The sequence below is a fragment of the Xyrauchen texanus genome, chromosome 24, assembly GCF_025860055.1.
Source record: "Xyrauchen texanus isolate HMW12.3.18 chromosome 24, RBS_HiC_50CHRs, whole genome shotgun sequence".
Taxonomy (NCBI): domain Eukaryota; kingdom Metazoa; phylum Chordata; class Actinopteri; order Cypriniformes; family Catostomidae; genus Xyrauchen; species Xyrauchen texanus.
In genome coordinates this window covers 26,017,239-26,089,327 of record NC_068299.1, presented here as the reverse complement: position 1 = coordinate 26,089,327, position 72,089 = coordinate 26,017,239, and the positions used below count along the sequence as shown (strand labels likewise).

At 40.7% G+C, this 72,089-nt stretch overlaps 3 protein-coding genes across 3 annotated transcripts; all 3 read left to right on the top strand.

Moving 5' to 3' along the window:
- The first annotated feature begins 27,319 nt into the window (after nucleotides 1–27,319).
- LOC127618001 (peroxisome proliferator-activated receptor gamma coactivator-related protein 1-like) lies at nucleotides 27,320–43,628 on the top strand. The gene is made up of 14 exons (XM_052090207.1): nucleotides 27,320–27,450; nucleotides 29,103–29,237; nucleotides 29,767–29,919; nucleotides 30,034–30,105; nucleotides 30,273–32,142; nucleotides 32,251–32,304; nucleotides 34,226–34,286; nucleotides 34,563–34,630; nucleotides 39,559–40,234; nucleotides 42,197–42,394; nucleotides 42,481–42,556; nucleotides 42,718–42,839; nucleotides 42,939–43,090; nucleotides 43,165–43,628. The coding sequence occupies exons 1-14, from the start codon at nucleotides 27,370–27,372 to the stop codon at nucleotides 43,263–43,265; spliced, it is 3,819 nt and encodes a 1,272-aa protein (XP_051946167.1). The 5' UTR covers nucleotides 27,320–27,369; the 3' UTR covers nucleotides 43,266–43,628.
- A 1,296-nt stretch (nucleotides 43,629–44,924) lies between these two features.
- Nucleotides 44,925–68,169, top strand: LOC127617814 (protein O-GlcNAcase-like). Its single transcript, XM_052089906.1, has 16 exons — nucleotides 44,925–45,485; nucleotides 45,666–45,717; nucleotides 45,806–45,903; nucleotides 46,002–46,132; nucleotides 46,235–46,406; nucleotides 46,515–46,613; nucleotides 46,690–46,974; nucleotides 47,308–47,466; nucleotides 49,630–50,249; nucleotides 51,440–51,614; nucleotides 57,276–57,361; nucleotides 58,328–58,432; nucleotides 59,055–59,146; nucleotides 59,622–59,814; nucleotides 59,915–60,074; nucleotides 66,252–68,169. The coding sequence occupies exons 1-16, from the start codon at nucleotides 45,338–45,340 to the stop codon at nucleotides 66,386–66,388; spliced, it is 2,712 nt and encodes a 903-aa protein (XP_051945866.1). The 5' UTR covers nucleotides 44,925–45,337; the 3' UTR covers nucleotides 66,389–68,169.
- Nucleotides 68,170–69,124: 955 nt separating this feature from the next.
- Nucleotides 69,125–71,103, top strand: npm3 (nucleophosmin/nucleoplasmin, 3). The gene is made up of 5 exons (XM_052090466.1): nucleotides 69,125–69,270; nucleotides 69,510–69,595; nucleotides 69,944–70,063; nucleotides 70,169–70,262; nucleotides 70,416–71,103. The coding sequence occupies exons 1-5, from the start codon at nucleotides 69,198–69,200 to the stop codon at nucleotides 70,514–70,516; spliced, it is 474 nt and encodes a 157-aa protein (XP_051946426.1). The 5' UTR covers nucleotides 69,125–69,197; the 3' UTR covers nucleotides 70,517–71,103.
- Nucleotides 71,104–72,089: the final 986 nt, after the last annotated feature.

The following is a 72,089-nucleotide window of genomic DNA, read 5'->3' as shown; positions in this document are numbered from 1 at the left end:
CAATTCATTTTAAAGAGCTGACCCAAATGAGCGATTAATTTGTTATCGGAAATCTTCCTTTCCGATTCAAAACTGTCATTATTAAGCACCGGGTACAAGGCATGATGTAGTTCAAGTCAAGTCAAGTCAAGTCAATTTTATTTGTATAGCGCCTTTCACAACACACATCGTTTCAAAGCAGCTTTACAGAATATCAGCATTAACAGACGATAAAACTGTAATGTCTATAAAGTCGATTAATCATCATTGTGTAATTCAGATAAAATACAATTTTTTAATAGTGTTTAAAAATAATTAAATTATAATTGTATTAATAACCCCAGTGAGCCAGCTGTAGGCGACTGTGGCAAGGAACACAAAACTCCAAAAGATGTAGATTAATGGAGAAAAATAACCTTGGGAGAAACCAGACTCACTGTGGGGACCAGTTCCCCTCTGGCTAACATCATGAATGTAATGTAAATATTAATTATGTATAGGTAAAATCATGGTTTAAAATTATTAAACTAAGTGTTAAGGGTCAGTGTTTAAACATTGATTGTGTTTGAACTGTAAGATTAATGACCAAAATCTTTGAAGTCCATCTTGATAAATTGCAGAAGTTCACATAGATGCAATTGTCCTTGTTAATTGGCTGATGAAGGCTTTTGTTGGCAATAGTTGTCTAAGCATTTCATTTCAAGATCGTAGTCCATAAATAGACCGAGGTGATGCAGGTTGGAGTTGGCATCATTTCATCCTCTGAAGTCCGTCATAATAGATTGAAGTGATGTTTGGCTGGCACCGGCTGCATGTAGTCATCATCATTCTGCGACATGTAGCAGTGGAGTCCAACATGAAGCAGGAATGGTGCTGGATCCTGCCGGTTCTGGTGACCTTAGGATAGGAGTCCCGAGGTTGAGACAGGGAAACAAATAAAAAGATGTAAGCGCAGATGCCATTTAATTTATTGCAGAGTTAGAGATCATGCTCAATGTTTCTGGTTTCTGGTTCCGGCAGACCCAACTAAAGCAGCCTAATTGTGGGTTGGAGGATAAATTAGGTGTATGCCTGGCTAAATAGATGAGTCTTTAGTCTAGACTTAAACTGAGAGAGTGTGTCTGCATCTCGAACAGTGTTTGGGAGACTATTCCATAGTTTAGGAGCCAAATATGAAAAGGATCTTCCTCCTTTAGTGGATTTTGATATTCTAGGAACTATTAATAGGCCAGAATTTTGCGATCTTAATGAACGTGTTGGAATATAGCGTGGTAGAAGATCACTTAAGTACTGCGGAGTTAGACCATTCAAAGCTTTGTACGTAGTTAACAGAATTTTTAAATCAATACGGAATTTAACAGGTAGCCAATGTAACAATGATAAAATGGGGCTAATATGATCATATTTCTTGGTTCTCGTCAGTTGAGCTAATAGCTTCGCTATTTGTAGCAAAGCTACTGCCCATCACTGCTTTTGATGTACTAATTTGAGTGTGTAGGTTATTTGCAAACATGTAATATTGCATTACGCTGGCCTTTTATGCTCTTATTACAACACCAAGTGTAACATAGTTTATTGCAACTGCAGAGACTTGAATCTGAGTCTTTGACAAGTAGCTTCAGTATTATAAGGGTTGACAAATATTCCCGAACTGTTTTGGAACCAATGACTTTGGTGAAATGATTTCATAATGGAATGGACTGACTTAGTTATAAGTGTCCAGACCTTGAGTGTCCAGAAAGGCACCAAATAAATAAAATGTAGTTATTATTATTATTATTATTATTATTATTATTATTATTATTATATGTGTTTCAGATCACAGGTAAGCTCAAGTTTAAAGGGAATAATAAAATTCAGCACAACAAGCAAAAATCTGAAAACAGTGGCACTTAAATAAGGTGACAATAATTAAAATATAAACACTAATAGTTCACTAATGTGACAATAACAAGTCATTGTACATGCAGAGTTGGACCCAACATAACAGAGTATTAATTGTAAAACAACATATTTACAAAAATAGGCAACTGTATATGTAACGCTTGGTGTGGAAGCAGGACAAGACAGACGAGAGGTGCGGATCCAGACGCGGTTTTATTGAACATTAAAGTTAACACAAAAAGAAACAGGAACAAATGAAAACCTCCACATGGGGAAAACAAAACCAAATCAGGAAAACATCGAGGGTACACGGAACTGGATGAACCAACGGGAAGACAGGCAACGGAGCAAAACATCAACACTGATCAAACATCAAACAACGATCGACAAGGACTGAACAAAGAACCAGGGTTTAAATACAAGAGGAACAAACAAGGGAATGAGGGACACCTGGTGGGAACAATCAGGGAAGGAGAAGCAATCAGGGGAACACCAATCATAAAAAGAAACTACAGAGGACTACAAAGACCAAACAGGAAACCGGAACTAAACTAAACTTCAAAATGACAGCACAAAACAAAAGACAACAGTGAACATGACAGAATCCCCCCTCAAAAGGACCGGATTCCAGACGGTGCTAAGAAACAAGAAAATAGAAAAAATAAACAAATTTTCAAGGAGAGAGGAGCTAGAAAAGGGGGAAAACAGACAGACAAGAGGGGGCACAAGGGACACAGAGGCAGTCCACGGGGGCACAAGGGGCAATTAGGCAGTCCACGGGGGCACAAGGGGCAGATAGGCAGACCATGGAGGCCGAGAGGGCAGACTGGCAGACCGAGAGGGCAAGCAAGCAGTCTCTGGGGGTGTGTGAAGGGAACGGCTTAGGAGGCCAGGGAGGTATCGACCGGGCAGGGACAGTTTTAGGTGGTCTGGGAGGCGTCGACCGAGCAGGGACAGGTTTAGGTGGTCTGGGAGATGGCCGTAGAGCAAGGGCCGGTTCAGGGGGCCTGGGAGGAAGCCACAGGACAGGGACAGGCATAGGTGACCTAGGAGGTGGCCATCGGACAGGGACAGGTCCCGGAGGCGGAGCTGAGAGGGGCTCTGGAGACGATGTTGAGGGAGGAGGCTCAGGAGGCGGAGCTGAGGGAGGCTCTGGAAGCTCAGGAGGCAGAGCCGAGAGAGATCCAGGAGGCGGAGCCAAGGGAGGCGGAACCAAGGAAGGCTCTGGGACCTCAGGAGGCGGAGTCAAGGGAGGCTCAGGAGGTGGAGCCGTGGGAGGTTCAGGAGGCGGAGCCGGGAGAGGCTTGGGAGACTCCGGAGGCGGAGCCGTGGTTGGCAGAGCTGTGGGAGGCTCAGGGGCGGAGCAGAGGGAGACTCAGGAGGCAGAACTGAGGGAGGCTCAAGAGGCGGAGCCAAGGGAGGCGGAACCATGGAAAACTCTGGAGGCTCAGGGGGCGGAGCCATGAGAGGCTCAAGAGGCAGAGCCGAGGAAGGCTCTGGAGGCGGAGCCAATGGAGGTGGCACCGCAGGAGGCTCCAGAGGCGGAGGCCTGGAAGGCTCTGGGGGCGGAGCCGTAGGAGGCTCGGGGGGGCGGAGCCATAGGAGGCTCGGGGGGCGGAGCCGAGGAAGGTGGCGCCATAAGAGGCTTTAGAGTCTCTGGGAGCAGAGCCGTAAGAGGCTCGGGAGGCGGATCCGTAGGAGGTTCGGGAGTTCCTGGGAGAAGAGCCGTAGGAGGCTTGGGAGGCGGAGCCGTAGGAGGCTCGGGAGTCTCAGGATGCTCGGGAGGCAGAGCCCTAGGAGGCTCGAGAGGCGGAGCCCTGGAAGGCTCGAGAGGCGGAGCCCTGGAAGGCTCGAGAGGCTCGAGAGGCGGAGCCCTGGAAGGCTCGAGAGGCGGAGCCCTGGAAGGCTCGAGAGGCTCGAGAGGCGGAGTCCTGGAAGGCTCGAGAGGTTCGAGAGGCGGAGTCCCCCCCGCCCCAGCCAGGCTCCTCCAACCGCTGTCAGTGCCTTTGAGACCCTGGTCGAACATAGCTATGGATTTTGTAACTGGTCTCCCCCAATCCCACGGCAATACAGTCGTTTTGACTGTTGTGGATCGGTTCTCGAAGGAGGCTCATTTCATTTCAGCCTTGTTATGACTGGTGCTTGGGCCAGAGGTCAGCAGACCGACAATGGTCTAAGCCCTCAGCTTACGTGTGCAGGCAGAAGGTTTGGTTGTACTCCCAGGATATCTCACTCTGTCTCCCCTCGAGTAAGCTGGGCCCCAAGTTTATCAGACAATTTTCCATCGCCAAGGTCATTAGTCCGTTGGTGGTCCATCTCAAATTTTGCACCCCGTCACTCCTATCCCACACCCCTTGGGGGGTAGTTCCGGCATGCGTGCCAGCTCACTCTGTTTGTTTTTCTCTCCCTCATGTATAACATGTGGAGCCAGCATGCCTGATCGATCCCAGGGAGACACTGATTACTGTGATGAATTACATGCCTGCTTCCACCTGCTTCCCTCTGATTGCACTCCCTAATTATTCCTTTTGTTTCCTTGCTTTCTTTGTAAGTTTATTTTTCACTGTTACTGTCTGTCATGTCTAACGTTTCTCTCTTGTGTAGTTGGTAAGTGTTTGTATATCTGTTGGTTGCCTGTTTACAGAGGTGCGTTTACCTGCCTGCTTGCAGTTGCTCACACTAGTTGGTGCTCAGTACTGTGGAGGAGGATTCCTCTGTATCTGCCCGTGTCTCTGGAGATTCATCTGGGCTTCGCTTCGCACCACTCCAGCTTCAATAGACTCACTTCCGATTGCTCCAGACTTCCACAACGCACACACTCATTTAACAAACACACCTATTCCTAACAACGGCTTGTTGGATCAGCCGTCTGTGGCCTGCGCTGGAAGTGCCTTCCTGTGACTCTCATTCTACTAGTGCGGCTTGTTGGATCAGCCGTCAGCAGCCTGTGCCAAAAGCACCATTCAATTACTTCACATGATCTGTCAATAAATACTATTTATTTTTAATCTCTGCTTTTGGGGGCACTTATCTTCCCCCTCACCCCTAACCATGACATATTAAATACATATACACTGTGTGCAAATTATTAGGCAATTGTATTCCTCAGGATTCATTTTATTGTTGAACAAGCACAATGCTCTCAGTCAATCCACAAAGTTATTGAACCTTAAACCTGATTGTTTAACAAAGAAAATGTGAGTTTTGTCTTTCTCAGGAGAATATATAAGTGTGCACAATTATTAGGCATCTATTTGTATGCACAATTATTAGACAAATAAATGTAAAAAAATTATAATTTCTCCTAGCTCAATTGTTATTCCCAATTTTTAGAGTAGGTGCAACAAATAAGTAATACAAAATGACAATTAGATAAAAATGTTGGCCTTTCAAAAATTGGTCTGTGACCAATATAGCCACCCTTCTTTTCGATAACTGCCATGAGCCTTCCATCCATGGAGTCTGTCAGTTTCTCGATCTGTTCTTGATCAACTTTCGCTGAAGCAGCAACCACAGCCTCCCAAATGCAGTTCCCACATTTGAGAGGGCCAAGTCATTATTTAAGTATCTTTGAAGCCCTTGCTGGCTTGCCAAGCAGTGAAGTGCTTGGATGCATGTGATGTAGCATTGTCATGCAAAGAGATCATGGCCTTCTTGAATGCTGAGGAATTCTTCCTGTACCACTGCTTGAAGAAAGCACTTTCTAGAAACTGGCAGTAGGTTTGAGAGTTGAGTTTCAGTCCATCTTCAACTCGAAAAGGTCCAACTACCTTCCCTCCTCCACCTTGCTGGCACCTGACTCGAAGTGGTGCCCTGTGTCCATTAGTGATCCTGATATGGGCCCATCTATCTGGTCCATCAAGAGTCACTCTCATTTCCTCTGTCCATAAAACCTCCATAAAATCTGTCTTTATGTATTTCTTTGCCCAATCATGATGCTTCAACTTGTGAATATATTCAGTGGTGGTCGTGTTTCAGCCTTCTTGACCATGGCCATGTCTCTGAGCACTTGGCACCTTGTACTTCTGGACACTCCAGGTAGGTTGCAGTTATAGAATATGGTAGCATTGGGGGATAATGGGTTCCTGGTAGCTTCACGTTTAATTCTTCTTAAGTCTTTTGCAGTTTATTTGTGCCTTCTTCTTCTTCATGATTTTTGCCCTGCTATCAGAATCAGAATCAGAATCAGAATCAGCTTTATTGCCAAGTATGCTTACACATACAAGGAATTTGTCTAGGTGACAGGAGCTTCCAGTCAACAACAATACAAACAATACCAAAAAAACAGCAGCAAGGCATAGGTAATTAAAAACAAAAAGAACACAAAATAAATAATTATACATATACGTACATAAACTCACCTTCATACATACCCACATACACACACGTAGTGCAAATCTAATACAATCTGTATATAAAGAACAAAAAACAGTATATTATGTACAGAGCAATGTAAGTAATGGCAGAAGTGGATAAGTTGGATAATATAATTTAAATTAAAATTAAACTGTGTATTGCACATAATTATTGCTCAATGGGGGTAATTTAACTGTTCATTAGATGGATGGCCTGAGGGAAAAAACTGTTCCTGTGTCTGACGGTTCTGGTGCTCAGTGCTCTGAAGCGCCGCCAGAAGGCAACAGTTCAAAAAGGTAGTGGGCAGGGTGAGTGGGGTCCAGAGTGATTTTACCAGCCTTTTTCCTCACTCTGGAAGTGTATAGTTCTTGAAGGGAGGGCAGGGGCAACCAATAATCCTCTCAGCAGACCGAACTGTCCTTTGTAGTCTTCTGATGTCTAATTTCGTGGCTGCACCAAACCAGACAGTTACTGAAGTGCAGAGGACAGACTCAATGACCGCTGAGTAGAACTGTTTCAGCAGCACTGGTGGCAGGTTGAATTTCCTCAGTTGGCTAAGGAAGTACAACCTCTGCTGGGCCTTTTTCACAATGGAGTCGATGTGTATCTCCCACTTCAGGTCCTGTGAGATGGTAGTGCCCAGGAACCTGAATGACTCCACTGCTGACACAGTGCTGTTTAGAATGGTGAGGGGGGACAATGTTGGGGTGTTCCTCCTAAAGTCCACAATCATCTCCACTGTTTTGAGCGTGTTCAGCTCCAGGATTGTTTTGACTGCACCAGACAGCCAGCCGCTCAACCTCCTTTCTATACGCAGACTCATCATCATCTCGGATGAGGCCGATGACAGTGGTGTCGTCTGCAAACTTCAGGAGCTTGACAGAGTGGTCCTTGGTGGTGCAGTCATTGGTGTACAGGGAGAAGAGTAGTGGGGAGAGCACACATCCCTGGGGGGCACCAGTGCTGATGGTACAGGTGGTGGAAGTGAATTTTCCCTGCCTCACAAGCTGCTGCCTGTCCGTCAGAAAGCTGGTAATCCACTGACAGGTAGAGGTGGGAACAGGGAGTTGGTTTAACTTAGTCCGGAGTATATCTGGTATGATTGTGTTGAAAGCCGAGCTGAAGTCCACAAAAGGATCCTTGCATGTATGTCCCCGGTCTGTCCAGATGTTGCAGGATATGATGCAAACCCATGTTGACTGCATCATCCACAGACCTGTTTGCTCGATAAGCAAATTGAAGGGGGTCCAGAAAGGGTCCAGTGATGTCCTTCAGGTGGGCCAACACCAGTTCTCAAATGACTTCATGACCACAGATGTCAGGGCTGACAGGTCTGTAGTCATTAAGTCCTGTGATTTTTGGTTTCTTAGGGACGGGGATAATGACTGAGCGCTTGAAGCAGCATGGGACTTCACATTGCTCCAGTGATCTATTGAAGATCTGAGTGAAGATGGGGGCCAGTTGGTTAGCACAGGAACGAAGGCAAGCTGGTGAGATGCCATCTGGTCCTGGAGCCTTCCTTGTCCTTTGCTTCCGAAAGACACGGCACACATCGCCCTCACAGATCTTTAGTGCAGGTAGTGTAGCAGGAGGGGAGGAGGGGGTTGCAGGAGGTGTTAATGGTTGTGTGAAATGAAGGTCCGAGTGCATGTGGGGTGTGAAATCGGGCCTTTCAAATCTGCAGTAAAACACATTCAGGTCAGCCAGCCAGTCGTTGGTCCGCCACAGGGTTGGGGGTAGGAGTCCTGTAATTAGTAAGTTGTTTCAGGCCACTCCACACTGATGCTGGGTCGTTAGCTGAAAACTTGTTTTTCAGCTTCTCAGAGTAGCTTCTTTTAGCCACTCTGATTTCCCTATTCAGTGTGTTCCTGGCCTGATTATACAAGACTCTATCCCCACCCCTGTAAGCCTCCTCTTTGGCATGACGAAGCTGTCTGAGTTTTCCTGTGAACCATGGTTTATCATTGTTGAATGACAAAAATGTCCTAGTAGGGATGCACATATCCTCACAGAAACTGATGTATGATGTAACAGTATCTGTGAGCTCGTCCAGGTCTGTACGAAGGTCTTACTTACAAAGGTCTTACTAGAAAACAACGAAATGATGATCCAAAGTGAATTTTCTTGATAAAAAAATATGATTGTGCCTGGTAACATGTGCATGTAAAATGGCTAGAAATAGAATTTTAGCTTAGCATAAAGCTGACAATTTACACAAGGTTTACTTCTATTTATTCTGCTCCAAACTTACTTCAAACTTATTTCTCTGTCTGCTCGTATGAATGTAACACATCATAGGAAAGTGTTTCACCACTGCTCAAAAGCTCATTGGATCACATCATTTATAAGTATAAGGGGCAGTTTCCCAGACAGTGTTTAAATTAGGCCAAGACTAGGCCTTAATCTAGAATAGTTAATCACTGCTCAATAAATGGCTTTCTGAAACACAGACTAATTCGAGATTAAGAACACCTGGAATATGAAGTCTTGAACTAAAGTAAACAAGATTAATTTAAAACCACCTGTGCTAGTCTGAATTAGCTGGACTGAGGTTGTCTATAAAACATGGAATGGACCAGAAAGCTTAAAAATAAGGAACCGGAGAAGCAAATTCATGGAAAACAATGGAAGAGACTGCAATCAAAAAACTTCAGTGAGCACGAGAAACCTCTTTTAAAGACAATAGTATGAAGACACCCGGCCATTGAAGACAAACAGCACACATCTGCCGTGGAATCAAAGAAAAGGAATGCATGGAAATCCATCTGTAATGAATTTAATGCAAATGAACTAACATCCACAAGAACAGTACAACAACTTCAGGTAAGAATTGTCAACTTTTATTACCTTGATAGCTGTATTTTATCATTGTTTTGTGATATCAATGGATTGACACTACAGTATTATATTCAATACAGGTTCTCTTACGAGAGGTTCTCTCGTATTGCGTAAGCTAGCTTACGCTATGGGAAAGATTCATCTTTTCTGAGATATTGAAGCCAAAAAATTATCCTTAATTTTTGTATCCATTGTCAACGCAGTGCGGCAGCTGCAGACCTTGAGCGAACTAACGCGCCTCCTCACACAGGCCGTCGACCGCCTCGGGCTCGAGTGGTCACCGCCCCTTGAGCAGGCTCCCAACAGACTCCACGCCGCACCTTTGCCCGCCCTCCGCGAGATGGCGGTCTAAGCTGGTGCTCCTGTCTAAGGCCTGCAGAACTACTTCCGCCTGTGTTGGCCGTCTTACAGACAGAGGCTGTTTCAGATCTGACTAGCCGACTTGGGAGAAGCTGAACGCACTACGCGCCGCACTCTCTGTCCGGTCTCTTCGGTTCCGCGGTGAGTGGCATTGTTGACCGTTTCTCGAAGCCCAAGCCATGAATCTCTTTCTGCCTCGTCAGCTTAGCTCCTCTGCAGGCCGCCCACGTGACCAGCCTCCTGCACGAGCCTCTTCACAGCGCCCAGCTCAACAAGCCAGACTTCTCAGCGTCGACAGGGCGGCCGCCCTCGATCAGCGCTCAGACAGCCGCCGCAGACCGCCGCCTCCTGCGGGCCTCGGCCTAAGATTGTACTGAAACCTGAGCAACCGAAGTCCTCCTAGCGTTGTTGAGAAAACGACGGCTCAGTCCCGCCACGGCCGGACCACCGTCAAAGCTTCGCCCCTGTCAGTCCCCTTCTATCAGGCTACTGCAGTGGTGGATTCAGCAGCCAACAAGCCGGTGATACTACCCGCTTGCCTGCACTCAAACGCCGTTTTCACGGCGACCCAAAGAAATCTTGTAAAGAGTAAACATGCCTTATGTGTAGAAAATGTGCCCACAATCCAGTGCTCACCCCTACACACAAGCATTACACATCCCGTGTCCCTATCAGAGCACACTCACATAAGCTGTTCACGACCGCTCGAGTGTTAGAGTTAATAAATCGCCCCACGAGCCCGTGCGCTATCCCTCCTCTGCCCGCTCTGTCACACGGCCAGCTGTATGTAAGTCCCGTACGCCCCTGTCAGTCCCCTTCTCTCAGGCTACTGCAGTGGTGGATTCAGCAGCCAACAAGCCGGTGATATTACCCGCTTGCTCTGCACTCAAACGCCGTTTCCACGGCGACTCAAAATAAAGCCTTATGTGTAGAAAATGTACCCACAATTCAGTGTTCACCCCTACACACAAGCATTACACATCCCGTGTCCCTATCAGAGCACACTCACATAAAGCGGTTATGACCGCTCGAGTGTTAGGGTTAATAAACGCACCCACGAATCCGTCGCGCGCCCATTCTCTGGCCGCTCTGTCACACGACCAGCCTTATGTGTAGAAAATGTGCCCACAATCTAGTGTTCACCTCTACACACAAGCATTACACGTTCCGTGTCCCCATCAGAGCACACTCAAAAGCGGTTACTGAACCACTCGAGTGTTAGTCAATAAATGCGCTCACGAATACGTCGCGGCTACCATTCTCTGCCCGCTCTGTCACACGGCCAGCAAACACTTCTCTGTATGTAAGTCCCGTGCTCGTGGCTATGCTTGCGCATCACTTAACAGACGTGACTCTTTCCCCATTCACCTCAATCGGAAGTCACTCACAGAACAGCCTGTCCATGCTGTCTGCGAGCAGTCCAGCATAAGCACAGTAAGCGCTCACACATTCTGTTCAGCGCTGTGTGCGGCAATCAGAGCGATTTGGCCAATCACCCTCTAACATTACGCTTCAAAGCGTGGGAAGATATTACAGGGATATCCGAATGGGTGTTAAGCACAATAAAACAGGGCTATTTGCTACAGTTCGATCGCCGTCCTCCTTGCTTCAGAGCTGCTCGAAACTACTTTGAACACGGAAGCAGCGTGCATGCTTCGTTCAGAAATAGCAAACCTTCTGTGCAAAAGGGCCATAGAGAGAGTGCCACCTCCCTGAGCGAAGTCGGGTTTTACAGCCGTTATTTTCTTGTCCCCAAGAAAGACGGCGGCCTCAGACCAATATTAGATCTCAGGGTTTTGAACAAAGCGCTTGCAAAAAGACCGCTCAAAATGCTTACAACCAGCAAACTCCTCGCGCATGATGCGCCAGGGGACTGGTTTATTTCTCTCGATCTGAAAAATGCATACTTTCAGATTCAGATAAATCCCGTCACAGGCCATTTTTGAGATTCGCCGACGGCCAGGTTTATCAATACACCGTCCTTCCGTTCGGCCTGTCCTTAGCACCCGTACTTTCACGAAGTGCATGGACGCTGGCGCCACACCCCTGCGGAGTCAGGGTTTGCGAATTCTGAACTATTTGGACGATTGGCTGATTTTGGCACAATCACATACGGAGCTTCTGTCTCACAGGACAGTTCTCCTCAGTCATCTGAACAGTTTGGGCCTTGCAGTCAATTGGACCAAGAGCTCACTACAGCCCAGTCAGGCAATTTCCTTCCTTGGAATAGAACTAGACTCAGTGGCAATGACGGCTCGCTTATCTACACAGCCAGGCCGTGTGCAGCGACTAGTCAGCGTCATTTCAGATGAACAGCCTCACACCTCTGAAGAAATTTTAGAGAGTGCTAGGCTACATGGCCTCAGCCGCAGCAGTACTTCAGCTGGGTTTACTGCACATGCGCTCGCTTCAGCATTGGCTAAACACCCGAGCGTCTCACTGGGCTTGGGCCACAGGCCGCCAGCCCATCAAGGTGACTCAGACCTGTATTTCAGCTCTGCAGCCCTGGACAGTGGCCGAATGGTATCAGCGGGGAGTGACAATGGGAGCTGTATCTCGCCGAAAAGTCATCTCGACAGACGCGTCCAACACGGGTTGGGGCGCGGTCTCGCGAGGGCTCTCCGGTTTTCGGCCTATGGTCAGTTCAGGAAAAGCTCCTTCACATAAATTGTCTGGAAATGATAGCGGTCGAGTAGGCGCCGTGCGCTTTCTCCGGTCATTCAGGGTCACCACGTCCTGGTCCGTTCGGACAACAGATCTGTGGTATCCTACCTAAACCGTCAGGGCGGTGTCAGATCCAGGAACCTCTTCCATCTGACGAAACGCATACTGAGTTGGTCCCAGTGCCACCTGCGCTCGCTGAGGGCGACGCGACGTGCCAGGCCACCTGAACGACGGCCCGGACAGACTGTCCAGAGACAATATTCCCCCAGGGGAATGGTCCCCGCACGCTCAAACAGTCCAGACGTTATGGCACCTATTCGGCAGAGCGGAGATAGACCTCTTTGCGTCCAAAGAGAACTCTCACTGCCCAATATTTTTCTCGAAGCGAGGACGCAGCTGGCCCAGGACTGGCCCAGACGCCCGCTTACGCCTTCCCTCCCTTCTCGCTATTGCCACAGGTAATGCAGAGGATCAGGGAAGCGCGTCACTCGGTGCTCCTCATAGCCCCGCGTTGGGAGAATCAGACATGGTTCCCGGAGCTTACGCAGCTGTCACTGACAGCGCCGTGGCCCATCCCAGTGAGAGCAGATTTCCTCTCTCAAGCTCGCGGCACAATCTGGCATCCCCACCCAGAGCGCTGGGCTGCATGCGTGGGTGATCAACGACTACCCGTCGCTCTGCCAGAAGGAGTAATAAACACCATCATACAAGCTAGAGCCCCTTCCACGAGAAGACTCTATGCGTCAAAATGGTCTGTGTTCTCAAAATGGTGCACCGACCGAGACCTGGACCCGCTGGACATGTGGGGTGTCGTCGCTGCTCAGTATTTCTACAAGAGCTGCTGGATAAGGGCAGATCCCCATCCACGCTCAAAGTGTATGTGGCGGCCGTTGCGGCGTTCGCTGAACCCCTGCACGGCCAGTCATGGGGTAAAAACAAGCTGGTCATCCGCTTCCTCAGGGAGCTAGAAGGATGAACCCCGCGCTCCCATCGGTTCCTATCTGGGATCTTTCTATAGTTCTCGAAACTATGAAAGCCCCCTTTCGAACCACTTCAATCCGTGGATTTGAAATACCTTTCACTCAAAACCGTTTTCTGACTGCCCTGTCATCAGTCAAACGTGTGGGAGACCTTCACGCGCTGTCTGTCAGCTGCGTGTCTTGAGTTTGGACCAAGTGACTCCAAGGTCATTTTAAAGCCTAGACACGGCTATGTTCCCAAGGTGATCGGTACTCCTTTCAGAGCACAGGTCATTTCCCTATCGGCGCTGCCAGCACCGATAGCTGAACGCGACGCCAATCTCCTTTGCCCGGTCAGAGCACTGAGATTGTATACTGCGCGCCCGCCGCTTTCAGACGCTCTGAGCAGCTTTTCGTTTCGCTCGAGGGCGCACCAAAGGTCTCGCTGCCTCGAAACAGACACTATCTAGATGGATAGTGGACGCTATTGCTGCTGCATACGCGTCAAAAGACCTGCCATGCCCGTTGGGCATTAGGGCTCACTCCACTAGAGGCATGGCATCCTCGTGGGCATGGTCCAGCGGGATTTCCATTCACGACATATGTGTGGCAGTGGGATGGACTTCCCCCTCCACCTTTGTCAGATTTTACAATATGGAAGTGCCCGCTCTGCAGGCAAAACTACTAGCGGTTTAATACGCTACAGCTCCCCTGGTGAGCTGCACTGATGGGACACATTCCACACAGACCGGCACCACCGCTCTGTCGTTCCCTTCCCACTATGTGCTTATGTATTACACAATCAATGACCCGCATTCTTGCCGGCCAGATATTATTTCCTCACTCATAAGGGCTCCCCGGGTCCCCCTTAATTCCCTGGGGCTCATACAGTGGATGCTTGGCGCGACGGCGTTGACAATGGGTTCCCGTAGCGTAAGCTAGCTTACGCAATACGAGAGAACCTCTCGTGAAGAGAACGTATCGGTTACCTAACGTAACCTCGGTTCTCTCTAGATGAGGGAACGAGTATTGCGTAGCCGGCCGTGCTTCGCGCCACGGCGACTTTTCGCTTCAGTCAATGAAAACCAGGGTTCCAGCCTACGAACTACGCTTATATGCACTCTAGTCACGCCCATTTTGGCGGGCTTTGTTGCAGTGAGCGCGGACGCCTCTCATTGGATGCGAGTTCGCCCAAGCTCGTCTATAGGCTGCAGCAGTTGCCGCAGAGCAACCTATGAGCTCGCTAGCTAGCCCGCTCAAGGTCTGCAGCTGCCGCACTGCGTTGACAATGGATACAAAAATTAAGGATAATTTTTTGGCTTCAATATCTCAGAAAAGATTAATCTTTCCCGTAGCGTAAGCTAGCTTACGCAATACTCGTTCCCTCATCTAGAGAGGACCGAGGTTACGTTAGGTAACCGATACGTTTTGTGGATGAATATAAAAATCAACCTAAAAAAAACTGCTGCAGAAGCCTGTAGAGAGAGGTTTAAGACTGGTGGAGGACCTGCAAAGAAAGAAACTAATCAGTTGTATTACAATGGTTATATTTTGGCATTTCTTGCTCCCTTTCAAACCTTTATTTCTTTCTGTTTCTTTCATTTGATGTGAAACATACGGAAGAGGATTAGGGCCAAGCAATAATAAAAAAATAAAACCATCTCGAGAATAAAGTCATTATAATGCGAGATTAAACTCGTTAAATTTCGAGAAAAAAAGTCGAAATACAATCTTGAGAATAAACTCATTAAATATCGAGATTAAACTCATTAAATTTCGAGAAAAAAGTCGAAATACAATCTTGAGAATAAACTCATTAAATATCGAGATTAAAGTCATTATAATGCGAGATTAAACTCGTTAAATTTCGAGAAAAAAGTCTAAATACAATCTTGAGAATAAACTCATTAAATATTGAGAATAAAGTCATTATAATGCGAGATTAAACTAGTTTTTTCTCGAAAAAACGAGTTTTTTCTCGAAACACAACGACTTTATTCTCGATATTTAATGAGTCCACATCCTCAGAAGTTAGGGTGGCAGTTTCTGCCATTACTGGTCACCAAAACAAGAGTCACAATCCATGAAAAGCTGGCTATTGAATTTCATGAACACAAGTTGAAGTACTTTAAGGAGGAGCATGAAATGAAAATGAAGATCCTCCAAGTAGAACTGGAAATGAAGATGAAGGAGAGAGAGATGCAACTGTCTCAAATACCATGACAATGCGTGAATCTGAAATAAAAATTGTTTTATTAAATCATTTTGAATGTTTTGGTTGTTTATTTAATATACCAGACAAAAAAACACTTTTGAAATACAGTAATTTGCTCATTACATGTGAAAATGTATCAGATCCCAGCAGAAGTGTGAAAAGGTAATGTCAAAAATTACTACTTAAACTGACACAATGCAAAAGCATCTCTGTAGGCAAGTCCTTCTGTGTGGTCTGTTGTAAATGGTGGTACATCTAGATTGTCATCCTCCAGTATCGGGGGATCTGGGCATCCATGCCGTTTCAGGTAGTTGTGAAGAACAGCTGTTGCAATGATAACAGTGCAGCATCTTCTTGGTTGGAATCGAAGTGTTTTCCGAAGGCACTGAAAGCGACTCTTCCAAACATGCGCTCTACTAGTCCCCTAGTGCGCATATGAGTCTGGTTGTAGCGCCTTTGCTCAGTTGTTGTTGGGTGCAAGTATGGTGTACACAGAAAATTCTTTTGAGCATACCAACTATCACCAAGCAATATTCCCTTGTGATCTCCTCTTTCAAACTGAGAACACAGAGATGAGTTAAGGAAGATCCGGGAATCATGAGTTGCACCTTTCCAATGTGCAACAATGTTTGAAAACTGTAACTGGGGAGTGCATACACCTTATAGATTTATAGAAAACCAGTTCTTGCGGTTCCTGTATTCCTCAGCATCTGGAGTAGAGGGACATTTTATGGGAATATGGGTCCCATGCAGCCTATGACTCCCGGGAATTTCCCATTTTCATAGAATTGTACCTTGTAGTTTGCCTGGGTTGCAGCATCAGGGAAGTTTATGTAATGTCTTCTCAATTCACAAATAGCCATGCATACTCTGTGAATGACTTTGCATACTGTTGGTTCACTGACACCACATAAGTCCCCAGTTTCTCTGTGAAAGGTGCCACATGCCAAAAATCGTAAAGTTATGAGCACCTGCAGACAAACTGCTACAGGCCGTCCTCTTTGGGTAACAGATGAAAGCCTGGGTTCCAAAAGTGAAATAAGCTCCACAGCATTTACTTTATGCATTCGAAAACGATCTCGAAAACTAATTTCATCAAAACATTGCAGTGGGTCTCTTCTGTTAGCAAGAACTTGCCTAGCTGGTGGTATTCGTTGTTCTTCATTGACATACTCCAAGTAATCCATGTGTCTTCTTTAACAAAAAACTTTAATCTGAAGTTAAACCTGCCTCTAGGGTGGTTTAATTTAAGCCTCAATTTAGTCCTGAAGTATCTCTAATCTTCCTTCAGGAAATCTGCTTAGTTTATTCAGGACTAGGCTAAGTAGGACTATTTTACAACATGACCAAGAAAGCAGATTTCTGTTAGTCTGCGTTAAAATATCTTTTCAGTCTAGGACTAGCCTTAATCTCTGCCTGGGAAACCGCCCCTAAAAATATATGAACTATTTTTGTTTCAAGGATTAATTCATATGGACAGAACTGAAGAGTTGCACGGTGCTGGACTCAAGATGGCGCCGAGTATGGCTGCTGCATTGCGAGCTCCGTTACAACACTGCGGTTTATTGTTTGTTTTGTTTACAGTTCTTTGTTTTTTTTGTCTTGGATGTTGTCTGCCTTATTGTTTACGACAGCCAAATGCTTTTGGACATTGGTTCTACAATTTCACATCGAAAACCGGACTTCAAATTCCTTAATGCCGACCCGCTGTTTACAAACACGCCGGCGGAGCCCTTTGTCTGCGGAAACGCAGAAGGAAAAGAGGAAAACGAGCCGGCGTTCTCATCAGAGTAAGACGTTGTGCAAATCGACCCCCGCTACCCAGTATACTACTGGCAAATGTTCAGTCTCTGGACAACAAGCTCTGCGAGCTGAGAGCGCGGATCTCTTTCCAACGAGAGACGAGAGATTGCTGTGTTATCTGCCTTACAGAAACCTGGCTGGCTGTGGAGATTCCAGACTCGGCCATCGAAATCACGGGCTTTTCCGTGCACCGAGCAGACAGAGCGAAAGACCTCTCTGGTAAAAGCAGAGGTGGTGGTGTATGTTTTATGATCAACAAAATCATGGTGTGATCAGAGGAACGTACATTTCATCAAGTCTTTCTGCTCTCCTGATCTGGAATATCTCATGCTTCTGTGTCGACCATTCTGGCTGCCGAGGGAATTCACAGCGGTCATCATCACTGTTGTGTACATCCCCCCACAAGCCGACACAGACCGGGCACTCAGGGAACTGTATGGGAGTATAAGTGAGCAGGAATCCGCGCACCCTGAGGCTGCGTTCATTGTTACCAGGGACTTTAACAAAGCCAACTTCAAAACAATTGCTCCAAAATACCACCAACACATAAAGTTCAACACACGAGGGGACCGGGTTTTAGATCATTGTTACTCTCCTTTCCGGGATGGCTACAAATCCCTCCCCCGCCCCCCATTTGGCAAATCGGACCACTCTTCCATTCTGCTTTTCCCCGCTTACAAGCAGAAGCTGAAACGGGAAGCACCCACCCTCAGAACGATCCAGTGCTGGTCGGACCAATCAGACTCTGCGCTACAAGACTGTTTTGATCACGCGGACTGGGAGATGTTCCGGTCCGCCTCTGATGACGACATCGAGGTTTACGCTGACAGCGTAACGTGTTTCATCAGGAAGTGCGTAGAGGATGTTGTTCAGACCAAAACAATACGGATATACCCCAACCAGAAACCATGGGTTAACGGCGAGGTTCGCACGGCACTCAATGCGCGGTCCTCCGCTTTTAATTCTTCTAACACGGAGGAGTGTAAACAAGCCAGTTATGCCCTCCGTAACACCATCAGTGAAGCCAAACGCCAGTACAGGCACAAACTTGAAGGTCAGTTCAACACCACTGACTCTAGAAGCATGTGGCAGGGAATTAATACCATCACGGACTACAAACGGAATAAAGACTCCGCTGCACCGCTGCACCGCTGCATCTCTCCCGGACGAACTTAATACATTTTATGCTCGTTTTGAGGACAGTAACACCGCCCTCGTGGAGAGAGCACTCGCTGCTGACGCTACAGAGGTTGATTCACTCACCGTCTCTGTTGTGGATGTAACCCGATCCTTCCGACGGGTGAACATCCGTAAAGCCGCGGGCCCAGACGGCATTCCGGGCTGCGTCATCAGAGCGTGCGCGAATCAACTGGCTGGTGTTTTTACGGACATTTTCAATCTGTCCCTCTCCCTGTCTGTAGTGCCCACATGCTTCAAAACATCAACCATTGTGCCTGTACCGAAGCAAGCCACAATCACTTGCTTAAATGACTGGCGTCCTGTTGCTCTGACCCCATCATCAGCAAATGCTTTGAAAGGTTAATCAGAGATTACATCTGCTCTGTTCTGCCCCCCTCTTTGGACCCATTGCAGTTTGCCTACCGCAACAACCGCTCCACTGATGATGCCATTGCATCTACACTACACACTGCTCTCTCCCATCTGGAAAAAAGGAACACATATGTGAGAATGCTGTTTGTAGACTACAGCTCAGCATTCAACACCATAGTGCCCTCCAAGCTTGATATGAAACTCCGGGCTCTGGGCTTAAACGGCTCGCTGTGCAGCTGGATCCTCGATTTCCTGTCAGGCAGACGTCAGGTGGTTAGAATGGGCAGCAACATCTCCTCATCACTGACCCTCAACACTGGAGCCCCGCAGGGCTGTGTTCTCAGCCCACTCCTGTATTCCCTATACACGCATGACTGTGTGGCAACACATAGCTCCAATGCCATCATTAAGTTTGCTGACGATACGACGGTGGTAGGTCTGATCACTGACAATGATGAAACTACAGAGAGGTGGTGCACACTCTGACACGCTGGTGTCAGGAGCACAACCTCTCCCTCAATGTCAGTAAAACCAAGGAGCTTGTGGTGGATTTCAGGAAGAAAGACAGAGATCACAGCCCCATCACCATCAATGGAGCACCGGTAGAGAGAGTCAGCAGTTTCAAGTTCCTCGGTGTCCACATCACTGAAGAACTCACATGGTCCGTCCACACCGAGGCCGTTGTGAAGAAGACTCACCAGCCTGAGACGGCTGAGGAAGTTTGGAATGAACCACCACATCCTCACACGGTTCTACACCAGTACAGTAGAGAGCATCCTGACTGGCTGCATCACTGCCTGGTACGGCAATAGCACCGCCCACAACCGCAAAGCCCTGCAAAGGGTGGTGCGAACTGCCAGAAACATCATCGGAGGTGAGCTTCCCTCCCTCCAGGACATATACACTAGGCGGTGTGTGAAAAAAGCTCGGAGGATCATCAGAGACTCCAGCCACCCGAGTCATGGGCTGCTCTCACTGCTACCATCAGGCAGGCGGTATCGCAGCATCAGGACCCGCACCAGCCGACTACATGACAGCTTCTTTCCCCAAGCAGTCAGACTGTTGAACACTTGATCTATCACGATCAATAATTAACACTGCACTTTATTCATCTTATATCTCACACTGGACTGTCAACATATTCTCCTCAATATACTACTTCATATATATATATATATATATATATATATATATATATATATATATATATATATATATGATTTCATATACTCCTTATTGTATTGTATATTGTGTGTATTGTTTACTGTACATTGTATATAATTATTGTGTTGTGTAAGTACGTGTACATTTGATTTGTAAATTGTTTTGTGTAAGTATGTTGTTTATTGTAATTGGTATATGTCTCGTCACTGTCATGACTGCTATGTTGCTCGGAACTGCACACAAGACTTTCACCAACTGTTGCACTTGTGTACATGGTAGTGTGACAATAAAGTGATTTGATTTTGATTTGATTGGTTTACCCTCCACATCCTCAGAAGCAAGGGTGGCAGGGTCTGCCAATACTGGTCTCCAGAACAAAAGACTCGCTGTTCATGAAAGGCTGGCTATTGAATTTCACGAATATAAGTTAAAGTAAAGTATCTTAAGAAAGAGCATGAAATTAAAATGGAGATACTGTAAGTAGTACTGGAAATAGAGATGGAGAGAGAGATACAACTGTCTCAAATGTCACATGAATCTGTGAAATAAATGTTGTTTTATTAATTCATGTTGGATGTTATGACTGTTTCTGTAACATACCAGACATAATATACACTTTGAAAATATATTTTATTTGTTCATTACATATGAAATTCCATCTGATCTGAGCAGAAGGATGAAAAGGTAAATAATGTCAAAAATGTCCAAGTAGCACAGTGCAAAAGCTTCTCTGTATGCAAGTCCTTCTCTGTGGTCTGTTGTAAATGGTGGAACATCTGGATTGTCATCCTCTTCTATTGTCATCCATGCTGTTTCAGATTGCTGTGAAGAACAGCTGTTGCAAAGATGACAGTGCAGCATCTTTTTGGTTTGAACCGAAGTATTTTCTGAAGGCACTAAAAACGACTCTTCCTAACATGTGCTCTCCTAGACCCCTAGTGTGCATATTGTAGCGCCATTGCTCAGCTGTTGTTGGGATGATTCTAGGTAAGTGTAACTGATAACTAATTTGATTAGCTATGAAGTAAAACTGGGCCAATATCAGAAACTCTAGGTACGACTACGGAGCCTGAAGTAGTAAACGGTCAGCAGAGAACAGACAACACAAAACAGGTAAGTTTAAGAAATATATTATACAAAATTATAAAACAGTTATTTACATTCCCTGCCTACCTAAGCTGGCTTCCTGAGTGCACAGGCACACAATAAAGGGACCCAAAATAAATAACTGTGTGTGTGTGTGTGTGTGTGTGTGTGTGTGTGTGTGTGTGTGTGTGTGTGTGTGTGTGTGTGTGTGTGTGTGTGTGTGTGTGTGTGTGTGTTCCAAAGATGCCACAGCAGGCTCTTGGTCTGATCACTGTTGACTTCTGGGTTTGGCTCGACACTGACCACCAGGTTCAGATGATCTCTCTCTAAAAAAACAATCGGAGGTATCTTGAGGAGCTCACAGCTTTCAACCAGTCCTTGATGCTTTCTCGCAAAGAAAGGAAAAGTGAGTGTTGCTAGAAAATTCGCACCACCCTCTGGCGGAGTAGAGAATTGCACTCCAGTAACCTTGTGTGGGTTACAATGTACAATGTCCTAGACCCCTAGTGTGCATATGAGCCCAGTTGTAGTGCCATTGCTCAGCTGTTGTTGGATGCAAGTATGGTGTAAACTGTTGTAACCTCTGTTCCCTGATGGATGGAATGAGACATTGTGTCGATGTAGTGACACTAGGGGTCGCATATGTGCCCCAAACACTTCTCAAACAAATTGGTGAGTGGAATTTGCATGCCATTCCCCGGACATACGGATATAAAAGGAGCCGGCTTGCAACCACTCATTCAGGTTTGTGCTGAGGAGCCTAGACAGAGTCCCGGACATTAGGACCTTGTACTAATATGGCCGGCCATTGAAAGTGAACCGAAGAAACGGTCTGTGCTGAGACAACATCGAGACATGGAAGTACGCGTCCTTCCGGTCTACTGCCGCAAACCAATCTTGATGTCGGACGCATGACAGGATGTGCTTCTGCGTTGTACAAAAAAATCAATGGACCCTTTTACTCTGTTAGCTCTGTTGTACCCTATTTCATTATATATATATATATATATATATATATATATATATATATATATATATATATATATATATACACAAAAGTGGTATACACTAAAAACATTTTTTATTTTTTTTATTTAAGCATTTCAATTTCTTAACAAAATTCCATCAAACTGAATTGAGTCATCTTTAACAAAATAAAATAATTAAAATAAAATATATACATTTTTTATATATATATATATATATATATATATATATATATATATATATAGTTTTTTTTTTACCAATTATTTTATTTTGTTATTTTGTTTTATTGTTTTAAAAATTTATTTTTATTTTAATTGCACAATTCAATGAGATGGAATTTTGTTATGCAATTGAAATGAGTAAATGTAAAATGTACACAAAAAACTGATACAATGTATTAAAGTACAAAAATGTTATAAGGGGTACACGATAAAGTTAGTTCCATAGCATTCTGTATGTATTTGGTCACAAAAGTGTACAGGTCAGTCAATAGAAAAAAGCAATAAGATAAATAAGATTTACAAAACTAAATACACATTTATTGTAGGCTAGACTTAGTCCTCTTCTTTGTGTGTGTGTGTGTGTGTGTGTGTGTGTGTGTGTGTGTGTGTGTGTGTGTGTGTGTGTGTGTGATTTTTATCCCCTTTTCTCCCAATATGGAATGGTCAATTCCTACTACTTAGTAGGTCTTCGTGGTGGTGTGGTTACTAACCTCAATCGGGGTGGCAGAGTTGCCTCCGCTTCTGAGACAGTCAATCCACGCATCTTATCAAGTGGCTCGTTGTGCATTACACCACGGAGACTCATAGCATGTGGAGGCTCATGCTATTCTCCACGATGCACGCATAAATTACCACGTGCCCCATTGAGAGCGAGAACCATTAATTGTGACCACAAGGAGGTTACCTCATGTGACTCTACCCTCCCTAGCAACCGGGCCAATTTGGTTGCTTAGGAGGCCTGGCTGGACTTACTCAGCACACCCTGGAATCGAACTTGCGACTCCAGGGGTGGTAGTCAGCATCAATACTCGCTGAGCTACCCAGGCCCCCTAGTCCTATTTTTAATATTTTATCAAAATTATGACAGCAAATTACAACATCTTTATGTTGCAAAGAGAAATTGAAATTCACTTCCAAAATGTCTCAACCTTATTTTTGATCAGATATTTATGATTTGAGCTGCATAACCACTGTTAAAGGGACAGTAATCCAAAAAGGACAATTCTCTAATCATTGGCTCAATCATGGTCAAACCTGGATGACTCAGCTGGATTCCCACCTTCGGTGTGGTCGCCCAGTCTGAGGCTGGAGTGCTTGCCCAGGCCACCGTGAGTGTCGGGCTCGAGTGGAACCCTCCACCCTGCCCTGAGCCCTCACGGCTGGATGACTGGTTCCTCAGAGCGGTTCCTGCTCACACCGGTTCCATTCTTCCCAAAAGTGCATGAGGAGCTCACGATGTCGTGGCAGGAACCTTATACTGCCCGGATTAGAGCCCGAAGCCATTTGTTTTGAGAATAATGGCTGGCTGATGAAGTTATTGGCTGGCTAGCCGGCTCAGCCAAAACCTAAATGGCTGCTGCAGCCGCCAAACTTTTCATAGCTGCAAATGGCTGAAGCTGCCACTTCATGTCTACAGATGTCTATGTTCAGTGGTGAACAGTAACGAAGTAAATGTAATTCGTTACTGTACTTAAGTAGCTTTTTTGTGTATCTGTACTTTACTGAAGTATTTAAATTTGGGGAGACTTTTACTTTAACTCCACTACATTTCAAAGTCAAATATCTTTTTACTCTACTACATTTTCAAAATCAGTCGTTCCTTTTTATTTATGAGTGGATAAAAATGTAACTGGTCAAACGAGCCACCAATCACAGTACAGCTGCGCGCTTTGTTTTGAACTTGCCTTGGCGGCATCTGCCAAGCGCGAACCAGGGGTGCGTTTCCCAAAAGCATCGTTAGCCAACTATGGTAGCAAGTTCCGTCATTATCATCATAGTTCAACGAGTCGGTGTTTCCCGAAACCATCGTTCCAACGAACATTCGCAAACAGCATCGCAGAGTTGTGTGGTTGGAACGACAGCTCTCGACCTGTGGTTAGAAGCAGAGTTTCTTGTTATTATAACATGCGGGCTTAATAAATTATTATCTTGAGCCAAATAAGCAAGATGACATTCAGTACAATCAGTATCTTTTATTTAGAAGACATACAAATGTCCTTTATGTCTTTTAGTTTGTCAATAGATTTAAAGCACCGTTTTTGAAGAGTGCGCATGTGTGAACGTGCTCTAGTGCGTAAGAACGAGCCTATGATTGAATCTGGAAATAAAGCAAATAACTGAGAAAAATATGAGAGAGTCCTCAGATGACATGTCCGTAATTTATAGCAAAACATCTAGCATTAATTCGATCATTAATTCGAACAGATTCATTAAAAGTAGTTTTTAATCCACCACATGTGTGACATCATTAACCAACGTGGTTGAACAACCAATTTGCGACAATATGGTTTTGGGAAACAGTCGTGACTAGCAAGTTGATTTCTTCAAAAGTGCATCGTACTACGGTAGTGGAGCAGCAAGTTACGTTGTTGTACGGGAAACGCACCCCAGAGCCATTAAATATGAGAGTTGCTAACATAGACGGTTGCGACAGTGATCTCGCCGCCGCGCGGTCACGTGATTCGTGTAGCTCTCAATAGTTCCAAACAAATTGCGTTGCCAATGATTTTAAGCAGGGCAGAGAGCAGCAGCTATTATTGCAGCAATTATCGGTAAATATTGACGCATAATGTACATTGCTTATTATGTTGACACTAAAATGACTTGCATATAATAGCATTGTTTTTCTGGAGAGTAGCAGAAACACTGCATTAATACGTTTTTGTGTTTAATTTTGGAGGGAAATTGGCTGCTCCCATAACATAGAATATATATATATATATATATATATATATATATATATATATATATATATATATATATATATATTCTATGTATGTGTGTGTGCTGTGTGTGTGTGTGTGTGTGTGTGTGTGTGTGTATATATATATATATATATATATATATATATATATATATATATATATATATAGATATTTAATGGCATTGTGCAGGTTTATGTGAATGTATCATAACATTAGGATGTTAATAATTATGACCATAGACGCTCGAGAAAAATATATACAGTAAATACTGTAAATGTATTATACCTTATGGGAACAGTCCCTTCCCTCCAAAATTAAACACACAAAAAATGTATTCAATTCAAATATATATATATATATATATATATATTAGTAGTATATATATATATATATACACACATCTGACTAATTAATGTCATATTATTAATAGATTGGTGTGCCAAGAGTGACATTAGTCTTCATGTAGACTGAGTTAATTAAGAGTCTTGTGACAAATTATAATAGGACATTATGGCCATAAAAAATCATAGTACTTGGATACTTAAGTACATTTGAAGGCAAATACTTTTGCACTTTTACTCAAGTGAATTTTTAAAGGCAGCACTTCTACTTTTACTTAAGTAATATTTTACCTTGAGTGTCTTTACTTTAACTCAAGTACATGGTATGTGTACTTTGTCCACCACTGTCTATGTTATACTGATTTACTAGATCTCAATATTTCCAAGCAATGCATGGCTTACACTATATTTCTACAAAATGCAATACAATGTAATAAAGAAAACACCAGATTTTACTTTCACAACGTATGTACATATTTATTTTGTAGTCTGTATGCTACTAAACATTTTCACATAGCCTACAATGTGTTGTGTTTAGGCTAAATGCATGTAGGCTAAGTTGTATACAATAACTTGGCATTATCATGGATGAAGCTTATCATATTACACCTTGATTAAGAATGCAAACTTTTGTTGAATTTTATGAGAAATCTACAGACGCAAACAGACGAAGTGTAGTAAAATAAAGACCTAAATGTGTATTTCAGACTTTTTTTCACCACAAGTCTGAAAGAAGACATGTTATTGAAGACAAATATCCAAAAATCTCAAAATTGACCAGTAAAAAAAAAACTATGTTTTTGCCTGCCGTGTCTCGCCTTAATAAACACACACTGTTATCAGTAGCCTATTATTTTGGACAAAGTTTTGCACATTTCACTTCAATGTACACTGAAGCATGCGTCGTGAATTAGCAATGTGGAAACGGTGGTTTGTTACTGCAGTAATATCACGTTCAGTGATAAATCTCTCCGTTCCAGAATATTTGGTTCATAACATCAATCTTTGATTCAGGTGTTTGTGCAACCGTGCCCTGAAGATTTAACAAAAGTCTGGGTAGGCCTAAGTTAAGAAAAAAAGTAAGTAGGAATTAGGAAAGTATGTGAGAAGTGAGATCAAAATTACCTTGCTTGCTTCTTTCCGCCATTTCACCTCAGTGCGAGAAAAACATGCATCGCTTCTTCTGTACGGAAAACGAGCAATTTTAATTGGTCGTCAATTCACTGTGAGTCTGTGTATCGTGGCAACGGGCACAAGACTGCGCTGTTATGAATCCAGTGGGAAAATAGATCTTGTGTATTGTTTATATATTTCGTGTGTGTATGTCTCTATTATTTGATGCAAATAATTCTAGCCGGCTCAGCCAAACTTTATCAGATGGCGGCTCAATTTGGCTTACGAAATTATTGGCTGGTGGCGGCTGAAATTCTAAATGGCGCAAATGGCGGCGCCTGGCGGCGGCTTCGGGGTCTAGCCCGGATCCAGCTTCAGAGCTTCTCTGCTTTCACTACCCTCACGACCCCATCCCCCCTGGAAACAACGGCCCTGCAATTACATAATCAACAAAGTTGTAAAATTGGATATAACTATTAACAGAATAGTTTATTAAGTGATTTTATCACACTAAAATAATGTTAACGCGTATATTGTTTATGTCTTGTGGCTATACTTTTGAAAAAGTGAGAATTTGACTGTTCAAAAGTTGGCCCCCATTAATTTCCATTGTAAGTAACTCACTGTCACCTCAATTTCCCTTCTTTTGTGGTAATCCATTTTATGCCACAAATACTGTCAATTGAGTTTAACCTGTACAGAATCCTCAATATTCCTTTAAATATTTCTCTGTTTCTCACTCACACCTATAATATGCCTTCTAAAGACATGAATTTAACCTCTGGAGTCCTGTGGGTTACTTTCATGCTGCATGTATGTCCTTCAAAGTTTTGGTCACCATTCACTTGCATTGAATGGACCAACAGAGCTGAAATATTCTTCTAAAAATCTTTTTTTGAAGAAGCAAGACATTCATACTCTGAGGTGACATGAGGGTGAGTAAATGATGAGATAGATCATTTCCATATTTGGGTGAAGCGCAGATCCCTTTAAGAGGTGACTAACATTAAGTCAGACGACGACAAAATGGGGGCGGGGCCAAACTCCCGCTCAGTTGCCGGGAACGCAAATACCACGTGTCTTGAAGCCGGCTGCAGAGCATTCAGTTGATTCACGTTTTTCTACTAACAGTTTAGTTGTAAGATGGCGGCGCGGTGGGGAACAGGCGAGGATATTTTAAAACCCTGTAATAATCAAATGTTCTCGTCTGGGAATCTCGATGAGGTAAGATTTGCACATACTAATTCATTTTTTAGTGTCGCACCAAAATGGAATTGATGACATTTATCACTTCACCGAAATACTTGAGTTAAATATGAAAATGTGCTGGAGTTTGTGACACGTGGATTGTAATGGTGAGATGCTATTTGCAGTGCTTTATGCCACATGTGAGTTTATTTATGAAATTGTCTCTAGAAAACAGAGAGATTATATCAATTCTTGTATTGTTGGCGTTCGTGTAAAGCTGAACAGAAGTCGCGTTTGTCCTGTTAGCAGCTGATGTTGTCATGCCTCTCCATTCATAAGAAAATATAACATGTTCAAGACCAGTTCTACAGATTATCACTCCCTTAATGTCTGGACTTTTTACATTTAGTTGACTGTAAATTCATTGTTTTGATATAATCTACATAGTGAGTGTGTGTGTGTGTGTGTATATATATATGAATTCTGTGTTTAATTTTCAAGTGATTCACTCCCACGTGGTTGAATCATTTGAAGAATAACGCTAACAGCAATATTGTTAACTATCCATATTTGTATCGTTTACTCACAGATTGAAGTGAGAAACTAAAATCAGTTATTTAATAAAGTTTAATGATGCCTGACAGATCAATGCCTTTGATCTAAACTCTGTCACTGTTGATGAAAAACAAAGCTTTGAATACATTTCTACATTGTTCACTTGCATTTATCTATATGTAACTTTGATTATTTTAGCATTGTCCTGATTGTTAGCTTTATGTCGTTTAATGCGGTTTGCGTTGACTCGCTGTCCTGCACGTGGTTCATGTGTGAGTGGTCAGTCGTGTTGGGGCGCTGTGAAATTTTAAATCTATATAGTGACAACACTCTCTCATTCGGCAAATGTTTACGTTATGAAGAGATTGTGCTTCATTTTCACTAAACAAAGGGTTTATTCAAATTATTTATTATTCTATATTACTTTGTTGTAGTGAAAGGCTTGTTTTGAACTCAGGTGTGGCGTTTGCCCAGTAATGCACTGCGGCTGCATGACGTGCTGGGCGCAACACGTGCTTGTTGCTGAAGCGTTTCATTTACAGTTAAACTATCTGGAAATCGTTTTTGACGCATTCAGTTTCTCATTTCAATTTGAAGGTTTAATGATTTGGTCCAAAAATGAAGTAGCCTCTCTTTGCCTGAAATATTTTGGTGTCTAGCATTTTGTTCTATTTAACTAATGACTAATATCAAAACAGTTAATTCATATTCGAGTCGACAATTTTTCACTGGAAACCATGTAACTGAATCATAGTCTCATTCTTAAATACAGACTTTCAATGGCTGTTAAACCTACTACGACCATCGATTTAGATCATCCTAGAAGATAGAACACATTTATGTTTGGCTGTTTTACAATACATACACAATATTTTTACAAGAACATGAACTTTAAAAGTGTGTACACGTGCAACAATGCAATGCCTCATGAGTATTATTCTTCGCAGATTCTTAATTTTTTGCAGTATAAGCAAGGATTTTTAGTAAAATAATGGAAACGGTTGCATGCAGTTTCATAATCCATGGGAGTGAGGGGACATATAAGGATAGTTTTAATATAAATGGAGCTAAAAAGGTAAACATATTTGCTGTTGAGTCACAAGACCAAACTTACCTTGTTTTCCCTTCTGCAGGCAGAGATGCTTCAGGGAAGTTTCTCTGGCAGCTGTCTGGAGTATCACAGTCTCAACGGAAATGCTCTGGAAGCTTTACATGATTGCTTGGATCCTTCTATTCTGTCCATTTTTGAGGAAAGCCCCACTGGAGAAGTAAATTAATCTGTTTTTAAAGAGAGAAAATAAAAACGGTTGACTGATGATTTAAAGGTTCACTCATATATGTGTTCCTCAGTTTTGCTCTAATGAAATTAATTAGAATTGAAGCATATGTATAAATTCTTTAGCACTCGCATGACATGATGATTTCAGTCATATCACCTTATTACAGCGGTTTAAATATTCATGAGAGGGTCCCCTTGTGGGGCCTGCCATGTTTGGATCACATGAATAGCCGAATACTGCTCTCTCATTCTCAGTAACTTCCCTGTTATTTGACATTTTACTCATGGATTAATCAAAGCAAACTGTGAAAAGTGAATTTCTACAATGACATCAGTAACTTAAAACCAAGATGACAGTCTAAACATTTCTGTGTACAACTTAAAAAAAAAAATGGAATAGGATCTGTCTCAATGCAATCCTTCACTGAATAGCAACTATATATTCTGTTTTCAATAAATCTGTTTTTGTCATGCAGAATAATTCAGCACTATATTAATAGTTTTGTCTCTATTTTCAGGTTAAAAGTAATATTGATGAGGAAAGTGAAGCGACACTTCTCACAGCTCTCACTGAGATACTTGACAATGTTGATGATGAGAACTTGTCGCCTTTTGACAGTCTACCAGATTCAGACATGTTCTCGGGACACAGGGGTCATGAACATTCACCGGTGAGTCCTCATCTGGTCTTCTCACCTGTCTGAGCATGTCAGGAATGTGTTGGGAGCTTTCAGAAGATAACTGAAGAACTTGAATTTCAAATACTGATTTTTGTTAATCCACAGCTGAGGAAATGTATTTCATGGTCTCCCGAAGATAAAGAGTCTTTGATTACCACAAGACATTTTCCTGGGAAGGTATTTGTTTAAAATCATTCTTCCACATCTAAAGTGTTTTATGCGATTCATAGTTTTTAAAGACAATGCAGTTTTTTTTTTTTTTTTTTCCTGCTTTGAATGCATACATATGCTTTTGTTAGATGAGTCATGATGTTGGACACATCTGTACCTTTTTTGTTGTATAGAGTCTCCCACGAATGCAGAGAGCATCCCAGCAGAATAGTGAAGGAGAAGAGGAAGATGGAGATGCTAGTTTGACACCCATAACTAATATTGATTTATCATCATTGGATGAGTTTGACTGGTGCCTTCCTATCTCCTTAGAGCAGGTTGGAGAAAACATGCCTGTTACTCTGAGTGATTTAGTAAAACACATGCACCCTTACTGCATGACATTATGTGTTGAAGGAGAAGAGGGACGAGAGCATCTTCTGCCTGAACAGGGAATTGTGCTGGAAGTGGTTGATCAAGGAAAGCATGGAGAGCCCATCCTGACCATCCCAGATCTCAGCCTCCCCCTTCCTGTTTCTTGCTCCGACTCAGTAGAAGGTGAGCAAAGTGTCCCAGAAAAACACATGGAAGAACATGTAGGAACTTCTGTAGTATGTCCAGTTGAGCAGGAGAAAGTGGTTGCCAAGGTGGATAAAAATGAGTCGTCTGACAAATGCAACTCAAGAGGGAGAAAGAAACAGAAAAGCGTTGAATCCCCTTTGGTTGAAAGGAGAGTTTTGAGAAGTTCATCTTCTCGAGTTAAAGAGGAGTCACAGAAGAAACAACAGAAAAAGCATAAGAAGAAAAGAGTTAGGTTTTCTCCTGTGCTTTCATCAGCAGAACCAGAGAACCCAAAACTTGAAAATTTGACAGGATTGGTCATGGACCTTGAGCCACAGGTTGATAAAGAGTTCATCATGACCCCTCAAGCTGATTCAACAATCACAGAGTACAAGCCAGAGAACAAACCAATCCCAAGTGCATTATCTCTTGACAAATCTGTCAAAGCTGAACTGCCTTCAAAAGAGGAACCTGTTATTGAGCATCCTGCTGTTTGTCAGCATAGTGAAGCTAAGCCCAAACCTCTCAGTTTACAACAGTACCGTCTCCTCCGCCAACAGAAGAAACCAGACCCAGTGAATAAGACACAGGATAACAGCACTAAATGGCCCAAGTTGCCAGAGGCACCGAAGGAGCTCCATCCAATACCCTGCCTGCTGGACCCCAACCCCAGAGACCCACGCAGAACCTCTTTTACTAATGTTAAAAAAGATCTTGCTTCTGAAATAATGCCTGCATGGCACCCAAGAGGCCCAGCTGCTCCCTCAACACCTGAAGCCTTGCTCGTCCCACCAGCATCAATGATGGCTTCCTCGAAAAAACCTGTGTCATCTAAATCAGGCCCTCCACCTTCCTGTATATCTGCTGAAATCTCACCCCGAACTGTCCAGAACTCAACATCAACCTCATCCCAGAAACAACCTGCTGAAAATTCACCTTCAGTTGTTTCAACTCTGAAACTACCTGCTCCTACCTGTGTTCCAGAAAACACTATTAAGTGTGCGACCTCCCACCCTGCAAGGCATGAGGTTGCAAAGCAGACGCCTCCCGAAAGTACCGTTTCGCTACCAGTGTCCACTACATCCAGTCCCAACGAATGTTTACATAGAATCCCTAGTGCTGCTTGTGTGGTTGAAGATGTGCCACTGGCTCCATCTAAAGTTCCAGATCCCTCAAGGCCTAAAAGTCCTACCACTGCACAAGTCCAAAGCCTCAACTCTAGCCCTCACGAACTTCATGCTGCTGTGCCTCTAAAGAGGGAGACTGAGCAGGCTGTTTTGGCCCCTGTGCCTGATGAAGCCAAAAACACACTGCCATCTGATTCTAAAACGTTGACCTCACAAACACAGCCTCATGTTGCACCAATAGCTGCTCAGCCATTTTTCTCTGCTCTAGTTCAAGCCAGAGTTGTTAAACTGGCAGAACAGATGAGAATGGCTTCTTCTGAGATCCCCAAACCAAAGAACACCACTGAGCTCATTGAGTCATTCACAAGTGAAATTGGTGAGTTTTGCTGCATATGTGTTTTAGATGTACCGGTAGTTAGTTGGATTTTGTTACAAATTGATGTCATTTAGTTTGTTTTATTTAGAATTAACTTTTTTTCCTCAGGCATTGAGGCTGCTGATCTTACAAGCCTCTTGGAGCAGTTTGAAGAGTCTCAATGTAAGAATATTTCAGAATGCATTGCTCATTTTGTTTTATTTTAAAAAAAATTAAAAAAATACTCTTTAAAAAGCAGGTTACACTTTACAATAAGATTCTATTTGTTGACATTAGTAAATGCATGATCAAACTAACAATCAGTATGTTTTTCAGGCACTGAAAAAAGTTCAATGTCAGTTGGACTTTAACAATAATTTGGCTTCTTCAAATGTAATTTAAATGTTTTAGTCAGATTGAAATCTCACCAGTGCTATTTTTGCGTAGTCAGACTAACAGACTCAATATAATTGTAGTTCTGTTTTGTCTGTTATTTTTGTATTTTAATATTTTAGTTGTGTGTATTTATGCATTTTAATCAGACTATAATTGGATTCAACGTCCTAACTTCAAATATTCTGTAAAAAAATTGTCGTGCTTGAAAAGACCAAAGAACACTGTAGCTCAACTATGCAAAAACCTGCTGTAGCTCAAGTTTAACTCACATGTCAATTTACTAAATCAAATATATTTTTAACAGCATTTATTAATCTTGGTTAATTTATAAAAATACAATTATTTGTTTTTAGTACATGTATTATATGTAGAAATTACCATAAAACTAATTTAATAAATGCTATCAAATTATTGGTCATGTTAACTAATGCCATTAACTAGTGTTAACAAATACAAACATTTTGTAAATAGCTGCCAAAATGTATTTGTTTACCGAGGATGGTTGCGCTTGGAAAAAGTTGTCATTCCTGGAATGAATGTTTGCAGTGTAGTCTCCATGTAAAGCACAGATCATGAGGACGAAGTTCACAATTTAACATGACTCAGTGGTAAACATTAGATATCACCAAAACATCTTTTATTTTTTTATGGGTTTCTGCCAAATAAAGTAATATTGCCAAAAAGCCGTTAGAAGGTACATTTTTATATATTAACCTGAATGATGCACTTGTAAAAAAAAAAAAAAGACAGCATTAGCAATTATAGAATTTATTAGTACAAATGCTGAGTGGACAGACTACAATGGTTACAAATGAGTCTGCTGGCTCTGTTAGTCTTAAAGGTATAGTTCACCCAAAAATGAAAATTCTCATTGTTTACTCGCCCTCATGATATCCCAGGTGTGTATGACAGAACACATTTGGAGAAAAATATCTTTGCTCAGTAGGTCCTTAAAATGCACATGAATCGCGATTTCTGTTTTGAAACTCCAATGTGCGGTTATGTCGGTATCATGGCAATGCGAATATGTCACACGAGAGACCGCTTGGACTCCACCTTCTCATGAAACTTACATTGGATTATAGTTAAAAAGTACTTAAATATTGATCTTTTTCATATCAAAAGTGATCATATTGCTTTAGAAGACATTAATTTAAGCACTGGATTCATATCGATGATGTTTATGTTGTGTTTTTTTTTTGGAGCTTCAAAAGAGAAGTCTCCATTCAATAGCATTTTAAGGACCTACTGAGCCAAGGCATTTTTCTATTTTTATTAAAATGTGTTCTGGTGAAGAAAGTCATACACATATGACATGGAATATCATGAGGGTGAGTAAATAATGAGAATTAAACAAATTTGGGTGAACTATCCTTTTAAAGAATAGGGTGTGATAGCCTTAAGGAGAGGGTCTGTGCCTTTTTAAAAGAAGGTGTGGCATGAATGGAAACAGCTGCTATGTGCTCATGCTCATTGAACTGCCCTGTTAACAAAACTATTTTAAAAGCAGTTTGTATTCTTTTTCTGAGGACATGCAGGCCTGAGGCCGAAAGCTGATTTTGTGTACCCATCAAGCAAGCATTTATTTTCAATCTTCTGTTTCTCAGCTATTGATGGACAATCTTGTTACTGTAAGGGTCTGTTGTCCCTGTCTATCCCATGTCATCCTCTTAAACTTATCATTCACAAACTTTCCTCTCTTTTTCAGCTAAAGAAGTGCAGAGTGTTCCGGAGGTCTCTGGTAGAGCAGCCGCTGTAGGAAACTCCAGGTGAGTATCATGAGATTGAAGACTGAGTGATGGAGTTACCCTACAGCCGTTGTGCTGCTCTTACACCAAACTCAACGTTTGTGTTTGTGGTTATATGCCACTTTTCACCAAGACCTACCGAAACAAATGAGTCCCCCAACATGGTGGACATAAAAAAATTTAAAAACACAAGCATAGCTTGGTCTGAGTGACAGCAATGTTTTACCAACAACTGCATTTCAGTGCTTTTGAAGTTGTCAATGCAAATTGTATTATTTATTGTCTTTGTGAATTCAGTTTTGAACAGCAGGTGGAGACAAAGGCCCTGGAGAAAACTTGTAATCATGACCTAGGCAGTACAGCAGGTATTTTTATTTTGTCTTTTCTAACCATGTCAGGAAACAAATACAAAAATCACACTGCATGCTTTGTCTACCACTTTATGAAAGTCTTATTAAAAACAAAAAACTCAGTAAGGCCCTGTGCGCACTTACAGAAAAGTACAACGTACTGTTTGCGAACATTCCGACACCGAACACGCCGCTGGGGGAGGTGTTTAGAGGAGCATTTAAAGGGGTTGCACTGTGGCAATCGCTGACATCCCTTGATGACCCCATCACATCTCCCACCCTTCTATCAGGTCACCATATTTGACCTCGCCATGGGCCCTGCCTTTGCTTTGGATGGCCCTGGATGTTGAATGGCTGGACAAGCTCGCTAATAACTGCACACGTTCATGTTGACTGATCTTAACTGATAGAACTGTCTGGACAGAACTAGTTGTCTGCTTCAAAGTAGGAGGTGGACCAATACCAGTAAGGTGTTAAGCAGCTGGTACAAGTTTTCTTGAAAGTTTACAGTGGCAAGCTTTATGAACCACCAGAGTGAAACACCTGTTTGACAGATTTTGTTTTAAATTATGTCAAACTTGTTCGTTCGTTTGATTATTTTTATTTTTTTTATGAAGAATGCAGGGGCCTTAAGGGGTTGTTTACATCGAACACATTTAGCATTTTTTCTGTGCTGTTTTCTTAAAGGTATAGTTCACCCAATAATGAAAATTCTCATAATTTACTCACCTTCATGATATCCCAGGTGTGTCTTTTTTCATCAGAACACATTTGAAGAAAAACAGTCAAATGTCTTCTATCAGTAGGTCCTTAAAATGCAAGTGAATGGAGATTTCTCTTTTGAAGCTCCAAAAATCACAGACAGTCAGCATAAACTTCATCCATATGACCCCAGCTGTTAAAGTAATGTCTTCTAAAGCAACACGATCACTTTTGGTGTGAAAAAGATAAATATTTAAGTACTTTTTTTGTTTTGTTTTTTTACCGCGGTGGGGACCTGGGATTGAATAGGTCCCACCCCCTTGCTGATCGTAAGAGGCGACAAATGGGGTGACTTTTGCCATAAGTTGCAAACCGTGTCTGGGGAGGACAAGAACCTGGTATTTGAGGAATGTGTATGTTGCGGCTGCCTCAGGTCCAACACAATAGTTTGGCTTTGAATTCACATAGACAGGAGGTTGGAAGAACCCGGTCCAATCAATCGGCTAGTCAAGATGTACCCAAAAGGGTGTTGGCTTGGGATCAATTGAGTGAATTCATTTCTTGTATCTTTAGCTCAAGTATATCTCCCCTGTATCCTTGGTGCATAACTGGAGGATAACTGCGGCTCTGTGCACCCCCCTGTTGGGCTCTGATGTGGGTGGGGAGCAGGAGTGATGAAAATTAAAAAAAAAAAAAAAACGATGGATGATAGAACAAATATTGGATGACAAATCAGATGTGTATTTACTCAATTGTAAAAATTTTTTATTAAATTAGAATAAAATGAATAAGACATGCCACTTAAATTGTCTCCATTTGCAATACAGAAAGGCATTTCAGGCATAGCAGGGACAGTTAAAGATGTTAAAAAGCTAAGATCTGGACAAATCCAAGTAGAATGCTCCAAGAAAAGCCATGCTGAAAATATAATGCGTGCAAATATGCTGGCAAATGTACCGATAAAGGTATTTCATCACCCATCATTGAACAACAGTAAAGCAGTTATATGCATTATGGGGCCAAATATATTCAGTAGCCTGTATGTAGATGATGTGTGCATTTGTTATAAAGGCAAAAATATGAGACAACTATTATGTATGACTGGTCCGTACAAAATGGATTTAAATTTTCTAAATCAAAAACTGTGTGTGTGCATTTTTGTATTTTGCAATCTATGCACCTCGAGCCAGAACTCTTTTTGGAAAGGGAACCTATAAAAGTCATAGGAGACAAAATTCCTAGAACTTTCGATAATAAACAATCCTTCATCCCTCATATCAAAATGCTGTGGAATAGATGCTTCAAAGCAATGGATATTATAAAAGTGTTGGCAAGGATCAAATGGGGTGCAGATTGCAAATTACTCTTGAGACTCTACAGGACACTTGTTCGATCAAAAATGGACTATGGGAGCGCAGTTTATGGATCTGCCTGGAAGTCATATATTAAATTGTTGGACACAGTACATAAAGGATTGAGACTTGCACTAAGAGCATTTAGGACCTCTCCAACCCAAAGCTTGTATATGGAAGCAAGAGAACCATCACTATATAACAGATGGCTGAAACTGTCCCTTAACTATGCAGTTAAACTAAAAGATAATGAAAGTAACCCAGCATATCTTTCAGTCATTCATCCTCAACATTCACACCTGTATGAAACCAGACCCAGGTACATCAGTCCTTTTTAGAATTCACATTAAACCACACTTGGAGAACATGGACATTAATCTGGATATCCTAACATCAACACATCTGTGCCCTATACCACCCTGGAATCTAAAAAAAAAAAAAAACTATCTCTATGAACCTGGCTCGGTATACTAAAAATATAAATCATACAAATGTCTACCAGGAGAAATTCCTGGACATAAGATGTAGCTTACCATCTCATATACCAGTGTACACAGATGGATCAAAGTCAGAAAATCATTTATCTGCGGCAATAGTGATTCCTGGACCAACTTCAATTTTCACAGCAGAAGCTTGTGCATTATTACTAGCTTTAGAACAAATTGAAAAGGAACAGCAACGTCATTTTCTAATTCTTACAGATTCTAAATCCTGCCTGCAAGCACTCGAAGCTCTGGAAACGGAACACCCTACAATTATTAGCATAATAATAAAAGTGGACTCCTTAAAAAAACAAGACTTGAATATTGTCTTTTGTTGGATACCAGGCCATATGGGATTGGCTGGCAATGAACAGGCAGATAAAGCGTCTAAGGAAGCACTTCAATTGGACATGACAGTATGTAATATACCAACATCTGATGTTAAACCCATATTGAATATGTACGTTCACATCAAATGGTGAATGGAATGAATGTACATGTAACAAACTACATGAAGTAAGCCCAGTACTAAATCAAGGAGTATTATTTCCTCTGAAAAATAGATATATGACCAGGTTGTATATTTACACGAGATGTCGAATTGGTCACTTATTGAAAGGGGAAGAGGAACCAGTTTGTGATCTATGTAAGAATTTCTTGAGTATAAAACTGATTTTGAGCTGTCAAACTATTGTAAATATCGTTTAATTTGAACACCGTTGTCTTGACCATTAATTTAGCCATTGCTGCTGATATGGCATCAAAATATAAATAAGTACTTTTTTTTTTTTTTTTACTCTAAATCATGCTTCCGGTCAGCAGCAGTAGTGCATGTGATATAATCGCATTGGCATTTGAAACATACGAGAACTGACATGTGCGTCACAGCCGGAAGAGCAGCGCTGTTTACAAGGGAGGAGGAACTCTGTACAGTAGCTTCGTTGATTTTGGTTTAGATCTGTTTCTTTACTATCAATGGTGCGTTTGTGTCTCAGCCGAGTGGAGAACGTGAGATTACGTCTGTATCATGGCAATGGTTATATTTCACATAAGAGACCTTTTTTGGATGCCACCCTCTCGTTAAGTGTCGGATTATAGTTAAAACATAAATATTTATCTCTTTTCACACCAAAAGCAATTGTATCACTTTGGAAGACATTCATTTAACCACTGTAGTTGTATCGATGATGTTTATGCTTTGTGTCTGTGATTTATGAAACTTCAGAAGAGAAATGGCCATCCACTTGCATTATAAGGCCCTACTGAGCTGAGAATTTTTTCTTCAAATGTGTTTTGGTGAAGAAAGTAAGTCATACACACCTGGGATATCAGGAGGGTGAGTAAATGATGAGTGTTCATTATTGGGTGAACTTTACCTTTTAATTGGTTTGGGACTTGCACCGTTGGTTTGGGACTTGGTTTCCCATTCCCTTGGTTTGGGAATGGTTTGGGACTTGCACCGTTTCGGACCGCAAAGCCCTGCAGAGGATAGTGAGGACAGCTGAGAAGATCATTGGGGTCTCTCTTCCCTCCATCAAAGACATTTACAAAAAACACTGTATCCGCAAAGCAACCAGCATTGTGGACGACCCCACACACCCCTCACACAAACTCTTTACCCTCCTCCCGTCTGGCAAGAGGTACCGAAGCATTCGGGCCCTCACGGCCAGACTGTGTAACAGCTTCTTCCCCCAAGCCATCAGACTTCTCAATACTCAGAGACTGGTTTGACACACACGTGTCCTGAGTTGCACTTTAATAACTGTCACTTTATAACTGTCTGCTACCTCAATAACTGCTATGTGCATAGAACATTATCTCATAGTATGTTATGTTTACATTTTTAGAAACTGTCATCTTTTTGCACTACTGAGTACTGGTCGGCGCTGCACTGTCTATTGTCCTGTTCATTGTCAGTAATTTGTTGTACTGTCCCGTACTTTTTGCACATGTTTGCACGTGCACTTTATATAGGTAGTTTATATAGGTATTTTATTTCGTTGTGTAGTCTCATGTGGTCCTATGTTGGTCCTTTGTTGTTTTTATGTAGCACCATGGTCCTGGAGGAACGTTGTCTCGTTTTGCTGTGTACTGTACTAACTGTATATGGTTGAAACGACAATAAAAACCACTTGACTTGACTTGACTAATTGGTTTTCTACTTGAGCATGGGCTAGACGGACATCTTTGACCTTTTACTACCTCTCCCTGTATTTTTCAGCATTTTTCCGTAACATTAAGATACCATGTCAAGTTAAAAGAACAAACTTTTAATAAATGCATCTCGAGATGCCTGTTGTTTTTGTTTTACTGCAAGAACTTATTCAGTCTGAACAGCCCGTAACACTATTTAATACATATAAAAATGAAATGCTTTTTAACAGAAGGTTTTCCTTTATTTCCATAGGCCTTACACCTCCAGCTACACCCCCACACCAGATGTGGAAGCCTATTGCACCACTTGCACTGCTGGGGAAACCCAAGAAGTCAGAGGTCCTTAAATCAACCCATAACAAGACTATTCAGATAGAAGCAAGACCACTACCTTCAAATAAACTGCGCAACAATTCTCAGGCCCCTATTATGACTCAGACTCAGCCTTTCTCCCTTGACCACGACTACTGCCTCCCTCCAAAGGAAACCAATCTAAATGAGGTTGGCAAACGGTGGAATGTCAAACAACAACCTAGCATCATCATCAAGACTGTTGAGCTGCCCTCCAACAAAACAATCCAGCACAGTGTCTCCAAAGCTCTATCAAATCCTTCAGTTACAGAGGGAATGCAAATAAATCTTAACCTTTGTCAATCTTCTGTGGATAGGAAGTGCATTGAGAGGGATGCATTTAATAGCTCTGTCTTGGTGACTCCAGATGCCTCTCCAAACAGGCATGAGTCTGTAAGCCCTTTACTGGATGAAGCAAAATGCAACCAGCAGAAACCTCTAGGCTACTCTGAGTGTTCGTCCAGGCAATACCAGCACGAAAGAGGCCGCACAAGACGAAGATACAGAGCACAATACTCCAATAGCTCCGAATCCAGCTCAGAGTTGTCCTCCAGATCACGTTCACCACCTAGGAAAAGGTCAGCCTTGAGATTTGTCTCCAGTAGCAGGTTTTTGTAAAGGAATTTTGAAAGTATGTTGGCCAACCAAGGCTAGGAAATATCTTAAATGATATCTCGATATTTTTCAGCCTATTGATTATATTCGATGTATACAGTGCATCCGGAAAATATTCACAGCACTTAACTTTTTCCACATTTTATTTTAAAGCTTTATTCCAAAATTGATTAAATTCGTTATTTTCCTCAAAATTCTACAAACAATACCCCATAATTACAATGTGAAAGAAGTTTGTTTGAAATCTTTGCAAATGTATTAAATATAAAAACAAAAAAAAATCACATGTACAGAAGTATTCACAGCCTTTGCTCAATACTTTGTTGTAGCACCTTTGGCTCCAATTACAGCCTCATGCTACAAGCTTGGCACACCTATTTTTGGGCAGTTTCTCCCATTTCTTCTTTGCAAGACCTCTCAAGCTCCATCAGGTTGGATGGGGAGCATCGGTGCACAGCCATTTTCAGATCTCTCCAGAGATGTTAAATCGGGTTCAAGTCTGGACTCTGGCTGGGCCACTCAGTGACATTCACAGAGTTGTCCCGTAGCCACTCCTTTGTTATCTTGGCTCAGACTCAGCCTTTCTCCCTTGACCACGACTACTGCCTCCCTCCAAAGGAAACCCATCTAAATGAGGTTGGCAAACGGTGGAATGTCAAACAACAACTAGCATCATCATCAAGACTGTTGAGCTGCCCTCCTACAAAGGTCATTAGGGTCATTGTCCTTTTGGAAGATGAACCTTTGCCCCAGTCTGAGGTCCAGAGCGCTCTGGAGCCACTGCTGCATTCATCTTTCCCTCAATCTTGACTAGTCTCCCAGTTCTTGCCACTGAAAAACATCCCCACAGCATGATGCTGCCACCACCATGCTTCACTGTAGGGATGGTATTGGCCAGGTGGTGAGTGGTGCCTAGTTTCCTTCAGACTTGTCACATTTAGGCCAAAGAATTCAATATTTGTTACATCAGAACAGAGAATTTTGTTTCTCATGGTCAGAGTCCTTCAGGTGCCTTTTGGCAAACTCCAGGCGGGCTGTCGTGCCTTTTACTGAGTGACTTCTGTCTGGCCACAGGGGGACTTCAATTAAGTTGTAGAAACATCTCAAAGATGATCAGTGGAAACAGGATGCACCTGAGCTCAATTTTGGGTGTCATGGCAAAGGCTGTGAATACTTATGTACATGTGGGGTTTTTTTGGGAAAAGGTGAAGCGCTGTGAATACTTTCTGGATGCACTGTATCTCTATAATTAGGTATTTGCTCTAAAATGGCTCAAAAGTGTTTGATGATTAAAATTATAATGCTGAATTATCATTATTCTTAGATTTACGTTACACAAAATTAATATATTTCTGTCCTATTTACTTCCTCTTCACATGGGGGTTTAATTTTGACACTGAAAATGTAATGTGTATTTGACAGTTTATAATATAGCATTTCATGAAATGCAGAACAATCTCCTTTTCTATTATTCTGTGCTCCGTTTGTAGATTTGTACATTAACTTGTAACTGTTACTAATGTTTAGAATAGTGCGAATGCTTGAACCTGCATTACTTTGATTTCACAATGCACGTGAACTGATCTGAGAGCATTACCATGTGCATGTACACAGATCAGCATGTCACCGGTTTGTTATGAATCACACACGGACCATGTTTATCTGTCTTTAAATCGCAGCCTTTGTGGATTAATAATCATATGACCAACTTGCCATTTTTATGTTATTTAGTTTAAATAAGCAGCCCTGAAGGATTGTGAAATAAGTCTACTGATGTGTTCTATGAAACTTAATAAACAAATGAAACACATTAAAATCATCATGATATAGGTCAATTTTACATCCTCAGTAAAATTATCTCGATTATATCGTTAATTTTCAATATCGCCCAGCCCTACGGCTAACAAATATATTTTATTTTACAGATACAGATCTCGTCATTCAAGTAGTAGATCCAGTTCGACATCTCAGTCTTGTTCACGATCCAGCTCAAGTTCTTTTTCCCCACCCCGCCGGAGACGGTATTCCTACTCAAGCTCATGCTCTGGATCCTGGAGCCGCTCTCGATCCAGATCCCGTTCTTCAGATTCTCATGGACGTCAGCATTGGACAAGACAAAGAAGGTGAGAATTAGCGTTTTAACTTATTGCATGGAACAGTTCCTTTTTAATACAGTGTGTTTTCAGCTCTGCTTTCTCTTTCTTGACAGCCCTAATGAGAGGCCTGGTTTCCACTATTCACAAAATAACAATGAAGGCATGAAAAGACGCCAGGACACAGCCATTGTGAGTTGTTTTTTTTGTTTGTTTTTTTAAATCAAGGAAGTCCATCTTACATGATATTGTCACAATTAAAATACACAGCTGTTTCCTCCTTTCCCCAATAGCAACTTGGAAATTTCTAACAGTACTTAATGAACATCAATTAAAATGTTTTGTGGTTTTAGGAGGAAAGGAGAATAGTTTATGTTGGACGAATCCGTGGAACAATGACTCGTAAAGAGCTGAAAGAACGCTTTTCATACTTTGGAGAGATTGAGGAGTGCAATGTGCACTTAAGAGAAAATGGGTATGGGTCTGGTTCATTAACTTCTGAATTTTTTCTAGTTCAGTTTGAACTATCTTGTCTATCATGAGCAACAGAACTAAGACTGGTTATCTATTTCAGGGACAACTACGGCTTTGTTACTTACTACAACACAAAGGATGCATTTGATGCTATAGAGCATGGAAGCAAACTGAGGCAGCCGAATGAGCTTCCATTTGACCTGTGTTTTGGAGGCAGGAGGCAGTTTTGCAGGATGAGTTATGCTGATCTTGGTAAGTTTTGGTTTTTAGATATAAACTTTATTACTATTGAAGCCTCCAAGTGCTAAAATTGCATCTTCTTTCAGATTCAAACCAGGAGTATGATCCAATGCCTACAAAGGGAAAACTTGATGCAGTAGACTTTGACACTTTACTCAAGCAGGCACAGAGGAACCTGAAAGGGTAACGATTAGTAGCTTAGCCGCAGAAGAGAAGGCGAATTACCTCGGAGCGAAAAGCTGCCCCTCACTTCCAGTGTTGCCTATCAATTACTGTTTTTCTTTTGTTTTTGTTTTGTTTTTCTCTATTTGTCTTTTTGTTTCTGCAAGTTTACACCTTGTATTGAAGTGAAGATTTGTAAGAAAAATGAAAAGTGCAAAAAAAAATATCATGAAATATAAAAATGACTGTGGAATGAATTATAATAATTATTTTAAAGGATGCAATTTATTTAAATGTTTAATCTGACGTCAAATGTTGGAAACATTTTTTTAAAATTAAATTGAAACATTTTGTTTGGGGATAAACCGATATAAAATGTTGAAAATGTATCAACCTAAATAAACCTTCAAATGAATTGTCTCTTGTAAGTTTCAAAATCAATGTCATTCCCCTTGAAGCAAGACCTTTGCAAATATAGTATGTGGTCTTGTTTATTTATTTTTTACTTGTATTTGTTTATTTTTGTCTACAAATGTCCCCATAGGTGGAGATTGTGTCTGCAGATGTTCTGTTTGCTACAGAATTCAATCTTTTTAAACTAATTTCAGGAACAGGCAGGTTGCAAATCAAAGCCTTTAAATGAATTAGAATAAGGCAAAATACAGTGAAAACATTCAGGTATTTATTTTCTAGCTCCTAGTCTATTGAATGTTGAAATGGTAATATCAGGATTCTAGCTCGAGGGTTTTCAAACTTTTCAATGAACAAGGCTTTATAAATATGATGATCCCCTTACAAGAAACCACATTGCTCTTTATGTGAGGAAACTAAGTGATATTAAGACCACTTGAACAAATATTGAGCTATTTTCACAATAAATATTGTAACAGAGAGCCATACAACTCCCAGGTGAAAGTGGTGTGGAGAAACTATGGCTGTCAATATAAAATATTAATTGTAAATAATCTCATGATTTCTAGTCTTTATAAAATACAATACAACAGTAATGCCACATTTTGGTAAATTATTATTTTTATTTTTTTACTTTATTGCATACCCTAGTTTGAAAACCCCTGTGGAGCACTTTGTTGATTTGAAAATTATATTTTATCCAAAGCAATTCACCTTGCATTCGAGGTAAATGTTTTGGAACTCAACCCTATGACTTCCACCATCTGTTGAAACCACTGATCTATATATCTCAGTGGTTGAAACCAGCGCTACAATATGGAGCGAACCATTCAAGATTCATATAGGGGTGATATGTCTTACTCCAATGAGAAAAAGCCAATAGCTACTGTATTCGACAATTAAATAGAGGCCAGCTCGATGTATTAATAATAAAATGCTATTACATTACGCTACATTTCCGTTTATTTGCCATTCTTCGGGGGGGGGGAACAATCCGACTTTCATATATGTGCACGTCTGCTCAAAGCCCCTCCATGAAATAGATACTCAAGCCAATGCACAAACGTTTTCTCAATAACTCCCTAAAATGTGATAAAAACGTGTCGCAAACATAATTTGTGGAGTAAGAAATAACTTTTATTAACCTTTTTTCTTACAGTCGGGGTTGGACCAGCGCTGCTGTCTCTTTAAATCTGTGCTGGGATTTGTTTTCAGACTTGCACAAACAGTCCGTGACTGGCTCAAACCAGTTTCTTGAGTCTGCGCAGTAAGTGTAAACAGGAAGGAGAGTGAAAAATTAAACACGGTTGATGAACGTTGCATAGACTGACAAGAGTCGGTTTATAATCGTGATGTGATTATCTGTTGTTTCATGCGAACGAAGAAACTCGATTAATCGTCTACATTTAAAGCATAGAACGCAGTCGGTGGCTAAAAAGCCTTTGTTAAATAAAGAAAAAAAACGGGTAATTCTAATTGCTTGGCTGCTTAAATACACTACGGTGAAAGATAAACAGCACTTCTAGATTTAATTATATATATTTAAAAAACGCTTTCAGCATTGCCAGTTCTGTCTCGTGCAGAAAACCTGCATCCGACTAAATACAGCGCCAGACTGGTGGCCTGCTAATCCACTTTTGAATCCGATAGTTTCATCAGCCGTTATCAAGTATAGACTACTTAAAAATGGTTCAGAAGGACAAAATAATCGAGTCGACCGAGGCAAACTCAGAATCAACCGAAGCGTGTTCGGATACCCAAGGTCCAGTTGACGAGCCCAGTGTCGGCGTGGAGAGAACAGGCCGCAGGAAATTCATTACTGGTGTTGTCGAGGGTGAGAGAACATACCAAACACAGACTTAATATTGCCAAACCTAACAGTCCTAATGAATGGACAACATCTAATTTGTTACCTACAGTGTGTTTAGTTCATTAGAGTGCATGTATTGATTGACTAAGCATCTGTGTCTAAGTGTGTGCTGCATTTGTCAAAACCTTATAATGTTCTCAACAGGCTTCTATGGACGGCCATGGACTATGGAACAAAGGAAAGAGCTTTTCAGGAGGTATTGTTAATTGTAAACTTTCATAACTATGATTGAAATTCCTGAGTTTAGAACGTAAAATTGTGCATCAAATATTTAATGTTATTAGGCAGCAGAAATGGGGATTGAACACGTATCTGTATGCCCCAAAAGATGACTACAAACACAGAATGTTTTGGAGAGAGATGTATTCTGTTGAGGAAGCAGGTGAAATATCCTTATCATGCCCTTTGAAATTGTACGATTGGCTATGCTGCATTTGTCTTTAGTTTTTGAGTCTAAATTTCTCTTTCATTCCTTTAAAGAGCAACTCACAATGTTGATAAGTGCTGCTACAGATCATGGCATTGAGTTCATTTATGCCATTTCCCCTGGCCTGGACATTACATTCTCGAACCAGAAGGAAGTGTCTACACTGAAAAGGAAGCTAGACCAGGTAAGAGTGTACTTGTAACTACCGAAGCGCCCATTGTACTGTTTTCTGCATCGTTATGGCCTACATCCTTTATCTCTGTTTGTCTTTTCTTTTTTTTTGCAGGTCACTAATTTTGGGTGCAAGTCATTTGCCTTATTGTTTGATGACATAGATCACAACATGTGTCCAGCTGACAAGGAAGTGTTCAGCTCCTTTGCACATGCCCAAGTGTCCATTACTAATGAGATTTTCCAGTATTTGGGAGAACCTGATATATTCTTATTTTGCCCCACAGGTAAGATATAAGTAGTAATCATTGTGTTACTTTGTCAGAATTTGTATTATATACACTGTATTGTATCTATTATATCTTAAAATGAATTGATTGTTCACTTGTCCTCAGAGTATTGTGGAACATTTTGCTATCCGAATGTGTCACAATCGCCTTACTTGCATACGATTGGTGAAAAGCTGCTTCCTGATGTTGAGGTGCTTTGGACAGGTAAGCTATATTTTCATTGATGTGACATCTGTAGAATAATTTGAAGTTCTATTTTCTACTTTTATCTTTTTGACAGGTCCAAAGGTAGTTTCTAAAGACATAACTGTTGAATCTATTGAAGAAGTCACAAAAATACTGAGGAGAGCTCCTGTCATCTGGGACAATATTCATGCCAATGACTATGATCAGAAGAGACTTTTCTTAGGGCCTTATAAGGGCAGGTCCACCGAACTCATTCCCCGCCTAAATGGAGTCCTCACCAACCCCAATTGTGAATTTGAGTCCAATTTTGTTGCCATTCACACGTTGGCCACGTGGTACAAGTCTAACATGAATGGAGTGAGAAAAGATGTTGTCATGAGTAAGTATGGCTTGATGGAAACGGTTAGTCATCAAAAAACAGCAGATATTCTTATGTTAAGTGGTTGAGGGCTTGCCCTCTTAAATGCTAATCTAATCTCTACAACCCACAAAATGTTTGCCATATCATGGCTTAGTGCTCAGTAAAAACTGATAAATTTGACCTATTTTATATTGAGTTTCTGAGTAATTAAGGATTAATCAAAATTATTTATCTTGACCTACATATGTGGCTGTCATTGGCCCTTTATGTCCTGTTATATGTTTTAAATATGATGTATTCTAACTAGTCAGATAGAAAAAAGGCTTCATAGATTCTAATTTCTCTTTTTAGCGGACACTGAAGACAGCGCTGTGTCCATTCAGATAAAGCTGGAGAACGAGGGCAGTGATGAGGAGCTAGAAACAGACATCCTCTACAGCCCACAGATCGCACTCAAGCTGGCTCTTAGTGAATGGTTGAGCGAGTTTGTAGTGCCTCATCAGTACAACAGTAACTATATGTTCTTTTTGTGGTATAATATGAAAGGAATAGTTCACCCATAATTGGAAATTCTGTCATCATTTACTCACCCTAATGTTGCTCCAAACCTGTATAACTTTTTAAAAGTCTAAACTGTGTTTATTCGCCAAAATGTAAGTGACTAGTGATTCTGATCTGTCTAGCTCAAAAAGGGCTCAAAAACACCATAAAATCACACAAAGTAATGATACAACTTTTGTGCTATATTCCAAGTTATAAAGTCAGAGCAATAAACAAAATTAAAATTTAAGTCCTTTTTCATTCTCAGATAAAATTGAGTGTAAAAATTTATCGCGGTGCATCGATATGTCAAATAAATATCGATGCATCAATTACGGTATTTAAGAATTGATTAGCATTACTATATTAATACCCAATGTTTCCATCTTGTATTACACTAGCCTTCTCGCAACAGACACCGAGCAGACCATGCGAGATTGAAGGGAAAGAAAGTGCTTTTTGAAATTAAGAAAATGTATGTGGCCAAGTTAACCTCATGAACCTACACAAGATAAAATGGATTGTTGTATGCTGCTGAGTTCGGCTTTATGTGTCATTATTCAAAAGTATGTAAATTCATTGTTGTTGCCTCCTTCTGATTACGTTATATTATGTTAATATTGCTTTTGTTTCTCCAAAAAAGGTTTAACCACGAATAGGTCTTGGCTTACATTTTTATTGGTGGGCAGACATTTGGCTGTGACCAAAAAAACTAATTCGAGTTCAATTCAATCAAATCTACAAATTCCTACAAATTATATTAATACATTAAATCGAATATAGCAGATATGTCTAACATCAAACCTAATTTTGTTCCCATTGCATTTTTTGAACAAATGTCATGTTGCATGTTTGGACATTAGTTCTGTTCATCACAAACTGGTGATCATATCATTCAGAAGTCTTAGAATGTAGTACATAAGTCACTGTAACGTATTCAATGGAAAGGAGGCGACGAGAACCGGCTTGATAATATAATATTTTAATAATAAACTTGAACAAACACACACATGACCGACCTGTCCGTTAATGAGCTCTCTCTCTCTTCGCACCACCGTCTGCCATCGGCCTTTATCCCTCTCGGAGGCTTAATTAGCCTGATAAGGGACCGGGTGTGTATAATTACGACCCGGCCCCTCCCTCCGCCCTGCCACATTCCTCCCTCATTCTCTCAGGCTGGGGAGCCCCCGGTCTGACGTACACCCCCCTCCCCTTTCCCTGGGGGAGGGCGTGCTTTAAGCCTGGTCTGCCGGCAGGTCATTCCCAGCTACCTGGACGAGGGAGGGGACAAGGGGAGGGAAACAGAAATAATTCAAATGGGGGTACTTCATGTAAAAGTGTAGTACACTCCCAAAAAACACTGTACAATTTAAACGAAAGAGAAAAGGCCAATGAAGAGTGGCAGTGAGAGGAGAGAGAGATGAAAAAAAATCCTACTCGCTGGTTCTCCGATACACCGTCGCATGGTCTTCGTTCACTTCTCCACCATCTCAGGTGGACAACAGCCGCTTAAGTTATACAGGTTTGGAGCAACATTCTCCCCGGACGGACAGGAGTCAGACTCACGACCCCCGGCGGAAAGAACACCCCTCCGCGTTCTCAGCAACTCGTGGGGACACTCCTCCGCCCCTGGCAGCGGCCCTACCGCTCTAGGTGGTCGGGGAGACACTTCCCTCCACCCCTCGCGGACGGCGGTCTTCCATCGACCCCTCCGCGTTTCTGGGGGATGGCAGGGCTCTCCTCCGCCCCTGGCAGCGGCTCCATTGCTTGAACGATCTCTCTCTCGTCGCACCACCGTCGGCCTTTATCCCTCTCGGAGGCTTAATTAGCCTGATAAGGGAACGGGTATGTATAATCATGACCCGGCCCCGCCCTCCGTCCTGCCACAGTCACATTTACTGTGGTTTCATGGTGTTACATTATACATTACATTACACTATGCATTATGGCGAATAAACCCTGTCAAGTCAAAAATTCACCTTTTGTTTGACATGGAAGAAAGCAAGTCGTATGGGTAAATTATGTCAGAATTACAATTTTGGGGTAAACTCTACTTTGAATTGTCAACTGTGTAATCATATTTGTTTTGTTGTGAGCAGTCTGTTAGTTGCTTAACTTTTGTCTTAATTTCAGGTAGGCAGGTACCTCACAGTGGAAGTAAAAGCACTTCTATGGATGTTCCCTCACTCGGTGTGCCCAATCTGGAATCCACCACTACGGTGACTACTGTCTTCCAACAGCCCATCATGAGTCCAGCCGTGCCCGTTAGTGATGGGCCACACATGCTCAGCAAAGAAGTGGAGGTGGAGAAGAAAGAGTCAGACGAAGAACCCATGGAGATGGTTGTAGAGAAGCATGATGAGGTGGAAGACACTAAAATTATCAACCAGATCCTCACAGAGATTGTCAAAGCCAAGATGACTGAAGATCTCAAACCAATGGACACAGACAAAGACAGCCTGACGGAGTCCAAGTCTCCAGAGATGTCCATTCAAGAGGATTCAGGCAGTGACATTGCACCAATGCAGACTGATGATCAGCTCAATAAGGAAGTGTTTGTTCCAGGCCTCAATGAGAAACCACTGTTTGCTGCTGAAGCACTTACTCTGGAGGATCTGACCCTGCTGGCTGAACTCTTCTACCTACCATATGAGCATGGACTAAAAGCAGTTCAGATGCTGAAAGAGTTTAACTGGCTGAGAGCCAATAGCAATTATGTCAGCGTTAACTCCAAAGGAAAGGATCCAGAGAAGGTGTGATATGTAACCGCACCAAGTCTTCAACATGTCATCATAAGATGGCAGTTGGACCCAAAAATGAAAATTCTCTTCATCACTTACCCACATTCCATCTCAGATGTGTATGACTTTCTTCTGCTGAACACATACAAATATTTTTTTAAATAATAGCTCTGTAGGCCCTCACAATGCAAGTGAATGGTGGCCAAAACTTTTAATCACAAAGTCAGCATAAAAGTAATCCTTACAACTCCAGTGATTGAACTCAAATCTTCAGAAGTGATATAATGGGTGTGAGTGAGAAACAGATCAATATTTAAGTATTTTTTGCTCTTAAATCTGCACTTACATTTCCACGGTCTTGTGTTCTTTGGTGATTTGCATTCTTAGTTCATATCGCCAACTTATGGTCATGTTTCTGGTCAAAGGTGGAGATTGATCATAAAAAAAAAAGTACTTGCGTATTGATCTTGTTCTCACTTACACCTGTCATATTGCTTCAGAAGATATGGGTTTAACAATGGGTGTTGTATGGATTACTCTTATGCTGCCTTTATGATTTTGGAAGATTTAAAGTTTTGGTCACCATTCATTTGAATTGTGAGGACCTACTGAGTGGAGATATTCTTCTAAAAATCTTGATTTGTGTTCTGAAGAAAGAAAGTCATACACATCTGGGATGTCATGACAGTTGAGAATGTTGAGAGAATTATTTTACATTTTTGGGTGAAATGTCTTTAAAGTCAGAGTATATGCCATGTTTATGTAGGCAAAAAGAAAACGAGGCAGAGAGGGGGACACATACGCATACAGTCCATTAAATTGTTGTACTAATATTGTACTAATATGTGTATGAGTGTCAATTCTTCAGGAAAAAAAAGCATTTAAAAAGTCTTTCCACAAACGTAATTGGGCAGAAATGTGATACTTTGGTTATAAACCTAGGCGCTTAAGACAGTTTGACAAGAACAGACTCTATGTTCAGCCTCGTTTCCATCTATTTTGAATTAATTGTGGTGTCTGCTCTGACTAAAGTCTATGGAACAAACATTTGGTCCAACAAAATGGTGAATATACAGTAATTATTTTCACCACTTGGTTGTATCTTTATAAGAAAAAAAAAATTTTTTTTAGTAACCGTTGCTAAGTTTTATTGAAATAGTACATGAAATAGTAACACTGTTATTTCTATTTCTTTTACCTAGGTAATTGAATGGCAGTCCAGAGCAGAAAACTTTGAACAGATGTGCTGCTCTGTCATCCAGATGTTCACCAGACTCTCTAACTCGGCCAACAGGACCATTCTGTATGACCTCTACCCATATATCTGGGATATAAAGAGTATCATCTCAATGGTGAAATCATTTGTTCAGTGGTTAGGTAGGTATGGCAACTCTCTGCTGTTACATCGCAAGTTTACAAAGCTTTCACAACGACACTTTAAAAAAAAAAAATAAATGTATGCATTACCTTGTTTCAAAGTGACATCTGTAAGATTTCAGGTTCTCAAAATAGATTGCTCAGCAGAAGGCAGATCATATTTGTAGACGAGAGAGTAAATTAACACTTGTTTACACAAGACAAAAAAACATATGTGCACCGTTCTCACTCACAGAGTGAGCAACTTTCATATGCATCACAAAAAGTTCTAGGGCCATGTATGAAAATGAGATCTAGTTTACACTCACTTTTTTCTTTGACTTATTTTCATTTATTGCAAACATATTGCTTTCCTCTACTGACTGAATGCTGTCCTCATTGCTTGCAAATCCCTCTCCTTCAGGCCACTCTGCTTAATAGGGTAGGATAAATTGTAATTAGACGGCTGTGGTCAGAGCTGCCAGGTGCTGGTCCTGCTGCTTGCTGTGCATTCAGTATCATTGTGTGTTAACTTGCCAACATCCATTGTCACCATCGTGGGTGTGATCGAGAAGGAAAGTAGGCACCTTACGACCTAGCGCGCTGCGCATGCGAACTTTGAAAGTGAGGCGATAATTTCTTTTTCTTTTTTTAAGGCTATTCTGGTGTATCATCAATGCTAATTGATAACTTTTAAAGATTCTTTCCAAATTATATGATGTTTGTCTTGTCTAATTATGTGCATTCTTTACCATTGCGCTCCACAAACAACCTCGGAGTAGGCTTTACTCTAACTGAACTTTTCTGGGCTGGTCCAGGGCCTTTCTTGTCTTCCCAGAACATATTAATTAAAAATTGTGTATGAACTATGTAAACTGCCCTACAAAGCTGACATCCTGTAACTATTCCTGCACTTAAATAGAAAAAATGGCTTCAAAGGTTTTTGACTGTTAGTCAAATGTGGATTACATAAAAGGTTCACTTAATTGTCTCTGAATCTGAGCATAGTTGAGCCAAACCTGTCTGTCACAGGACAGATCATTGTCTAAGAGACCCAATTTTGGCCATAACACAAGTTACGGCATTTTGCCTTTGCACTGCAGTATACTTCAACTACACTTCCCATTATAATTATTTCAGATGTGCAGTCAAGTATATCAGTTGTCTCTTATCTGAGAATTACTTGGGTCATCAACCAGCCCATTTATTTGAGATGATTGCTCAATGAGATGATTGTTTCTTTCTTCATGATTTTATTGAGAGACCTGTCACTTATTGAGAATGCTCATATTTGTTATCTATATCACTCCTGGGAATTTCTACAGTGCAGTTAGAGTAACAGATTTTATTCTAAATGAGGTTTTTGTTGGAAGTTGGTTGAGTAATTATAGCACCAGCATGGCCTAGGTTACCCTGGTAACCACATTGCATTCACAGGTTTCTGTCCAGCTTTATAACAAAGCAACACAGCAGGCAGCAACCAAAACTGGCAAGGCACATCTAACTATTTGTTAGATGATGGAGGGGGAAATTAAATTTAGAACATGCAGCACTAAACAGTGTGTTCTGTAAAAAGGCATCAATACTTGCAGGTATTTTGAGTTATTTACTAAAAAAAATCCAAAAAGGTTCCCCTAATAGTTTCACAACATGCTCTTGGGACAGATGTTGATTTAACAATGCCTTTTACATTGTATAGAATAATCAAGAAGAACCAAAAATGTTTGTTTGGACTGTCTCCTGCCAATATGCCCCAAAGCCTCTGTTTGCACAGAAGTCCAAAATGCAGAATTATTAGCCAGGCCGGCTTTTCTGCCCCTTCCAAAGCAGTGCGGATGGCTTTCAGTCAGTGCGTCACTGCTGTTGTGATGAGATCAGTTACTAATGAGCTCTTTTATTGTCTTTTCCCTTCATTATGTACAGATGGATGAATCCTCGGCACAAGTTTGTACTTCTATTGGATGGACAGTGCCCAATTTATGCACAATGCTGCAGTTATCATTTTTATTTTTGGGCTTTTATACACTGGTGGCCAAAACTTTGGAATAATGTACAGATTTTGCTGTTTTGGAAGGAAATTGGTACTTTAATTCACCAAAGTGGCATTCAACTGATCACAAAGTATAGTCGGGACATTACTAATGTAAAAAACTGCACCATCACTATTTGAAAGTCATTTTTGATCAAAATCTAGACAGGCCCCATTTCCAGCAGCCATCACTCCAACACCTTATCCTTGAGTAATCATGATAAATTGTTCATTTGGTACTTGAATGGCTACTTGCCATTATATCAAACACTGCTGAAAGCTATTTGGTTCGTTAAATGAAGCTTAACATTGTGTTTGTTTTTGAGTTTCCACAGTATGCAATAGATCTTGCAAGTCTTAAGGTCAATATTAGGTCAAAAATGGCAAAAAAGAAACCGCTTTCTCTAGAAACTCATCAGTCAATCATAGTTTTGAGGAATGAATGCTATACAATGCTTGAAATTGCCAAAAAACTGAAGATTTCATGAAGAAGTGTATACACTACAGTCTTCAAAGACAAAGGACAACTGGCTCTAACAAGGACAGAAAGAGATAATAAAAATAATAAATTGACCAATTGTCACATATTATACATACATTTCTGCATATACATGGTGAAATTATTTATTTTTCACATATCCCAGCTAAGCTGGGGTCAGAGTGCAGGGTCAGCCATGATATGGCGCCCCTGGAGCAGATAGGTTCAAGGGCCTTGCTCAAGGGCCCAACAGTGGTGTCTTGGTGGTGTTGGGGCTTGAACCCCTGACCTTCTGGTCAGTAACCCAGAGCCTCAACCACTGAGCCACCACTGCTGTGGAATGCCAGATGTGCAACTTACAACAGGATGAGTACATCAGAGTCTGTAGTTTGAGAAATAGACCCCTCACATGTCCTCCGCTGACAGCTTCCTTGAATTCTACCCGCTCAACACCAGTTTCTTGTACAACAGTAAAGGGAAGACTCGGGGGTACAGGCCTTATGGGAAAAATTGCAAAGAAAAAGCCACTTTTGAAACAAAAAGAAAATGTTAGAACACTGTTTTCCAACATATAATTGGAAAACGGTGTTCCCCTTATGCCACTCACTCAACGTTGTCTCTCTTGAGAGCCTCGGTTGCCTCTGAACTTGAGAAAAGGCCAATGAAAAATTGGCGAACAGAATTTGCATGTCCCTCCCACAGACATGTTATGGATCTTAACCCCATTGAGGTTTTTGGGATCAGCTAGACTGTAGGGTGTGTGAGAAGTGCCCAACAAGACGTGTGGGGTGAAATGTCATCCGAGTATCTGGACAAACTGACAGCTAGAATGCCAAGGATCTGCAAACCTGTCATTGTTTCATGTGGAGTTTTTAAACGAGTTCTCTTTTGAAGTAGTTTAAAAGTTCTGAATATTTTTTCAAATTGTAATCGGAATTTTTCATGTTAATGTCCTGACTATATATTGTGATCAGTTGAATGCCACTTTGGTGAATAAAAGTACCAATTTCTTTTCCATCCATCCATCCATCCATCCGTCAACCGCTTATCCTGTGTACAGGGTCGCGGGGGGCTGGAGCCTATCCCAGCTAACATTGGGCGAAAGGCGGGGGACACCCTGGACAGGTCGCTAGTCCATCGCAGGGCCAATTTCTTTTCATAACATCAAAATCTGTACATAATTCCAAACTTTTGGCAGCTAGTGTATATGTGTATTTAGTTTTTCTTTATGACCCCAAAGTATTTAACTTGATTTTTTTTTTCAATGTTTCAGGAGAGGATGGGTTTTTGAATGAAGTCACATTTGCGCAGCGATAGCTTATTCGTTAGCTGTTAACCCCCCAAATCTTTTCTCTGGCAGCTCTAACGTGATTTTTGTTTCTGTCAGTAGGCCCAATTGAAATGGTTCGGACCAGATTTACTACACCATCTGAGGGGAAAATCTGTACACTTGCCTTATCTAAACACATTTTCACAGTAAAACAAAAACTATTCAGTAAGCAATTTTTATCAAACAAGAGAAAGTCATTGTCTGGATACAAAAAATGCAAAGGAAGTGGTAAAATTCCCCTCAGATGTTGTATGTGTTGTGTGTCCTGCCATTTCACCACAGGATATGTTTTAGATATGATCAAACTGAGTGAAAACAGGAGCACATTGATTCCTGTATCGCAATCCATTTGTCTTGTTACATGACAATGAGTCCTGATCCACTTGCATTGGCACTGCTATTTATCTAGAAATGAACGCATTCCCCCAATGCATGGTAAAGCTTGCGTCTGCTTGACAGCAATACAGAGCCCGGCTTTATCATAGATATCTACTCTGGGGGGGAAAGAATTGCTGTTGTGACTGGAAAGATTCAGTCATAGTATACTCCTGAATTAAAATCATAAAGAATCCAATTGTTCTTTGTGACTAGCCCATGAAAGGTGCAGATCTACCTGTAAAAAAAACTATTCCATAAGCTTTTCCACAATGTTGGCTGATGAAGAATGCTCGTTAGTCAAGTGACAAGACAGATAGGTCTAAATGTGACTTCAGCTAAGGTTTAGAATTCAGAGGGCTTAAACAGCTGAAGCTTATTTAGTACCAGCGAGTGAACTAATGACATGTAATCAACAATACCACTAAAGGAACTGTCATAAATTTAGATAAAATAAAAATTGTTTTAACCGACAGCAAATTCATTTGAAGAACTAATCTTGAATTGCATTGTGGATGTCACTTAATTATAAATGGTGAACTTGAGGATCTTGCAAAATGTGAATTGCTTCAGGCTGTGTCACGTTTCGAATGCTGCATCCTCCGGAGGTCGCATTTGTCGGCCGGATACGTCATCAAGCCTGTCTCGTTTCATAAAAGCGAGTAGGACACTCAGTGCAAACTTCTTTCATGGGAATTCGGAGAATGTATGAGGTGTATCCTTCATGGGCTCCCACAACCCACAATTCTTTGCTTCAACAGAAATGAACTATGAGCACAATGCAAGTAATGATAATTCCCAAGTTGAACGACCTCAGTAGATGGGTGCAGAGTATATATGTGTGTGTATATATATATATATATATATATATATATATATATATAAAGATAAGATAAGATTAAAATAAAGCATTATAGACTAATAATACATCGGTAAAATCTATTTTCTTTTCGCTCTACACCATTATAGCTCTCCTAAAATTTTCCTCATACATTCCCTTCCAAAGGGACTTTGTTGCCTTCTCACTCAAATCGTTCGCACTTGTTAAAGAGTGACATGCTGTCATAGCAACCATGTTACGTTCCGTTTGTCCTACTAAGGCCATCTCAGTTAAACAAGGCACATTTAAAGGAGGACACTCTGTATACTGCAGCCTTTAAAGGACTTCAGAGGTCCTAGCTAGCGTGCAGCCTTCAAAATGAGACACCGCTTCAGTAATTTGCCCAAAGCAGGCATTGCTGTCAGTGTAACCCTCTGTCAATGTAAGCTTAAGCTGCTTGAGCCCAGGCAGAAAAGTTACATGGTATTTCACCATTGTTCATATCGAGGTGTATTCCATGATTTTAGTATCTACTTTTATTTTCAATGGAGTGATTTGGAAATAAGACGCCTCTACCCAATACCCCTTCCCCCTCATTATGCCAGAAAGCCCCTGACATAATGTTCTCCGCTTGGATCTGATCCCAACAGGGTGTCGTAGTCAGTCATCAGCACAGTTCTTAAGTGGCGACCAAGAGCCCTGGGCCTTTAGGGGCGGTCTAGCAGGAGAGTTCCAGGTATCCAATATTGAATTACCAGCAAAATGTTACACGAAGATGTATTTTCGTTTGTTGTAGATGTTGGTGTAGTTGCAAAATGTTATGGGTTGGTCTGTTGAAGGTGAAGCTGTCAGCAGGTGCATATAAACGTGAAGGGTGTACAGCCACTTAGGCTTTATCTGAAGTGTGAACTGAAATTGGTCAAAAGACTACTTTCAGATCCAGTGTTTGGGGTAATGGTGTTCTCTAACCCAGCCTAAATTTTGATTTCTTTCAGCAACTGCCTAAATGAGATGCTGCTCTTCCCTCTGCGCTTGCGACGGCGCAGCATGGCTAGGTTTTATTTCATGACATCTTGTTTCTTTGCAGGAAACAGCGCAAAATTATTCCCCCATTTTCTCCGCGCTTGCATCCACGGCACTGCGAATGCGCAAGCGACTGCGACTTTGCTTTCTAAAAGCTCCATGTACAAATTATTTGTCCTTATCACACGTCAATTCTCAAGATCTCAAAATTATTTAGCAATTTTGACTGTCTATATATGTGATAAAAAAAAAAACGGTATGCAATGTTTTAAGCTGGAACTATTTGGTCATGGAGTTTGCTCTGCGCGCAAGCATCATACCTTTTCTCTACAGGAAGTTCTTGCGCAGCGAAAAAGAGTGGTAAAGGAGCATCTCCTTTGCCAGTTAAGCCTTTCTCAGACCAAGCCTGCGCACTTTTCTTTCATTTTGGTTGCTCGCAAAAAAGAAGCACAAATAGAAAAAGGATGATGAATGCTGTTTACATGCTCTTGCTGTACATTAACCTGTCAGAGAAGCCAATTTAGTTTAGAAAGCATTTAATTTCATGCTCTGTTTTTATTCTGGGGTTGTTTCAGCTGGAGCAGGTAAACTCATGCTGATGTGTCAGTTGCACCTCAGTCATCTGGTCAAATCTAGAAAAATACTAAATTATACTATACTTTTTCTTTGGTCTCCGCAGAGACTGTTGCCAATTGATGGGGCAAATGATCTTTTCTACCAGCCACCACCATCAATGCCAACTTCCAAAATGTATACCATAAGGCCTTACTTTCCCAAAGATGAGGTAGGTTTGGCTCCAAATCAAACCACTGTCATGAAATATGTTTGACATAAGACATTTTAATTTGGAAGGGCAGTGGTGGCTCAGTGGTTAAGGCTCAGGGTTACTGACCAGAAGGTCGGGGGTTCAAGCCCCAGCACCACCAAGATGCCACTGTTGGGCCCTTGAGTAAGGCACTTAACTCCAGGTTGCTCCAGGGGGATTGTCCCTGTAATAAGTGCACTGTAAGTCGCTTTGGATAAAAGCGTCTGCCAAATGCATAAATGTAAATGTAATTTATACTGGAAAAATGTTTGCGTTTTGAAATTCTAGAAAATACTTTTGACATAGAAATTGTGCTTTGTTTAGGACATGGCTTGTCTTCTGCAAGCTATTTCATAAGATGAAGACTCTTTAGATGCTTTGTTCCTAGATATGTTATACCTAGATAAGTTGCTGTTGTCTGCTTATATTCCCAGCTGAGGTGTCCCAGTTAAAGCAGTGCTTTCAGGTTTATTTGCAACACATTCTGCTGAAACAGCAGTCTGGTCCACCTGTTTGTCCTTGGAGGAATCACACTGTGTGGAATGAGAGGTGTCGGATGTCTTGACTCATTGCATCTCTGTCTTTTTCTCTCTGCCCTCAGTCTGCCATCTATAAGATCTGCACGGAAATGTTCACTGAAAGCTGTGATGGCATTTCTTTCCCAGATGAGTCGCCGGACCTTATTGGAGACAGGTGCAGTTTGAGCTTCTGCTTGCTTTCTTTAGTCCTATAAATGTGTTAAATGTTGATTAAAGGTGCACTCGCTCATTTAAAAAAAAAAATGTATGTTGTGCTGGCCGATATTGCCGTTAAACTGACACCTAGTTGTGTGGATGTAGCATCACACAAAATCAATAGTTTTCAGACACCAATGGCATTCTATAAATGGAAGACTGTGATTGAGATAAAATTAGCTAAGTGATCAATACATGGTGGCAGGCCATATAAAATTTAAACCAATTTTATTAAGCTACTGATACAGTATGACTGGATTCTTCATCTGGTGTGTGTGTACATTATTTTAAAAGTACTATTCATTTCTTTAGGGGTGGAACTTTTTCTTTAAGGAAAAAAATTATGGAGTGCACCTTGAAGAAAGATGAAACTCTTATATCCTTGTATAATCGCTTGATCTGTGGTCTTTGTACCATTATTATCCTCACTGCAGGTTTGTAGGAGGTTTCCTGATGCTCAGCCCAGACTATGGCTTTGTGCTTGAGGATGAGGAAGGTATTTGTGGCTATGCTTTGGGCACTGTGGATGTCAAACCTTTTGTGAAGAAATGCAAGTTGAGTTGGATACCATTCATGCAGGAGAAATACAACAAGCCAAACATGGAGAAGGACATGTCAGAGGCAGAGGTTAGCTCACACTCCACTCCAATGTACTTTCTTCTACAGCAAACCCATCTTTGATGTTTCAGGGTTGTAAGATGTTAATGGCAGTCTTTTTTCTCCATAGAAAATGATGTTAAGCTTCCATGAGGAGGAGGAGGGCTTGCCAGAATCATTCCTGACTAACTTCCCATCCCTTATTAAAGTGGATATTCATGCAAAGGTTACTGACCCCAGTGTTGCTAAAAGCATGATGGGATGTCTCCTCTCATCACTCAAAGCTAATGGTAGGTACAGTAGGGTTAGGTGTGTGTGTATGTACAGTGCTGTGGAAAAGTATTTGCCCCTTCCTGATTTCTTCTGTTTTTTGTTGTTGTTGTTTTTTTAAAATGTTTTTATTGATTCACATATTGAACACAGAAAAACAAAACATATATATATACACAAGCAACAATTATCCCCCACCCTGGCCCCCAACAACATCCCAGTGGTCAGGCATATAGAGACATTATAGAGACAAAAAACATAAAACATAATCACACATCCAGAAATGCCAGATATCAGCCCCATTTCCCCACAAACAAATTCAATTTCAATAGTCTTCTAAATGACCCGCCACCCTCCCATCTCCGAGCACCACTCCTGAAATGAGGGCACGCCAGCCGACCTTCATCCTCTTAAAACTATCTGTCTGGTGATCATGACACTGGTTAGGACCCAGCTCTTATTGTGTCTATTCTCTACATCGATGACCACCCCATCGCCGAAAATACAGGGTCTGGGGCAAAATGAAACCCAAGTGCCCAATACATTACACACAATCTCTGAACCTTCAACCTAAACTCCTGGATCTTAACACATCCCTAAAAGACATGGGTTATGTCTAGGGATTCACCGATCTGATACCTGGATCGATATCGGCTCCGATACTGACGTTTTCATACAGATCATGTATCGGTTCGATCAGCCTGATCCAAATCCGATACTGTGTGTTAGTCATGTTCATTACTCTCATGCACCAAAACTGACATAAATGAACCAAATAAAGCACCATTATAGTAGTTAATATGACTTGTGCATTTTATGCAAAGCCACTTGGTGACATGCGATGGTTTTATGAATTGCTAAAGGCTGTGTTTAATAATATGTAAATATACACAGGTAGTATACATGCACAGCACATTAGTGAATGGCACTGCTCTGCTGACACACAAACATGTGGAAACTGGAATTACTGTTAATTTTGCTGCTACATTATCAAGTATACTAATTAACAATAAAGGTTTTCTTAATAGACTACATTTATATTGAAATAATGTCTATTTAGAGGTTTGTGTTTCTTTACATATTAAAGACCCCCAATTAGTTTCACAAAATGTAAAGATATTTTAATCGGATTATGCAAAAGAAACAACACTGGTATCAGATTGAGACCAGTATCGGCCGATTTCAGATATTGGAATCCATTCAGAAGAGAAAAAGTGGTATCGGTGCATCCCTAGTTATGTCTCCATCTTCTGATTGGCATAGACAGCTGGTGGGTGTTTCTTTAAGACCAAGCCTATACAATCTAGAGGGGTTCAATAGAATCTATGTAAATCTTGAATTGTATAAGGCGCACCCTTGCGTCTCTAGATTCAGACTTTGTTTTTAGAATCCTAGCTCACACTCCCTCCTCCAATACCAAGTTTAAATCTTTCTCCCATAATCTCTTGACAGAAATTATTGCTCCATCCCCCAGACACTGAATTAGCAGGGCGTAATACACTGATGCCTTATGACCTTTTTGAAAAGCAGTAATCACCACTCTGAGTGTCTGCCACTTTAGGGGGGTGTATGCTACTCCCAAAAATAGTACAAAGCAGGTGGCGCAGCTGTAAATACCTAAAGAATTGAGGCCCGGGGATCCAAAAATGTTGAACCAAATTTTCAAACACACCACTCTCAAATAGGTCACCGAGTGTAGTAACCCCCCTCACAATCCACTCTGATCATCAGAAAGGTGACTTATTAATACATAATTTTGGGTTCAACCATTTACTCGAGGCATCATTTAAATAAATGTCCGAATTACACACTCTGGACACTTTTATCCATACCGAGTGCAAATGCGAGATAAAGGGGTGTAATTTAACTTCTCCAGTTAGTTTGATAGAAAGGCTTTGCCATGGCGAAATAGGGGCAAGACCTTCCTGTTCAATACAAAACCAGGAGGGGCTCTCTCAGGTGGAAGCGTCCATTGAGCCAAATGTCTGAAACCGAATGCATAATAATTAGGGCTGTCGATTTAACGCATTAATCACGTGTGATTAATTTGACAAAAATTAACACACATTAATTGCAATATTTAACTGAGAAATTCAAGCTTGTAGTACCACCTGTTTACTCCAGAGGGCAGTAATCGAAATTTCAGCTGTGTGAGCAACACACAGTTAAGAAAACAATTTATTGCTTTCAAAACACTTGGAGCGCAAATGCGATCTTTAAGGGATTTTAAGATGCGTTTAAAGATTTAGTATTAAACTATATTTAACTCGATACAGTGACCTAAACATTTTATTTTTATGACGCAACACACCCGAGACGCAACACAAGCATGTCTGGCGCAGGTCGTACGGTCTTTACCTCATACATATTTAATTACCAACGAGGTTAAGGAGGTGTCCTGTAAACGGTTAAACCGTTTGTACCCAGTCAATCTTTATTTAAGAAACATGCTCCCTGAAATAGATCCACTTTGCTGCTCACGTAATGCTGTAGATGAAAAGTTTTTTTGTTTGTACGTACCTCTACTTTAACTAGTTTTTCTTTGCTTTATAAAGACGTTTTATTTGGTTTTCACAGATTTGATGATATTAGTTAATATTGTCTATAAAGCCCCTATTTGCACTTTTTTTGTAAAGACTTGAAACATTATTTAAATACTCTGTACCAACAACTCCAAAGCATTGAAAATCATTGCACTATGTAATGAATATAATGTCTTGGCATTATTTTAAAATATATCTGTAGTATTGTGTACTATGTACCCCTGGCTTGTTTCTTAAAAAAAAAAAAATGTCTGACGCAGGTTTAAATTGACGGGTCCTTAAACAAGCCCTCATAATAAATCTCCAACTGATTGACAAATTCACTTGTGTAATGGATTGCTGTGAACTGTGTGTCAATGATTGACTTATAATCAATAATATGGTAGTAGACAATACATTGTATTCTAAAGCCGCTTTTTATATTGTCTTATCAATGATGAACTCTTCTGCTACAGGAATGTAATGCATTTTAATTATCTGAATATATTTATTTATATATATATATGTATATATATATATATATATATATATATATATATAAACAGTGAGGAAAATAAGTATTTGAACACCCTGCTATTTTGCAAGTTCTCCCACTTAGAAATCATGGAGGGGTCTGAAATTGTCATCGTAGGTGCATGTCCACTGTGAGAGACATAATCTAAAAAAAAATCCAGAAATCACAATGTATGATTTTTTTAACTATTTATTTGTATGATACAGCTTCAAATAAGTATTTGAACACCTGAGAAAATCAATGTTAATATTTGGTACAGTAGCCTTTGTTTGCAATTAAACGTTTCCTGTAGTTTTTCACCAGGTTTGCACACACTGCAGGAGGGATTTTGGCCCACTCCTCCACACAGATCTTCTCTAGATCAGTCAGGTTTCTGGGCTGTCGCTGAGAAACACGGAGTTTGAGCTCCCTCCAAAGATTCTCTATTGGGTTTAGGTCTGGAGACTGGCTAGGCCACGCCAGAACCTTGATATGCTTCTTACAGAGCCACTCCTTGGTTATCCTGGCTGTGTGCTTCGGGTCATTGTCATGTTGGAAGACCCAGCCTCGACCCATCTTCAATGCTCTAACTGAGGGAAGGAGGTTGTTCCCCAAAATCTCACAATACATGGCCCCGGTCATCCTCTCCTTAATACAGTGCAGTCGCCCTGTCCCATGTGCAGAAAAACTACCCCAAAGCATGATGCTACCACCCCCATGCTTCACAGTAGGGATGGTGTTCTTGGGATGGTACTCATCATTCTTCTACCTCCAAACACGGTTAGTGGAATTATGACCAAAAAGTTCTATTTTGGTCTCATCTGACCACATGACTTTCTCCCATGACTCCTCTGGATCATCCAAATGGTCATTGGCAAACTTAAGACGGGCCTTGACATGTGCTGGTTTAAGCAAGGGAACCTTCCGTGCCATGCATGATTTCAAACCATGACATCTTAGTGTATTACCAACAGTAACCTTGGAAACGGTGGTCCCAGCTCTTTTCAGGTCATTGACCAGCTCCTCCCGTGTAGTTCTGGGCTGATTTCTCACCTTTCTTAGTATCATTGAGACCCCACGAGGTGAGATCTTGCATGGAGCCCCAGTCCGAGGGAGATTGACAGTCATGTTTAGCTTCTTCCATTTTCTAATGATTGCTCCAACAGTGGACCTTTTTTCACCAAGCTGCTTGGCAATTTCCCGTAGCCCTTTCCAGCCTTGTGGAGGTGTACAATTTTGTCTCTAGTGTCTTTGGACAGCTCTTTGGTCTTGGCCATGTTAGTAGTTGGATTCTAACTGATTGTATGGGGTGGACAGGTGTCTTTATGCAGCTAACGACCTCAAACAGGTGCATCTAATTTAGGATAATAAATGGAGTGGAGGTGGACATTTTAAAGGCAGACTAACAGGTCTTTGAGGGTCAGAATTCTAGCTGATAGACAGGGGTTCAAATACTTATTTGCAGCTGTATCATACAAATAAATAGTTAAAAAATCATACATTGTGATTTCTGGATTTTTTTTTTTTTTAGATTATGTCTCTCACAGTGGACATGCACCTACGATGACAATTTCAGACCCCTCCAAGTGGGAGAACTTGCAAAATAGCAGGGTGTTCAAATACTTATTTTCCTCACTGTGTGTGTGTGTGTATATATATATATATATATATAATTTTTTAATATTTAAAGATAACTATGTATAATTATTTCATCATTATATATTGAATTATTGTTATATGAGGGGCTTTCTCAGCAAATATTTGTATATGCGATTAATCACGATTAATTAATCGGGACACCATGTAATTAATTCGATTAAAAAAAATATATCAATTGACGGCCCTAATAATAATAAAACAAAATCTTTGGTGGGCCAAACCAACCTTTGTCAGTCGGCCTATGCAGTTTACTGAAATGTAATCTGGGACGTTTCCCATTCCAAATGAAGGACAATATTATCAAACTATTCCTTTTTAATGTTTTAAAACTTATGAATGACTTGAAAAATAATGTTTTAAATATATATATATATATATATATATATATATATATATATATATATATATATATATATATATAATATAATATAATATATATATATATATATATATATATATATATATATATATATATATATATATAATTGTTTTTTTTTTTTTTTCCTAAATATTAAAAAATATCTCTCCTTTTGGTCAGCTTTAGTTTTGGTCAATTTTACATATACACTTGTTTTTTTAACTCCTATATTTAATATTTTAAATTATGCGATAAATAAAATATTTCTTTCTTCACTTTCACATGCTTTTTTTAATGCTTGATTAAACCTTTTATTTGTCGTGAAGCAAAACGTTTGAGAATTTGTTTCATCATTTTATCTTTCCACAGAAATGGAGTAATTGTGCATCTCCTTCTTTGTCACGCTGTGTCATTAACACAGCATGTATATGAACCAGGAACATTTAATGTGAAACCGGAGCACTTTGCATTCACTGTCAAAGTTTAAACTTGTTGGTTTTATATTCACGGGAGTTTGGCATGGGCCTCAGCACGCACATCAGCACGCTTTTTCAGGAGAGGAGCTGGTTGACGTCTCAGTGAAGTTCAACTGAATGACACACAAACCTGCAATTCATGCCGTTCATTTGTACAGTATATTAGCTTAAAATTCCCTTATTTGGGCATTATAATGTGAATTTGAATGCCCAATAATCGCGGTTGTCTCAAATAACCAATGTTGGATAAATAACCACGATCGGATGGTTTTTTAATAATCGGACAGACCTATTTTTAACCCTAATGTAAATAAAACCAGTGAAATTATGTAATTACTAATAATAATGAACTACATGTACTTTCTGCGCAATTATTTTGTGGATCTGCTTCAACTTACATATTGTTGTTATTATTAATATTTACTATAGTAACATGAAATACTGTCAAATAAAGTGTGAACGTTGACAAGATATACTGCTTTGAATCTCTGTGTGGTCTTATCCACACACCACACATTATCTTAATCAGCACAAATAAAGTTTTAGTTCAGAAATTTTAGATGCTGACATTAAACAAGGGATGACCTATGCTGTTAGAAGACGTGAAATGCTGCAGTGATTTGTTGAAATTCTTATCCTAAACATATCTTTTCCTCCTCTATTTTCAGGCTCAAATGGTGCTTTCTGTGAGGTCCGACAGATGGACAAAAGGATGTTGGACTTTTATAGCAAACTTGGCTGCTTTGAAGTGGCCAAAATGGAGGGATTCCCAAAAGATGTTATAATGATGGGGAGGAGTTTGTAAGTCTAGAAAAAGAAACATCCAGCTGGAGCCCCCTAGAAAGTGCACAAAGCTTTGGCCCATAGTAAAGGCCCAAGGCACAACCTGTTTATATAACGATCACATGTTTGTAATCGCAACTCTAGTGGCCTGTACTGGTAACTTATTTCACCTAATTATGCCGGATACACTTCTCGACTTTTTGGTGCTTTTCATAGATATTATTATTTGCACGTCAGAGGTTGTGTGCTTGAGAGTTTGCTAGTGTGTTCATATATGCACATGTTTCTGCAAGCGTAATTCAGTATGCATGAGTTACTTTGTAGGAAATACTTTTTTCCTGATGGACAGATAGATTGAGTTGGCCAAGTGCCATTTGACCTTGGTTGCTGTCAGTTTGTTTTCTGCATATGTCTGTGGTTAAGTTGACACATTAAAGCTGATGTGTAGATCCTCCAGAATAAAACTTGCCATGACTTGATAAGAGAAATCCTCACTCTACTGTTTTTTTTTATAGTATACTTCATTGTTTTGCAGTGTTCAAAGCAATAATCTCAAATGAGGTTGACTTCATAATAGCCAGTGTTATTGCTTTCCTGGACGTTGTAATACATTTTGCCATTTTCCAGGCACAAATAATGTCAGTGAGCTCATATGCAGAAAACAGTACCCTGAAGCTATCTTTAAAGGTGTGGGATATTGCTCATTGACTCTTTAAAAAGAAAGAAGAGAGGAAAAATAGGCAAACTGAACTTTGAACAGGCAGAAGTAAATGCAGTTACATCATAATGTTAATTGTCCTTTAGACTGCATGGCATGTATTTTTGTTTTTTGTAAAAAAGAAAAAGAAAAAAAAACTTTTGGCTATTGCCCCCCTTTTGTAATATATTTTAGGTTAATGAGTGGGACTTTCCTACGCTTCTGCCTTTGTTTAAAGCTGTGCATAATACATTTTTGAGACAGCATGGTTATATGACAATTATGAGATGCAGGTATGATGTTTACAAAACAAAAGTACAAAATGCAACCTAAATGTGAAGGCCAATGCCCAGCACAATGTCTCTAACCAAAGTGTGAATTATAAATACAATTAAATAAAGCTATGTTAATTGATTATCGCTAACATACCTGAGGTCCTTTCTCTGTTCCTTGAACAGGAGGACAACCACCATTGCCTGTTCGTAATTACGGTCTGCCTTTTTGTTATTATATAAATTTAAAAAAGCGCCACATTTAAAGTTGGGGTTCTCTGAAATCCACACTCTAATGCCAATGTCAGGATTATTGCCCTGAATGTGTGGTATAAAGGATTCTATTTAGGAATCCTTTTAGAAGTTTATTTTTTTTTTTTCCTCCAAAAATGACTGCGAACATTTTATTTTGTGTAAACATATCCCTAATGTGCTTTATTCTTGATTACCAGATGACCCCAAATGGCTCTCACAGAGTCCCACACAAAATGTTAAACTTCTGCCTGGGTTTATGAAAATGAAAACAGTTCTGTGCTTGTGATGGGCCAACAGTTTGGGTCTTGAGAAATGTTCAGTCGCTGTTTCACACCCATACAAGAGGAACTTTTACTATGAAAATAAAACATCTCCATGGCTTTTAGATTACTTTGCTTGGCTCATTGTAATTTGGTTGATCATATATTATGTAAAGGACTTTTTTTTTTTTTTTTTTTTTAACGCTTGTATACAATGCATATATTAAAAAAGATGAAGAACTTTCCATACTTGGATGTAATTATGATTATGAATATGTAATATAGTTGCAATTAATGTAAGGCATGTATGTAATTAAAATGGTCATTAAAATGTTAAATAGAAACATCTGTGGTAAATGAGTCATGCTTCCTAGGCCCTTTACTCTTACTGCAAAACACTTTTTAGTTTTTGTACTGATATTGTGAAAAACTGGAAGCAGTCTTTCCTATCTAACTATTTTATTTTTATTACACTGGAGTGTACATACAGTATAATGAATTTAGTATTATAGCTATCATTTCAAAGTTGATTTCTATATAGATTTACACCAGCAGTGTTCTATCGTCGCTATATTTATTTGTACAGCGTTTTTCACAACACATCCTTTCAAAGCAGCTTTACAGGAAATTATGCGGTAACAAAATATTATGCTATTAAAGTGCTAATTGTGCTGTTATAATGGATAAAGATATTAAAAAGCATGCCTTAAAAGATCGTTATGCCCCTAAAGACTTTAATCACACAGTTTGTCACTTGGTTTGTTATTTTTGCCAAGCAAGGTTTTAAATCCTAGTCGCTTTCTGAAGGACTGACTTCGTGACTGGTCTCAATGTTTTATGGTCCATGCAGACCACGATTCTGTAAATAAACTGTTGTTTTTGTAGGTATCTGTTTTTTATTTAAAAATTGTATTTATTTATTGCAAGCTCATTTTCAGCTAATTGTATGCGTGGTTAGCGGTAGACCTTATTCAGAGTAGCGCCAGATTAACTTTTTAATGGGAATGAAAACGAGGCTGTGAGTGATACAGTCATGCACTGTATATATAACTCACATCTAATTGTCAGAAAAACTCATGTTTATTATTACACTCCAGTATACATAGTCATAAGTATAAATATATTAGTACTATAGCTATCATTTCAAAGTATTGATTTCCGAACGTAACAGTAATATGTGTTTTCGATCAGTAAAATGTCCCATCTACAATTTTACGTGTTGATGACGTCATGATTCTCGCGACGCTTTTCGCGTTGTCTTCACATGTGTTTTGAATAGGCGATCTGCCTCTGTGGATGTTCCAGCCTGTATTGAAGTGGTATTATTAACGTAACGTTTGAACAATAATGTCGTTTATGGAGGACGAAGCATCAGACAGTGGGGTCGACTCGCGCTCACGGTTGGAAAGCTATATATTCAGTAAGATCAATTCTCACTAAGAATAATGTGGTGCATGCTTTATAGACACGTGGGATCATAGAACTGAAGTGGTCAGATTTTCTTAATTCTGTAATCATTGATATTTAAATTTCAGAAAGCAGTGATTTCACAGAAATATGTAATTAAATCAAGATATAATGTAAACGTGAGCTTTTTTTATTCATTAAATACGATTCTCTACATATAAATAACTGTACGTAACATTGTATTTCTTGTAGGTTGTGAGTTGTCCTCTGATGTTCCATTTTACACATTTCAAGCAGATGAAGATGAGGCTATGGAACATTTTCTCGAGCTTAGAACGGTGAGTAGAAAATTCCCATTTTCTAGTGCTTGATGAATTTTATTTAAAGGGATACATCACCCAAAAAGGATAATTCTGTCATCATGTACTCACCCTCATGTGTTCCAAACCTCAAACTTGTATGTCTTTCTTTCAAACGTGCAACCCAAATTGAGATGTCAAGCATAATTTTAGTCTCAATCACCATTCAATTTCATGCTATGGTGTGAAAAATGCTATGAAAGTAAATGGTGACCGAGGCTAGCATTCTGGGTTTGTAACAACATGAGGGTGTGTACATGATGACAGAATATTCATTTTTGGGTGAATTATTCCCCACATGGCAACTTACCTAATTTTCAAACTCAGATTTGTCTGGGCGACGGCGCTAAAGAGGAGAATAACGTGGTGGAAGTCACCTCTATGAATCAGCAGGGAAAGAAAATATCGGTGCCTGTAGCTAATCTTCACATATCCTGTCTACCTATGGTAATTTTATGTGATTCTGAGTTTCTTTGTCTGTTTTATATTTACTTCATGCTGTATAGATGTTCAAAATTGCTTTCAAATGAGTTCACATCTGTTTCTACTCAGGTAAGCCTTGGTGAGTTTGAGTTGATGGCTCCTGTCACACTACGCCTGAAATCTGGATCTGGACCAGTGACTGTCAGTGGGTTGCATTTAGTTGGTGAGGAATAAAACTCTTTATTCCCCAATCATATAAAGTGTGTGAGAGCACTTTAGTTATTCTCAATATAGTACACATGTATATGCAACGTATTGTTTTTAGTCCTTTAGAATGAAGTGAATGATGCACATTAATTCCTTTTGTCTCCTTTAGCCACAGAGAATGAAGACTCTGACATGTCAGAGGAGGAAGATGATGATGATGATAGTGAGGAGGAAATGCCTGCTTTCAAACCAGCCAAGAAAAAGCAGTAGCTTTAATCTCACAAACACATATTTTGATGTTCACATCATACCTTTATATATTTGATACAATACTAGATTTTATGTGCCTCTACCAGATTTAATGGAGGGTGGCATAGGATTTAACAGATTTTTTTACTTCCAGATGTGGTTGCAAATTTTGAATTGAGAGGTAAATATCTCATGATCATTTGTATCCCGTGCTGCATGTTGAATTTTTTTTATTTCTGAATACTGTTACTTATGCATACAAGAGTACAAAGATGTATTAATTATTGGAGTGGTGGTTGTCCCAGGAATTGAAATTAAAGTCCTGTCCTATCACCATTGTGCCCTGAGGCACTTAAGATCAGGGGTGGACTAGGAAGAGAAATCGACCTGGGATTTTATATGGAAACTGGCCCAAAAGTTGGGGGAGATCGCTGCCCCCTTCGGCATGCTGCATCGCCGTTTTGTGGCCCGTTCTGCATAATACGGTGGCCCATTTCAGCTTATCGCAGCCCATTCGGCCCCGTATCACGGGTATGGGAAAAAGTCCCGGTTTTCCAGATGGCCAGTTGCCCAGTTGCCCCTGCTTAAGATGCTATTGACAGTGAACAGTGAAGAGCATTCTGTAAATAAAATGTGTTTTTTGTACAATCTGTGCATTTGTTCCATTTTTACAAGTTCATTTTCCACCAGTTTTTGAAATGGAAAACAAGAAGTACATTTCAATTGGCTGCACAGCTATTTAGCTCATTGTTCAGCTAAAAATAAACATTTTCCAAAACATTTTCAGTAGCAGAAACAAAATCCCGAATTATGAATATTAGATGTGATCTGGGAACTTTTATAGCCTACAGTAAATGTAAATGTAATTGAAGAGACTGTAAATCTAGTTTAATTTTTATTCGGAAAAAAAAATATATATATATATAATGCGCCATTTCTCTGAATAAGATCTACAACTACTAATTAAAAAAATATTCAACTACTATATAAAAATTATAATCGGATTATGTTTCATAAAGGTGCACTCAGTAATTTTTGTCTGTGTCATCTTGGATTTACACTGACACCTAGCGACTTGGGTGCAGCATATTTTAAAATCAGTAGTTTTCAGTTTTAGATGTCATTGTAGAAATGGGAGTCACAGCCATGATTACAATTAGTGAAAGTGTCAAATAACAGGGTGGTGACTGAGATTAAGCGAGTAGAATTCGGATGGTCATGTGATTCTAACATGGCAGCCCCCAGGTGTGGACCCTCTCCATATTGAATAAAACAGCTTTATAAGGTTACTGATATGACTGGATTGTTCATTTTAATGTAAATAATCATGAAGAGGCTTGGGTAGCTCAGCGAGTGATGACGCTGACTATTACACTTGGAGTAGCGAGTTCGAATCCCAGGATGTGCTGAGTGACTCGAGCCAGTGTTTCCTAACCTTTTCTCTGCAACAACACACTTTTTACTTTTCTACGGCACACCACTATCCCACATAGGCTAACCATCATAAAATATTTTTCCTTTTCAAGAACTTGTCCATGTTTTCGGTCTGTCTTAGTAGCGTGTTTACTTGTAATGTTTGAAATTCAGCTATGCA

What these genes read in the sequence shown, in the direction of transcription:
- LOC127618001 (XM_052090207.1), top strand. Translation starts at nt 27,370, where the DNA reads ATGGCGGCGCGGTGGGGAACAGGCGAGGATATTTTAAAACCCTGTAAT. An exon ending in GCAGTTTGAAGAGTCTCAAT is followed by an intron (nt 32,305 to 34,225) that starts GTAAGAATATTT and finishes TCTCTTTTTCAG; the next exon opens with CTAAAGAAGTGCAGAGTGTT. An exon ending in GTGCACTTAAGAGAAAATGG is followed by an intron (nt 42,840 to 42,938) that starts GTATGGGTCTGG and finishes TATCTATTTCAG; the next exon opens with GGACAACTACGGCTTTGTTA.
- LOC127617814 (XM_052089906.1), top strand. Translation starts at nt 45,338, where the DNA reads ATGGTTCAGAAGGACAAAATAATCGAGTCGACCGAGGCAAACTCAGAA. An exon ending in CATTACTGGTGTTGTCGAGG is followed by an intron (nt 45,486 to 45,665) that starts GTGAGAGAACAT and finishes TGTTCTCAACAG; the next exon opens with GCTTCTATGGACGGCCATGG. An exon ending in ATCATTTGTTCAGTGGTTAG is followed by an intron (nt 51,615 to 57,275) that starts GTAGGTATGGCA and finishes TGATCCCAACAG; the next exon opens with GGTGTCGTAGTCAGTCATCA.
- npm3 (XM_052090466.1), top strand. Translation starts at nt 69,198, where the DNA reads ATGTCGTTTATGGAGGACGAAGCATCAGACAGTGGGGTCGACTCGCGC. An exon ending in ATTTTCTCGAGCTTAGAACG is followed by an intron (nt 69,596 to 69,943) that starts GTGAGTAGAAAA and finishes TTTCAAACTCAG; the next exon opens with ATTTGTCTGGGCGACGGCGC. An exon ending in ACATATCCTGTCTACCTATG is followed by an intron (nt 70,064 to 70,168) that starts GTAATTTTATGT and finishes GTTTCTACTCAG; the next exon opens with GTAAGCCTTGGTGAGTTTGA.